Source organism: Engystomops pustulosus, chromosome 8 (assembly GCF_040894005.1).
Source record: "Engystomops pustulosus chromosome 8, aEngPut4.maternal, whole genome shotgun sequence".
Classification (NCBI taxonomy): Eukaryota; Metazoa; Chordata; class Amphibia; order Anura; family Leptodactylidae; genus Engystomops; species Engystomops pustulosus.
In genome coordinates, this window is record NC_092418.1 from 67,835,969 (window position 1) to 67,908,057 (window position 72,089).

At 41.9% G+C, this 72,089-nt stretch overlaps 1 long non-coding RNA gene across 1 annotated transcript; it reads right to left on the reverse strand.

Annotated features, from left to right (window-relative positions):
- Nucleotides 1-25,752: 25,752 nt before the first annotated feature.
- On the reverse strand, nt 25,753-34,068 carry LOC140074590 (uncharacterized). Its single transcript, XR_011849214.1, has 2 exons — nt 33,858-34,068; nt 25,753-25,793 (listed from the first exon to the last, which is right to left on the reverse strand). It is a non-coding gene; the product is annotated as an uncharacterized lncRNA (long non-coding RNA).
- Nucleotides 34,069-72,089: the final 38,021 nt, after the last annotated feature.

Genomic DNA, 72,089 nt, shown 5'->3' on the forward strand with positions numbered 1-72,089 from the left:
TTTCTCAGTGTCTGGAGTAAACTTGACTTATCTGTGCAATTAGTTATGGCACCATGCACAGCGGCTTTCAGGGAGCTGGGTCTTCGTATGCAATAAAGTATTGATCTACGCAAAAAAGTTGTAAAAATAATAGTCTATAAGCATATGAGAACAAAATCTGGAAAGAAGGCTAAGTGGGAGATTTACCTTTTCTAATTTGTCTGGATTTTCTTTGGTTTAAATTGGACCTGAACCTGTTAGGCCGAGTTGATTGTCCTGCTTCTTCCTGCCAAGTTCACCACTTGTGGACAGGCAAGCTTTGCACAATTTTTCTGTATGTTTTTCAAAAGTAGCAGGTGGCCAATACAATAAACTTGAGTCTAAACTGCTGGATTCATTAGATAAAAAAAGAAAATCCACCCAAAAGATGTGCACCACGTGCTACAAATATGAAAAAGTCACAGAAAAATGTGCATAAGACGGACTGCTCAAAAATGTGCTACTTTTTGCACCCAAATTAGAAAGACAAAAATGATAAATCTCCCCCAAAGAGTTAAATAAGTCTTAAAACAGACATGAATTCAAGTATCGTAATTATATATGATGCATGGAGTCCCTTCTTCCCAGCAGAACAGCTGCTGATTTTGTGCGGGTAGGAAGGGACTTTTGTCCTGTCTAGAGTCCCGCGCTCAGCAATGAGGTTGGTCTGTGAAACCCAGCCAGTGCATTGTCTGTTTTATATGGACCAACCATGGTCGTGTGTCATCTTTCTTAGAATAAATATTCTTGGTAGGAGGTGTTAAAAGTTTCGGTTATTTTCCTAGATAATTCAATTAAAAAATGTTTTTGTTCCAAGTGACTGATCCTTTGCTGGATCTATATCTTGTGTAAAAACATAATAAAGAAGGATTATTCTTTCCTGATTCAATGTAGCAGATAAAATAATGGCAGTGTTCTATATGAGATCTTATCCATTAAGAGATGAAAATGTCATATACCCTTATAAATAATAGATATAATAATCTTCTTCTCTTTAAGACCCAATCCGCCACTTTGATGTACAATTAGTCAATAAATATTTTTTCTGAAAGCTAACACACACATGCAACATGATAAATTTTTAACGAAAAAGGCTCTAATAAATACATTGAACACTCTCTGCTGTGCCTGCACCCATTAATGCTGACATATATTCAATAAAACCAAACAACTATCTACAGTAATTTATGGTTTCATTTTGGCTTGAAACTGTGTTTGTTAATTCTTTCTGTTGCTTTCCAAATCTTGCCTTCTGTACAGAGCACATATTGTGGAAATCCATGTTGTGCGGCCCTGTTCACACCCCTGCAGCATCTGAGAAAGAAAGGAGAGAAGAGTCAGGAGCTGCTAATGAATGCACCAGCTGTGGGAGGAAATATCAGGCCTGGGCAGCCTCTGGGCTTTCATTTTTCCACTTGGATTGTCATCCTACACAAGCTCAAAGCACTGTATAAAATTGCTGCAAAGGCTGAAAAGAGGGATACAAGAAGCAGTTTGGGCAAAATAGTATGACACTGGAACACTGATTCAATTGTGTTTGGAGTCATCAGGTTCCTCATAAATGTGGAGTCATAACAGAAATCCTGAACAAGCAATTTAAAGGGGTATTCCCACAAAGATAAGATTCTTAAATGTAGTCAGGATAACAGAATAACACATTCTCTAATTCACTGTTATTAAAAAAAATACAGCATTTCACATATTTAACTCCAGTCATTATCTTTGATAGTCTCCATCGGTCCTAGCGTTTACCATTTTGGTTTAAACTGGATACGACTGTAAATCTTCAGACTATGGTTTGGCTCTTCTCAAGAATAGCTTCTCTTCTCTGCACGATGCGGTACTCTACGCCCCCCCCCCCCCCCCACACACACACACACTCTTGAATCTTACCATTACTGAGTTATAGGAGCTAAAACAGCCATAAAAGTGAGTAAAATAATAAAGTAATGGGGGGGGGGTTAAAATGATCTTTACAGTGTAAACATTACTAGGGGATAAAAATTTGAGAACTTGAACCAACCCCTTTTAACATTTCATCTTGCCTAAGCATCAGTTCCACATCACCATTACAAAACAGTCTATTTTGCACAGTTATGGCATTGGTTTTCAGACATTGGTTATTATTCATCACATCAATTTTTGCCTATGGAATATTTTGTTTATTTCCTGATGTGAATGGATTGTTGCCTTGTGAAGCGTAGATGAAAAAATATTGTAAGATGCATAATGTTCAAACATTGAAATCACAAGATACAGTGGAGGTCTGTAGGAGAGGTGGTCTCTTGTCTTCCCCTTCCTGCAGGGGGTTCTGATGCATGTTTTTATACGTTTTCATCTTTTTATAAGCTCCTAAGCCATCCAGAAGTTCATTAGGGCCATCATATCAAGTACCATATTGCCAATGAATACAGAGGAGTAGAAGATAAGCCCCCCTGATGTGTAGAGGAAGAAGAAATTGCACAGGAATGCGCTTCTGAACATTGAGGTGTAGCAGAAGTAGAGGTAAAGTCTATTCTTATGTCTAGTACTTGACACATTAAAAGGATATATAATATAAATTCATGAAACTGTTGTTGGATAAACTTATAATTAGTTCTGGCTGTGGCAAGGTAATCAGTGGGCGCTTTTGGGAACCGCAGCTGTATTGAAAACATTTGTCTTCTAACTAACTTTCTGCAGCCAGAACAATGTAAAGTTTACACATTTAGCATCGATGTCTGGAATATAATACATGAGAAAACCCATTTAACCCCTTACCGCCAAAGCCACTTTTCACCTTCCTGACACGGACCATTTATTCAAATCTGCCCTGTGTCACTATAAGTGGTTATAACTTTGGAACGCGTTAATATCTAAGTGATTTTGAAATAGTTTTCTCGCGACACTTTGGCTGGTATGTTTTGCATTTATTTATAAAAAACTGATATTTGGTGAAAATATTTAACACCCGCGATTGAATAAAGTGAGTAAAAAAAAAAGTGAGTAAAGCGCATTTGGTGTCATTCCCCTATATGCAGCTGAGATACAAGCTCAAGATTCTGTTTGTAGGATGCCATTGTTGCCTGTAGTGGTACATGGTGGTACATCAGTTGTTTAGCTTCATATTGATCCTGTAAGCACATTTTCACCTAGAATCTTGTAACCTGTTCTTTATCCTTACCTGTCTTTCTTTAAAATATTAAAGTTATAGGAGAATAATGATAATATGACTTGCATTGCAAAAATGCCACAATTTGTTTGCAGTAGTCAATGTTGGCAGAATTGCAGATCTATATAAATTACACGTTTTTAGTAGCCATTCACATTAAGGTCCACATACTGTCTCAGTGTAGAACAAAGATTACAACAGAGATTGACTACAAAAGCTGTACACAAGTGTGATTTTCTGCAGAGAGGAAACTGCTATATGTTTGACTTCCATCCAATTCTCACAGTAAACTCATCCATTTAAATCAATAAAAAAGCACTAGAACACCATCCATGCACAGTCTGTTTTTTTCCATGGTTGGTCATGCCGAAGAAAAATCTTCAGACATGAAAAACTGATGATATCAGCTCAATAAAAATGATTTCAAAATGATTTTAAGGGGTTTCCATGTTTTACAAACATGTATATCAGCACCTGGGGGCTTTACAAACAATAAAATTCTTATCCTTACCCCCTCCGGTGTTGCCATTCTTCTGCTGCACCACCCATCATGGCCGTCCCCGATTTTGTTCATAGAGGCTTCCGTCTGCAGACTTCCATGCCTGACTTTCAATGTGTATCAGATGGGCAGAAGTAGTCAGTAAGGAAGCTCTGGTCTCTGGTGTTAACCCCTAGGCGCACCAGGACGTTATAGTACGTCCCCGGGGCTAGATGCTTAGCGCACGGGGACGTTCTATAACGTCCTGCTTCTGGCACCGGCTCACGAACGGAGCCGGTACCAGAAGCAGCGGCTGTCAGCTGTCTAGTACAGCTGACAGCCTGCGCTAACACCCGCGATCGGAGCCGGCTCCGATTGCGGGTGTTAACCCCTTACACGCCGCGGTCAAACATGACCACGGCGTGTAAGGGTGTTAGCGCTGTGGATCGGATCCCCCGAGCCGCTTACCGGGGGATCCGATCCTCTTCCGGGCAGCTCCGAGGACTGGCATGTGCCCCGGAGCTGCCCGGTCTCCATGGCAGCCAGACCCCTTCCGGGTCTGGCTGTAAACTGTCTGAGCATGCGCAAGCTTGCTCAGACAGTTTACACTGCTCTACAATAAAATAGTATTGTAGAGCAGTGTATTGAACTTAAACCAGTGATCAGAGCATCACTGGTTTAAGTTCAAGTATGTATAAGTAAAAATATGCAAAAACACTTAACACTACACATTATAATAAATAAAAAATAAATACATAAAATATAAGCCCCTAAAATGTCACTTTCCCATAAAAAAACTTAATAAAGTATAAAAAACATAAAAACACAAAAAAACCCCGCATATTTGGTATTGCCGCGTCCGTAACAATCTGCATAATAAAACAGAATTGTTACTGGACCCGCACGGTAAACGCCGGAGGAAAAAAACGCAAAAAACATTCCGAAAAAAGATAATTTTTAATTAATACCCTATAAAAAATGCTCTAAAAAGTGATTTAAAAAATGTTATGCACTCCAAAATAAGCCCACTAAAAAGAACAACTGTTCTCGCAAAAAATAAGCCCCTAACAAGATTTATCTGCCAAAAAATAAAAAAGTTATGCATATAAAAAGATGGTGATGCTAAAATGAATAAGATTTTCTCCAAATTAGTTTTTATTCAGTACAATTGAATAAAATACACAAAACCCCCACATATTTGGTATCCCTGCGTCCGTAACAATCTGTATAATAAAACAGAATCGTTATTAGATCCGCAAAGTGAACCCCGTAAAAAACAACCTAAAAAAACTCTCTCTGATAAAGATGATTTTTTATTAATGCCCTTTAAAAATGCTCTAAAAAAGTGATTTTAAAAAGTTACGCAATCTAAAATAAGACCACTAAAAAGAGCTATCATTCTTGCAAAAAATAAGCCCTTAAACAGATTTTTGAGGTGAAAAATAAAAAAGTTATGCATATGAAAGACGGTGATGCTAAAATTAACAACAATTTTGCCAAATTACTTTTTATTCAGTAAAAATGGGAAAAAATAAAAAAATATATATAAATGAAGTATTTTCATAAACGTGGCGACCCAAAGAATAAAAATAATATACTATTTTTATGGTATGGTTAACGGCCAAAAAAAAAAACACATAAAAATTTTCCTAAAAATTGATGATTTTCATTTCCTCCACCAACAAAGAGTTAATTAAATCTCACCAATTAGCTATAGATGCCCCAAAATTATGTATTAGAAAAGTGCATCTCATGTGGCAAAAGAAATAAGCCCCTATAGGTGCACATTAAAAAAAGAAAAAAATTATAGCCTGTACAATGTGACATAGCAAATCTGATTTGAATGGCGCCTCCTTCCCTTCTATGCCCGGCCGTGCGCCCATACAGCAGGTTACCACCACATGTAGGGTATCGGTGTACTCGGGAGAAATTGCGTATCAAACTTTGTGGAGCCTTTTTTCATTTTATCCATTACAAATGTTTAATTTTCCACCCAAAATGGGTGTATTGTGAAAAAATATTACAATTTGCAGACTCCACCTCCATTTTGTTTTAACCCCTATAAAACACGTAAAGGGTTAACAAACTTCTTAAAAGTGTTTTTTCATACGTTGAGGGGTGTAGTTTCCACAATGGGGTAATTTACGAGTCTCGCTATTATTTAGGCCTCTCAGTGTCAATTAGAAACTGAGCAGGTCCATCTAAATACAGGTTTTGGCGATTTTACAAAAAATGTGAAAAATGGCACCCAAATTCTGAGCTTCATAACATTCTAGTAAAATATGTGGAATCTGAAAAAACCATGCCAACATAAAGCAGACATTTGGGAAATGTAAGTTATGAATTTATTTGGGTGCTATGACTTTCTGAATCAAAAGTAGAGAATTTAGAACGTTGAAAATAAAGAATTTTTCAAAATTTTTGCCAAATTTTGTTTTTTTTCATAACTAAACGCAAAAGATTTCATCCAAATTTTTAAACTAATTTGAAGTACAATGTGTCACGAGAAAACAATCTCAAAATCCCCTGGATATCTCATAGCGTTCCCACGCTATAACCACTTATAGTGACACAGGCCAGATTTGAAAAATGGGGCCGCGTCCTTTAGGCCAAAAGATGCTGTGTCCCGTAGGGGTTAACAGGGGCAAAGCCATGACGGTTGGTGCCACAAGAGACCGGGCGTCAGAGGTAAAGATAAGATTTTATTATTTTTATAGATCCCACAGGTGCAGATATACATTTTTGTCAATCCCAGACAAATGATTTAACTCTGATGGAAAGTATAGTTTTTTTTTCCCTTCTAGCACAGACATTAACCTCCCCTGTATAGTTTCAAATAACTTATATTTATAGTTTGAATGAATAATTATTAACATGAGGAAGGGGATGTATAAACTATAGTTGCATTGCTTGTAATTAGCTTTTTCCATATTCGATGTATATGAAATGTGGAATATACTGTAGGTGTAGGAAGTTCTGTGGGGAACCTTCCGTGGCTGAGTCATATGTGCATAGAGAAAAACTGTGATCATAAATTATAATCTAATCTCAATATACATATTCCATGGTAGCACAAGTTACTATCAAAGACCACATACTGCGAACTATCTAACAATATATTAATGTGTGGGCTCATCTGGTTTTTTCATTGCTATCTTCTACATTTACCCTACATAGTTCTATTCAGTTTTATGAAAACAAATATATATATATATATATATATAAAAATAAATATATATACTGATAACCTAGATGTCAACATGAAGAATGTGCATAGGTTAAGCTTAAAAAAGTTCTGACATACAAGAAAAAAGATAACTTTGTGTTATGTATAGTGAGTTAGAGGATATCAGACCTTTGCAGTTTTCCCAGTAGAGATGATAACATTTTTTTATCTGTTTGTGTGAGATAGGAAATTTTACAAAGCCAGTGGTGAATAATATAGAATAATACAAATAGGCAATGTAAGGTGCCTCCAACAGACACATCTGTCATAAGAAGTGCAATGGTATACTGAATATAACACGTTCTCCAATTCACATAAAGCGTAATGTATTACAGTTAGAAAAGGACAAGCAATTGTAAAACAGTACTTAATCAATGTGGCGCCATTCACCACTGATAAGAAACGAGCATCTCATGGAATATACAGTAGACCTTCCTTAATGCGCATATTTAATGTAGTGTAAATGAAACACGTTGCCAAATGTAGGTTGTTGGTTATTCACAGTATAATTGTTCACTTGTGTAATAATTACATTATTACTCAGCTAATGCATTCTGACAGCAATTCTGAGAAGGAGAGGAATTTTGCGGGTAAGGATTTCGGATGAACTGTAGAAGCAAAACCCTCAATGAAGCAAACAACTGTATAATAAGAAACATCATAGTATTAAGGCTACATTCACACTGCCGTTCCCCGCCCGTACCGTACTGGGCAACGGTAGTGCACGGGGGGAGGAGGAGGTGAGCGCAGCTCACCCCCGCCCCTCTCCATAGGAAGTTATGGCGCACGGCGCCGTACTACAGAGGAAGATAGGATATGTCCTATCTTTTTCTGGGGCACGGAGCAGTATGGTGCCGCACGTGTACCGTAGCGCTCCTGTAGGGCGCCGTACGCCCATTGCCATCTATGGGGGACGTACATTGCTGGCTGTTTAAGTAAAAAATGCAAGGAAAGAACCACATGTTGTTGAAGAAGGTTCCGATACACATTTGCATTCATTCTGCAATGTAGCTCTAACGTCTGCTGCAGAAAACATTCCCCAAACCATGACAGTTCCTCCACCACCTAGTTTGTCGAAGAACATATTAACCCTCATGTATTAAAGTTTTCTGCCTGACTTTGCACTAGAAAGAATATGCAACCTGCTTGCACAAGTATTTATAAAGTGTCTGCCCAAGTTTTGTGTTGCCACTGCAGTGTGTCTGAAATCACTGAAAAAATGATATGTGCCATAATTCTGCAGCATGAACAAAGTGCACTAAAAAATGGTGCACATTTTCAGAGTGGTGCAGAGTGCACAAGATTAAAGGAGTTTCCCATGAAAGAAAGTTCTCAAACTTTAATCATCTGATGTTTGATGTCTACACAAACACATGTCAACACATTTTTAACCCTCTTACTTTACAATTTTACTCAGTTTTATTGCTCTCTATTACTCACTAAGACATTACATGATTCCCTTGCTATGAGATGTTGTGTACTGTCAAAGTGAGCAGATTATCAGGGTGCAGGTTTATCTACACTTTCATTTAGCTTCTGAACATTCTGCTGCTATCTGCCTATATAAAATGAGATCAGAGATGTGAGATGATGAGATCCATGAAATGGATATAATACACAATGATGCTCTCAACTCTAAATCTGAGCTAAAACAAACACTGTCAGCTCTGATTTAACTCCTTCCCCTGCTATAAAGATCTTTTATTATATGTAGCTAGTAGATTTAGTCTCCTCACACTGCTTGCTGGCAGGAAACTTGAGCTTGTCTTGGAAAGAAGGGGGGGGGGGGCCCCTATGTCAGAAAATTTGTGGTCAGATCCTGGAGCAACTGAAATTGTATACACCAGGACTGATATAGGCAGGTTGGAATTATATTTGTGAAACGCTGTGCTTTTGTTAATAACAGTGAATTAGAGAATGTGTTATATTGTTATCCTGGGTATATTTAAGAATCTTGTCTTTGTGGGAATACCCCTTTAATGAAGATCATGCACCAGTTTTGATCTGCCGCACTCTGCACACTACACAGGCAAACTGGATGTGGCGCAGTTTGCACTAGTTTTGATAAATATGGACAAACGTTTCCCATCAAATCCAAACATATTAATCTTGCTTTTATCATTAAAATGAACTGTACAACTATACATCTTCTCCTCTGTCCACACAATTTCTCCTTAGCAAAGGTAAGTCTAGCCTTTTGAATGTGTTTGTGCCAGTTTTCTGTCTAACTTTGCACTGAAACGTGAAAACTTCCCAATCAGTGCAGGGGCACCAGACTAATGAAGATGGTGCACCAGTATTCAATAATCTGCCACACTCCGCACATTAGAGAAACATACTGCACATGAGTTCACTGCAAAGGGGCCTATTGAGGCTCTGTCACTCAGGGGCCTACTGAAACCTGTAGCTGACCCTGGATGCAGTGTACATCCTTTGTCATGTATGACTTGAGCACCATTCAATGGAGAATACTGATGTGTTGGATGAAAACTGCTCATCTGGAAGCCCAGATTCTGGATTTAAATTAGGAAGCTTCAAGGCTGCATGCAATTGAAGATATGGAGCTGAGTTTGCTGCTCCACAAGCACAAACTCACTAGGGAAGATGGGCGTGGGGATGGTAGTATAGAGGTTCAGAGTGTGGGGGCAGCTAGTCGGGTAACATACAGAAGGTGGAGTAGAGGGAAGAGAGTTTCGCTCTTACAATACTGATATCTCTGTGCATGCAGATAATCTGTTAGACTCCAATAAGTTTGCTAAACTGGAAGATGAGGGGGATATCGGCAAAGTGGTCGGAATGCTGCAGCAACAGGGGACTGTTTGCTATAGTGAGAAGGGAAATGGGAGCATAGGCAAGATAAGACAGGTTTTCAATCAAGATGAACACGGCACTTCCTTAAAATATTTCTTCTTTATTGGTATCAAAGATTAAAACATGATGGGTAGAACAAAGTTACAGCTGACGCGTTTCGAGCTATTGCTATGCTATGACTAAGAGCTGCAATAGCTCGAAACGCGTCAGCTGTAACTTTGTTCTACCCATCATGTTTTAATCTTTGATACCAATAAAGAAGAAATATTTTAAGGAAGTGGCGTGTTCATCTTGATTGAAAACGTACTACTACACCTGCAGTCCTAGCAGGCTACGCGAGCACACCCAAAGACATGTTGGATCTACACGCTATCACACTCCTCGAATGGCGGATCGTTGGAAATTATTGGAGAGGTGAGCCGCACAACATTTGTTTACCCACATTGTATAAGATGCTGGTATTGGGAGACAGGTGCTGGTATTGGGAGATTCCATTATTAGGGGAACAATGCAACATGAGATCCCAGGTTCGTATGAGGGAGATGTGCGTCGGCGCTCGTGGATGAACCACTCCGAGAACGGTTCCTTTTAAAACCGTATTTATTTTTTTTTCTCATTCAAGGCTTTATTGGTTTAAGTTGAGAAACATACAGAATAATATGAATTTATGCATTATATGCCTTTAGGGCATGCATAGTTAACAGGTCAACATTCCAGTTAAAGATACATAGAGGGAACATTTATAACAAGAACGAACAACAAGAACTGATCTTCACTATAGTATTGTCATCGTCTTAAAAGGTTATACATTGTGATGAAGCTAAGGCAAACCTTGTTGCCAATACACATAACATAAATAGCATGAGAAGATAGGAGATAGAGGGGGGGGGACAAAAGATTAGGTAAGTGGGGGTTAGGAGAGGATGGGGGGAGGGGGGGAGAGGGGCATGTAATGGTGTCGCTGATGAGGGCATGGGGTTGTATTTTTCCAAGTTGCACCACCTCCACAGAAACCTTAGTCTTGTAATACGCGATAGGATTGGGAGCTCAAGAACTGCTGCCAATGAAACCACGTCTTAGAAAATCGCATACGGTCCTTTGGGGACTGAGCGATGAGTTCTTCCATTCTGTGCGTAAGTGCTACTTCCCCGAACCATTCACTCAGTGTGGGAGGGGAGTCAGACTTCCACTTCCGTGGGATGATTGTCTTGGCTGCCTGCAAGAGGTGTTTTGCCAACGATTTCTTGTATGTTGAAACGGGAATGTCAAACATGAATAGTAACACTGCTTCAGGGGTGTTGGGTATTTTAAGGCCTGTGACTTCCTCAGTGACCTGAAGTATCTTGGGCCAAAAGCTTTGTAGGCGGGGGCACCGCCACCAGATGTGGGACATTGTACCTCCCATCGAACCACAACGCCAGCAGGTGTCTGGGACATTTGGGTACATTTTGTGTAATAGCGATGGTACTCTGTACCATCTCGTCAGAATTTTATAGCTAGTTTCTTGGTGTTTAGAGGCTATGACTGCCTTCTGAGCCAAAGAGAAACACTGTGACCATTGTCCTTCTGAAAATGTTTTCCCCAATTCAGTTTCCCAGGCTTTGCAAAAAGACGGAGTGGGCGTACGGTTGGTAGAAATTAGCAGTTTGTACATCTCTGATAATGCATGGGGCGTGTGAGTGCGTGCCAAGCATAGTTGTTCGAAATATGTCAGAGTGCGTGAGAGTTGGTAGTGAGATTTAATGGAGGCATGAAAGTGTTGTAGTTGGGTGTATTGGAATTGGTGAGCGGCTGTCGGTGTGGTGTCTGATAATAGTACTGAGAGCGGCTGTAGGGTGGTTCCTGCTAGGACTTGTGTAAATCGAAGAGGTTTATGCTGTGTGCCCGATAGGAATTCGTTTTTTTGGAGGCCAGGTCGGAATAGGGGGTTGTCCATGATAGGTGTGAGAGGTCCTTGTTTGTCCACTAGGGAGTAACGGGGGTTTAAGCCTTTCAGGATCCGCAGTGTGTGTTCTGTGGAGAATGAGAGAGGAGTAGGATCTCTAGCGGAAGGGGACCACGTCCAAGGGAGGGTAGAAAGTTCTCTGGGGCATATACCTTGCGCCAGTGCGACCCATGTTTTGGAGCGTTTATGATGAAAGAGGTCAAGCACTCTAGCGTGTGCTGCCGCCAAATAGTAGAGGCGACAGTCCGGTAGACCTACGCCTCCTCTGTCTTTTGGTAAAATCAGTATGTCTCTCTTCACTCTGGGACTACTCGTGGACCAAACAAATTTAGAGAAGCACTTTCTGATTCTATCCCAAAAGGAGGAAGGAATGGTGATGGGGATGGTTTGTAGGAGGTAAAGTAGTCGAGGCAGGAGGGTCATTTTCAGGATATTTAACCTGCCAAACCAAGAGAAGTCTTTTTTCCGCCATGTATCTAGGTCAGAAATGAAGTTGGCCAGTAAAGGGGAGAAATTGTTATTAAACAGTTTTGATAGGTCACTAGAGATCTTAACATCCAGATAGGTAATGCCTCCCTGAGGCCAAGCAAAAGGAAGGGTTGTCTTGAGGGTTTCTACTTCAGAGGGGGCGAGAGATATGTTTAGGGCTTCTGATTTTGTCATATTTACTTTAAAGTTGGACCATTTCCCGAATGCTGATAAGGTGGACATCAGGGCTGGTAGGGACTGGGCAGGATTGGTGATATAAACCAGGAGGTCGTCTGCAAAAGCTGAACACTTATGTTCGACCCCGGCAATAGAGATACCTTGGATGTTAGGGTTGTTGCGTATGGTTCCTAATAGGTGTTCCATCACTAGAACGTATAGGAGCGGGGAGAGGGGACAACCTTGACGGGTTCCATTGTTGATGGAGAAGGGGGCAGATAGGGTTCCATTGATTTTCAATCTAGCTGAAGGGTTGTTGTAAAGTGATAATATTTTGGCAGTGAAGGCGGGGCCTATTCCTATGTTATGTAGGGTTTCTTTTAGTGAGGACCATGCAATTCTATCAAAGGCCTTTTCGGCGTCCAGGGATAGTATCATCATGGGGATTTTATGGGCCTGGGCGTATTTCATGATGTCAAGGGTTTTTATGGTGTTGTCTCGTGCTTCCCGGTTAGGGACGAACCCTACTTGATCTTTATGAATAAGATCTGGCAAAAGGGGATTTAACCGGTTGGCTATAAGTTTGGCATAAATCTTAAGATCGATATTAAGTAGTGATATCGGTCTATAGCTACCGCAGGATTGGGGGTCTTTGCCTGGTTTGGGAATGACCACGACGTGTGCAGAAGTCGCCTGGGGGGGGAAGGGGGAGTCCGGCGAAACCGTGTTGAATGCTTTCAGTAGAATAGGGCTCAATATGGACATGAAGTGTTTATAAAATTTCCCTGTGTAGCCGTCAGGCCCGGGGCTCTTACCACCAGGGAGGTTTTTGACAACCTCTTCTAATTCTGCTTGTGAGAATGGTTCTTCCAAAGCAGAGATGATTTCAGCTGAGGGGAGGGTGAATGGAGAGGGGGGAGATATGTTCGCCTCTCCTGCGGGAAGGGGGGTGATTGGGAGATTATATAAGTCTGTATAGAAGGAATGGAAAGCCTCACAGATGTCTGGGGTGGAGTGTGCTATCTTGTTCGGTGCAGACTTGATACTTGAAATAAAGGATTGGGCCGCGCGCTTCTTCAAGGCTCTCGCTAACATTTGTCCACATTTGTTGTCGTACTCATAAAATTTACTGCGACATATTTGCAGCATTCCCCCATGTGCCTGATCAAGCAGGTGTCTAACTTCTAGTCTGGCCGCTTGTAATTCACGTAGTGTAGGGGTTGCTAAGGCGCGTTTGTGCTGTGTTTCAAGAGTGGAAACTTTTTGTAGGGCTACATGCAGTTTGTGGGCCTTTTCCTTTTTCAAGCGTGTCCCATGTCTAACAAATACACCCCTAAGTAACCATTTAAGGGTGTCCCATTTGGTCAGAAGGGGGGTCGTGTCTTGTTCTCTCTCTTGAGTGTAGGTAGTGATTGTTTGTGATATTTCATCTGAGCAAAGGGGATCTAGCAGGAGTGACTCGTTTAGTCTCCATGACCATTCGCGTTTGGTCAGGAAGGGCAATCTGAGAGAGGCGAAAACTGGGGCATGGTCAGATAGCAATATATTGCCAATGGAGGTGGATACCACCCAGGGGAGAGTGTTGTGTTGGGTCAGAATATGATCCAGTCTGCTATAAACACCATGTGGAGCTGAGTAGAAGCTGTAATCCCTGTCCGAGGGGTGCTGTATCCTCCAGATATCACATAATTGTAATTGTCTGAGGGCTCGTTTTACTTTTTTCAAAGCTGAGTAAGCGATGCTAGATTTACCCGACGAGTTGTCAAGGGTAGGATCCAGAGTTAAATTTAGGTCACCACATAGTATAGCAGAGCCTCTTATCAATGGAAGTACCTCATCGAGCAGGTTAAGTAAGTAGGTCACTTGGCTCTGGTTGGGCACATAGGCATTAAGAATGGTGAAGATGTGGCCACTAATGTCAATAGTGAGTAGAAGATATCTGGCGTTGGGGTCTACTGTGCAATCGATTATTGTATGGGGTAGGGATTTATGTATGGCTATGGCTACTCCACAGGAGCGTGACTGGGGATTGTTAGCAAAGTGCCAGGAGGTATAGTGTTTATGTTTCATCAAGGGGGTATGACCCATCTTAAAATGTGTCTCTTGCAGGCATAATATTTGTACTTTGTTTCTGTGGAAGTGGTGCAGTACCTGGGCTCTCTTAGAGGGAGAGTTGAGTCCCTGGGCGTTGAAGGAGGCAATCTTGAGTTCAGCCATCGTCAGGGTGAGTGATCACTTTATTGAATTTCCGTGTCTCTAGGTACTAAGGAAGAAAGAAGTTAGCAGCGGAAACCAAAATGATGCTTAGGGAGGGTTTTGGAAATGGAGTGGGGTTGGGTTGATGTGGGTAGAGGGGAGGGTAATAAGTAGCGGAAAGAGAGGGGATGAAAACAATACAGAAGCAGCACCTACAAAGAGAAGCGAAGGAGCTGCAGCAGCAACTAATAACCAGTGGTATAGAGGGTGCCGGACTGACAACCAGTGTCGACCGATGTCCTCCAACTATTGGGGTGTGATATTCTAGTCGGGTGAGCCACAGGTGGTCCCCCTATGGTGAATTGGCAAGATTATGGGCCATCAGGCAGAACGTATGGATGCTAAGTATGGTGGGCAAAACAATATACATTACAGATAAGAGGGCATAGATTCCTAAAAGGAGAAAGCAATTAAGTTGTAGTAACAGCAGATAGAGTCCATGAACCAATATTTTGGTGAGTCAGATCTAGACATCAGTGTGGGGGTGCGGAGTCCTGGCCATTGGTGCGATGAGGCCGCTTCCTGGGGCTTCGCTTCGGAAGGCCTAATGGTGTTAGGTTGGCGGAGAGTGGATTGATGCCTCCTTTTGGTGGTATGGAGAAGGAGGGCCAAGTGGTTAGGTGAATTGTAGGTAAGTTCAGGTCGCGTAAGAAGGAAGGCAGGTCTTCTGTTGAGCGAAGAGAGGTTTCTTTGCCACCTTGGCGGACATGCAGAGCAAAGGGAAAACCCCATCTATAGGGTATGTCACGTTCACGTAACAGATCAAGCAGGGGTCGAAGGGCAGCCCGTTGAGCCAATGTATAACGAGACAAGTCCGGTAGGATTTTAATGACAGTACCCTGGTATGTTATCTGTTTTTGAGAGCGGAATTTAAATAGAAGTTGCTCCTTCAGCGCGTAAAAGTGTATCCGGCAAATGACGTCTCTAGGTGTTTGAGAGTTCGGATCAGGGGGTCTTAGAGCGCGGTGTTCTCTGTCAATTTCAATATATGTGTCAGGTGGACGTCCTAGAATGCCATTGAATATATTGGTTATTGTCGAGAGCAGTGTAGCCTGTGAAACACTCTCTGGAAGGCCTTTAATGCGCAGGTTATTGCGCCTGCTTCTGTTTTCAATATCGTCTATATGTTGCTGTATGGCGAAAAGCTGGGCCTGTTGTCGCTGAACTGTGTCTTGTAGGGTCTCAATAGATGCCTCCGTGGAGGTTTTTGCCTGATCTAGAACATCAATTCTGCTGGAGAGCGTAGAGATTTCAGAATGCAGTTTGGCGAATTCTTGCTTGCAGTCGGCAGTTATCTGTGCTGCGAAGTTAGACATGTCAGCCTTAGTAGGCAGGGAGGCGAATAAGGTGTGGAGGTCTGACAAGGTGGGCATTCTCTCTTCAGTGAGGGAAAGTTGTGTGGATATGGAATCCTGCACTATGGCCATAGGAGGAGAGAGAGTTCCTGGTTGTGGGCTAGTTCCGGGCCTTGTGTGAGCAGGAATGGTCCCTAACCCAAGCTGTGGTGTGGTTTGCAGGGGGGAGGTTAAGGGGACTCCAGCCCCGTACTCACACGTAGGCCTCCGGCCTAGTTCTGCACTGCAGGGGCTCGAGGGCTCTGGGACTCCTGTCCCGGTCTTGTGCTGGGTTTCCATGGGAAGATCAGGCAGGCCTCCACTGTGTGATGTTCCCTGGTCCAGAGCCATTTCTCCTCCCTGTGGGTCTTCTCCGTTTTCCTCCCGATGGCAGGTGACTCCTGGTGGGTTAATGGTCTGTTCAGCCTCTGGAATCAAGCCAATGGGGGGCTGCTTCTGCGGCACTGATCGCGCCGGCGGCGGGTCTGTGGCATCTTGTTGGACGGCTGCGACTTGTTGCAGGCCTGTGGACTCGGCGCACGCCGCTCTGGTTTCCTCGGCGATGGCCGCGGGTTGCGGCGGGACAGCGCGTTGGAGAGGCACAGAGCCGCTTGAGGTATGCGGAGCTGTGTGAGTAGCAGACATCCGAGCGGGATCGGAGGCTGCGAGCTGCGGTGCTGTTGCCGCGGCTGGCTGCGATGGGGAGCAGGGCGGGCGGTGGCGGCCATCTTGGCTCCTCGTGGTCGGCGGCATAAGGTCCATGTTCTCCGGAGTGGCTGTAAAAAAATGGCCAATTCCTTTTTTGGTCGTAGAGATCTTTTGGGGGGTCTTTGGTAGCCCTTTTCTGGTGGGTTTCCCCATGCCCGTGTGCCTGATGGCTGTCGATGGAGAGGGATACACAGCGGAGCTCAGGTTCAGTGCGACCTCACTCTTCCATGGCTGGCCTAAAACCGTATTTATTTTAATGTGCAACGCGTTTCGGCCCGGGAAACGGGCCTTCGTCAGGCATAAAACAATTGATGCTAGTGGCATCCTTTAAATACTATTCCGGTAACCGGAAATAGTTATGATGTAATCAAACATTCAAAGTATCAGATCGTAAACACATAGTTTTTACATATTAAGAAATAAATAAATCAATAAAATGTATAATCTGCATATAGCTACAAAAACAAAAATTTTTAAAAAGTACCTTATCAGGCAAGCAAAATTTGTGGTGAGTGCCCGGTCTGTATAATTTCTGGTCTGTATGGTGTCTTGTTGTACCCTATTACTCAACCGTGTTTGGGTACAACAGACACCATACAGACCAGAAGTGGCTTAAAAGATGGTATAGGAAGAAGGGGTTTGGGTTCATTGGGAACTGGGCTGACTTGGCGAGGAAAATATGAAGTCTCTATGGGTGGAGATAAAGGGAAGAAAAAAGAATAATAAAATATTACTAGGGATTTGTTTTAAGGCTCCAAATATATTTGAGGCTACTGAGGAACTACTGGTACGTCAAATAGATGTGGCCTATTAGTAAGTAAAGTCACATTAGGAACCCCGCTTTAGAGTGGCTGCAGAAACCTGCAGGTTCTTCAAAGGCAGAAGGTTTTTGTCAATTACAAGACTCAGGAAGAGGGCTGGCAGATACTTTGTGCATGTTCCAAGAGGGGTGCCTGGATGCCTTTTTTGAGAACAAAAATATCATGGATTATGGGAAAAAACATTTGTTTAATCTTATAAGTTCTATGTGATTGGCATTTGTCTTTTTCCAACCTTATATACTATGAAGTTTAAGGCTATGTGGTGTTATATGGAAGCCTCACCTGACCTCCTGGAGCCCTTTCTGGAATGGCCTGGTACCTTGCCCTGGTCACAACATCATTTCTGCCAAAACCAAAAGTCTGGCAAAAAGCTGAGGCCCTTCTAGATTCTCAACACAATCCTCACTCTCCCAAACTTCTTAGATGGATGCTGTCTGGGACCTGCAGCTCTCTTCTCCCTCCCTGAGAGGACCGACTTCCACCAGGCCAATTAAGGGCCCCAGGAGACCCAGGAGAGTCTCCTGGTCTTTACATAAATTCTGCCATGACCTGGACAAAACACCAGACCAAGCCAGAACAGGGCCAGCTGGTCTTGGAACTTTGTTACCACGCTTTTGCCAAATCTAATTATTTATGAAATTTGGTTTGAATTCTACTTCACTCAATTCGATTCATCTGTATTCCTAATTTCAAGTCATTGTAGGTTTTTACACGGTAAACCACCTTGATTGCTACGATGCTTACTACTGTTGTGGATGACTATAGATTTTTTTTCCTCTTTTTTTCCAACCATTATGATTTCATATACATATGCAGTGTTTATAATGTGCAATATATATAAGTTATGAATGTGTACATTGTTTACAATCCCTATGAGTGCCTATAGTAAATTATAAGAAATATATTACATGATGGGGAGTCAGGCTCTGAACTGTACTCAAACTCATTTTCAAAAAGCAGCCTTAAAATTTCAATTTTCATATGGGGAAATGATTTTCGAAAAAGTCAGATGTGAGGATCTACACTTTTGAGGTCTGCTTTGTTCACTGCATAAAGTTATTCCCTTTAGTGATCATAACACAGTTTCGCTCTTACAATACTGATATCTCTGTGCATGCAGATAATTACTGCAAAACCTAGATAGCTATCCAGGGATACATTGGGTATTCCATCTTATTACTAATAAAATGACCTTCAATGGTATTCCTATCGCTTAAAAACACTACACCCACAGCTACAATTTCCATCATAACCTACAGTCTATTTCCAAAAGAATCTATTTCCTACAAAGGAAATGAGTCTCAGGAAACACATTAGAAGCTGCTGAGGTATAAATTGGCTTCAAGAGAGTGATCAAAAGGCAGAGCAGGAAGTCTTGCACAGGGGAAATGACACAGGGATTTGCCAGATATATTTGGCCATTATGGTAAGTTGCATATTTGGTGATGCTAGTCATTCTCCATCCTGCTCTTTTATACAAATATTTTTGTTCTGGTCTTCCTGGTCATCTCTGAAAGCTTAGACCACACATCTCACCAGGAAGCCAGAAGCAAAAAAAGACAGAAGGGGACACAGGACATGATTGGAAAATCATTACATTAGTATGGATTGTCTAGCATGTCTCTGAAGATTTCACTTTGAGATATATTGTCTTTCTCTAGCAGTATCACTTGGGACTTGTGCTTTGAGCTTTACTTAGTCTTTTCCCTCTTAATCTGATACCCTTTTATTCAGGAAGTCTAATATTCCCAGAAATAATTAGCCCCTCTTTTTAATAGTCGTATTAATCATTCTGCTGACAAAGGGGCACTACTCATTGCTCAGCCCCATGACGGCAAGGAGTGTTACCACAATTAAGCCCTCATAATTAAGATTGTTTTACATTGTCTCAATTCATTATTCCTACCGTGTAATTGTAATTGCAAAGAATATACTTGCTCTAAAAGATGAGAAGCAGATTCCTGTCATTTTCTAAAGAATTGTAGGATTAGTGGAAGTAGTGGTTTCGTTGGAGTTTTTACATTTATTACATATATTCTACTTAGTACAGTAAAACAATGTATTCCAATGTGAAAAAAATACAATGGGGCACATTTACTTACATTGCCACTCGAGTTCACAGAAAGTGCATTGTCCGTTTCACTAAGATTGTGCGTCTGAAATCATGAATGTGTCGCTTCCCCACTCAGGTGAATGAAGTGAAAAAATCCCCATATACTAATATACTGTAGTATGGCAGACAACCTAGGGTTAAAGTACGAAAGGGAAAAATAGTGAAAGTAAAAATAAAAAAGTAAAAAAAAAAAACCTTTTCCTAGAACTGAAATATAAATACACAGTAAAAATCATTAACACATTAGGTATCGCTGCGTGTGAAAACGTCCAATATATCGAAAAATAATAACGGTTTTTCACTGCGTTTAACCCCGTTACGGAAAATAGCGCCCAAAGTCGAAAATGACACTTTTTTGCCATTTTGAAGAATATTAAAAAATCAATGAAAAGTGATCAAAAGGTCATAGAGTCCTTAATATGATAGTGTTGCAAACGTCATCAAAAGTTGCGCAAAGTGACACCACTCTTAGCTCCGTTCACAAAAGTATGAAAAAGTTATAAGCTCCAGAAGATGGCAAAATAAAAAAAAAATTTTGTACAGGAGGTTTCAATTTTTGTAAATGTATGAACACATGATAAAACCTATACAAATTTGGTATCCCTGTGTTTGTACCGACCCAAAGTAGACCAGTCATTTTGGGCACACAATGAAAGCTGTAAAATCCAAGCCAACAAAAAAAGGCGCACATGCATTTTTCCACCATTTTGACTGCATGTGTAATTTTTTTTCCCACTTCCCAGTACACGACATGGAATATTCAATACCATTACTATAAAGTGCAATTTTTACGCAGAAAACATGTTGTCACAGAGCTCTTTACGTGTAAAAATAAAAAAGTTATAGATTTTTGAAGCTGGGGAGTGAAAAATGGTATTGAAAAACCAAAAATGCCAGGTCATTAAAGGGTTAAATAACCGTGCAAGCTGTTTTAGCCTAAAAGCTTGTGAACAGCCCGACTAAAGTGCACCGCGACCCATAGTAAATGAGCCACAATGTCTCAGCTTTCTATGAAGAGGGGAAGGGCGCGGAGTGGAGCGCTCACTCCTCCTCCCTTCTCCACTCGGCTGTGTTTTATGTCTGAAATCTGGTCTGGGTGAGCACATGGCCACGTTAATCAGAAATCACATCAGACTTGTTAATTTTCACATGACTTGGGTGGAGATCTTTAGAAGTAAACAGGAGAGATAATAAGAAGCAATTCTATGAAGGAAATGCTATACCCTACTTTAGGTGGCTGTTAGTTTAATGGGGTAAAAGTTACAGGTTCCTCTTAAAAATCAGTTGAGTGATCTCATTCAGTAAGTGATATCCCTTCCTTTATGATCATCACTAAAAAGGAGATCAGAAAAAGTAAGTTTTTTTAATTAATAGGTTAAAAAATACTAAATACTAAATTTGTTTGCACAAAACTATAAACTGCTTAGCTCCTCTTGTTTAATAAAATGCTACCTGCAGATAAGACTTCATGCTCAACAGGGCAGATTATATTTGTATCTTACTACTAATTTATATAACAGGTTTGTAGAGAGCATTGTATCTTGGTTTAGTACATACCTGCAGATTTTTCATGCATGTTATGTGCTATAAAAGTTTATTGTAAATGATGTAATGATGAAATTGGGTTGTAATTAGGATCATATATCTTGATAACCTAAATAATTGGAATGCATAATTTACCCTATTCCAAAGCAATTACTTAAAGGAATAGCAATAGCTGTAAAAAGATGTGCTTAGTGTGTTATCATCATGATGCATAAACTGATGGTTTATAGTCTAATATAGAATGTTTTTTCGCCTATTTGTGCAAATACCATTTTACTGATCGGAATAGGTAAGTTACAGCTTCATATCACTTGTACAAGACTGTATAAAGTGATGGATTCAGCAGGCTATGCATAATACTCTCAGCCAGTGCCTCAGCGGATGTGATGAAGCAGCAGTCCAGTTAGATATAAATTGTTCTACAAGCCTGATGGTAAGCCTGTAATTACTTACCACTTTTATAGCTTTCAGTCCTTAACCCCAAAACAACATGTGCTAGCACTGTTCGCAAGTGTTAACCCTTTGATCGCAAAAAAAAAGTAGGAGGCGCGTGGGTGCTGTCATCTTGGATTAGATTGTTGCTTCCAGTGACATATGGGAGCAATTATCTGTCTGCATGACCGATATAGTATGGCAGTATACGGTAGGATCAATCAGACAACCTAGGGTTTAAATTGTTTTTGCAAAAGGGGATTTTGGGACTTTTTAAAACTTTTTTTTTTATGTTATTTTGCCCCAGGAAGGGATTAAAAGATGCATTCTGACATACAATAGGGAAGGGAATCTACACTACCCTCCTCTTTGTACTCTTGTTTTGTATATTCTTATTAAGAATGTCAGTATTCTTAAAAACAGGACTAGATACCACATCGTGGCCACTGTGTTCTCGGACAAAACATACACACAACAGAAAAAGTATACACATACAATTAAAGGTGCCTTTAGAGAACTCACCAAACTCTATAACAGAGGTCCCCAACCGCCAGCTAGCTCCGCGGCCCTGCGCCTGGTCAGAGCTCGCTCTGTGTGGATTTATGTTTTCTGCCATAGCCGTGACAGCTCGCAGCTCCCGGCAGAGAACATTATGCAAGACGGGGTGGGGCGTCAGGCGGGTCTTAGTGATGCAGCCCTCCACAGCACAGCATGGTACCTGTTGTACGTCACAGGGCGGGTTTTAGTGACACGGTCCTCCTGCACAGCATGGTGTGTTCCTGACGGGGTGGGGCGGCAGGCTCTCCTTACTGACACGCCCCCGGAAGAACATGTTATGTGGGGCGTGCTGGGGCAGCAGACTGGCTTCAGTGACGCGGCTCCCGATACCGGTGTTCAGTGTGTAGCGCTGCTAAGCAGCAGCTATTTTCCAACCACAAAAGACCCACAAACTAGGAAGGAATGGATTCGCAACCCATTTGTGAACAAGCCAGGTGAATCGAACTTGTCCGTGCTTGAATAAGACCAACTGCTTGAGATTGCAAATGATGGTAGCCTTAAAAGTATGTTTGAGACTTGAAATCTCCCAACATTCTGGATTAAAGTCCAGGCTGAATATCCTGGGATAGCCATCAAAGCACTGAAAACTCTGCTTCCTTTTCCAACATCCTATCTTTGTGAAACTGGGTTTTCTGCCATGACAACAGCAAAAACGAGATTACGGAGTAGACTGGACATGAGGAACACACTTTGGGTTTCACTGTCTCCCATCACCCCTAGATGGGACCGTCTTGTTGCAGGAAAACAAGCCCAGTGCTCCCACTGATTCAGGGAAACAAGCCTGGTGCTCCCACTCAATTTGAACCTATGGTAAGTTGAATCACATTCTCATTATAAATGTCATAATTATATTATAAGTATGCACTAAGCTCCACTCCTCCATAACCCCACCCCATATGACCAAAGCCCCGCCCCCACCGGGCCATGGAAAACTGGTCTAGCTTAAAGCCGGTCCCTGGTGCAAAAAAGGTTGGGGACCTCTGCTCTATAAGGACAATGTGAGCACTTGATGGGGGGGTACAGGGCCTTGATAACTACATTAAAAATAACATAGTCCCAGATTATGTATCCCCCTAGTCCCAGCGGCTTAATACCTCAATCCCACCTTTATGAATCGATGGGAATAGGAAAACATGGAGTGTTCCCTTAAATTTATGAAATTACTACTGGATGATGAAAAAACTAGATTAGAAACCCTAACTAGAAGTTTGCAGGAGCAAATAGGAATCACTGAAAAATTTTTCACTGATCCAGATTTTGGGACATTGGAAAAATAGCTACAGGGTTCCCTTGAGCGGTTTCAATATGATCTTAAGGAACGGAAGAACATGCAATTTAGTAGGGACTTTTCATAAATCATTTACTATTTGCCTGATTAAAGGCTACAATGGCTTCATCTCCTGTCCTCTGTGGCCACTTGGCCATCATACTCGGCCGTGAATGGGAGGGGATCCTTTGCTCCCACTGTGCACCCGCATCCCGGACACCATTTTTTTGTAGTCCAAACTCAGACCACACGCTGCTTCAGGTAAGGGGTGGGAGATCAGAGCTAACATGCTCATATTCCCATGTCCATCGGGCATTCAGTGTCATCATGTGCCCCTTGTAAGTGTCTTATTGACACATCGGCACCAGGCTGTTGATGAGAGCGCCTCAACTAGGCGCACGTCCATTATGGTGCAAGCTTCTGTTTGGCATTTACTCTGAATGGACGCCTCCTTCTGCTTGGCCACTGCCTATAATTTCTTGGCGGTAAGATCATAGGAGCATTTCAGCTCCATAAGAGCCATTGAATAATATACCTCACACCAAATTGCACTAGTTGCTAAATTATTATCATGTTATCATTGGTATGCAGACAAAGCTCTTTCTAAGTAGACATGCAATCTGCAACATAAAGTGTGATAAGGAAAGACATTTATTAAAGAATCCTAATAGATTGTTATGTCTAAACAGACTACTCCGGTTCACTTATACAATACTTCATGCACAGCTAAAATAGATGGACATGAAAATGCTTTGTCTTTAGATAACTCCTTTTCCTCCATTTCCCCACCTTCGCCCTAGCACAAAGCAATTGACCAATAATTCATAACCACTATAATGCTCCATTGCTTGGCTCAGCTGAACAGAAAGCTCTTTATATTTTTTATGTAATATGTTCCTTGGTGCGATCTGAAGCTTGTAATGGAGGCAGCCGATGTACCCAAAAATTGAAATGGTAATACAGGTATAATGCTGAAAGCATGCTCAAAGTTTACATAATTTATTCTTAAATAATGTAATATAGCTGTTCCACTGGGAACAGGACCAAAGTAAAATTCTTTAGAATAGAGTTTATATCCTATAAATCCCAGAGAGTAACAACAGAGATTTCAAGCTTTCTTTTTTTTATGAAACATTTCTAATGAGACATTGTCAGGCCCATTTATGCAGGAAATTGATAAGTACAGCACTGTGCTATATGTATTTTGCACCTCTAGAGGCAGTTTTTGAAATTCAATTACATAATATTACCAGATTTTCACACCAAGAATTACTTTTAGAGGCAATATCTTTTACTGGCACAGGCAAGAAACTCACAGCTGAAATGATAAATCCATGACACTAGTAGCTGCCAAGTTAGTAGCAGTTACATTATGTAGGCACATCTCTTGCCCAACATATTCATTTTCAAGGGTGACTGACCCTGAACCCCTTAGGAATGTATTAATAGCCAGTGCTAGATAAGCACTACACCCTGCAGAAATAAATATAGTGCTGTGGCTATAAATGTCAGTATGCATAATAAATTAGGACATTCTGCAAAAAATTACCAAAGCTGGTGTCCTAAATGTAAGTATCACTCTCTCATATATGACAGAACTATGTCACATTTTACAATGTGTATACAGTAAATTACACAGTAAATTGAGATTATATGAGAATGCAGTTGCAGTACACATGTAGAAGTAGGCCTTGTTCACGCCTGTGCAATATAGTTGTCATACATTACACTACACATAGAAGCACTGTTTCAAGGGTTAAAAATTATTTTCATCAGTCAAAAGGGTATTATTTTTTTTGAGCGTTTGGTCACCCGTACTGCTAGCGGTGCATTTACAAGCTCAGCGCTAGCGCAGGGGGTCGTGCCTTGGCCCGTTTTCATTAGCGTTTCCAGTGAAACACATGCGACTGCTTACCGATCACATGCGTTTCACTGCAAACACAAATGCCCTGTAAACGCAGTGCTACCGGTATGTGTGACCGTACTCTGAGTCAGATTTATCAAGTGTCCAATATATTAAGACAGCACAAATACTACATTCAGAGCCATTGAGGATTTTTATTTGATCCTACTTTGGCAAACTTATTAAATTGCATGTACTCCTATTAGAGAGTAGATCGCTTTTGGAGTTTACTTCATGATTATCTCTGGCACCCATTGTATGTGCCGATTCTCTGCCGCCCAATGTAGGAGGTGGAGGTCTCAGCACCTAACTGCTAGGTTTGAAAATGTACAAATTAAGCCCGGCAGCAACACCTGTGCTAGGCGAGCGGGTTCCAGTGTCCCGCATTGAGGCTTGTGCTCCTGTTCCTTGGAAGAGGCCAGCAGGGGGGCAGGGGAGCCTCCCAGCCATCCAGGAGAAGTGATGTTGCCTTGGCCCCCATCATCAGGTTTCTGGTGGCAGCAGAGGTTGGCATAGAAGAGCACAAGGTGCAGGAGAATGCCCTGCAGAAGAGGACTGAAACACTTGGTATGTGCACCAATCCTGAAAATAAATAATTGATAATTAATAAGAATGCAGACTATAAAGCAACACCATACAAGTGGAAATATGCACCACCGACACATTGTAAAAGATCTGCATGAATGAGAAATCCTCAAGCCATAGGGTGATGCCACACGTTTTTGGACAAGTTTTGAAGCATGCGGATTCAGTCCATTAAAAACGCACACGTTTTTGAATGTTTACCTTGCATTTGGCTGCTTTGAACCTGTTTATCTTCATTTTAGAAGTGTAGGCAGCTGTGAAACAAATTAAAACCAGCCAACCCCATGGTAAGCATTCAAAAACGCATGTGTTTTTGAATGGACTGAGAAGGCATGCTTTAAAATGGTCCAAAAACGTGATGTGTGGCATTGCCCTAATTAAGGCCCAAGGCTGTCATGGTGACAGATGATCTCTTCAAGATGACATCATAGGGAGCGACCATCACAGAAAGATGGTGGTACCCATGCTGACAGCATGTAAAGGGTTAACATGACACAATCAGTGTCAGCACCAATCGCGGTGCGCCCTCTCCATACACCCCTTTAAAAGCAGTAGGTAAAACTAATAGACGTTACTGACAATATCTGAAGTATTGGTAGATGATAATAATGCAGGCACGGTAAAAAGTAAAAGTTTTACCATGGAACAATTAACATTTGTTAAGCAGTTAAGGCATTATACAAATATTTGGCTGGCATGCTTCATTTACTACAAGCGCACACTAGGCTAGATGTTATTTCTATACCATATGTACATTGTCAGACTATAGCTCAGTATTACATTGCCTGGTTTATTACACTCAAACTGGCACAAGATTATTTAACACGTTGTCACATTAACATGGCAGAGGGGTTATTTACTGATGACCTTTCTTAGATATTGTGCAGGTGGACATAACGTAGGAGACAATGCCAGGAGCAGGTGCTGTGTCAATTAGGCGAGCAGGACGGACTATGAGCCATTCACAGCGTAATCAGATTACAATTCAGAGGAGAAATCACTGCTTCCTCACAAGGTCCATTTACTCTCATGCTGTAATTGAGATAGCAGGCTTTACTTCTCCCTGTATTTCCATCTTGACGCTGCATATGTAGCAGGCAATAGTGTTCTGCTTGGAAGGAATAAAAAAGAATATTGGACAGTAAATATGCCCTTTTCAGATAAACGTATTTATACTTATTTATATTTATTTCATGCACACTAATCTAATATGTATGAATATTAAAAATAACAATGTAATAAATCTGTATTTATATAACACCATGATATCCTGGAGCACTTTACAGATCATGGAGTACAAATACAAATAAGACATAACAGACCAATAAAAGGTAAGTAAGAGTAACATTGTTTGCCACTCCACGCTGCTCACATTTTCTTTAACCCCTTCACGCTCCGCGGCGGATATATCCGCCACGGAGCGCAGTGACTTAGCGCTCAGTGGCGGATATATCCGCCACGGCGCTTATGCCGGCTCGGCTCTGAATCAGAGCCGAACCGGCATCGGGAAACACGGGGTGCCGGCTGTAACTAATAGCCGGCACCCCAGTGTAACACCCGCGATCGGAGTTGTCTCCGATCGCGGGTGCTTAACCCTTTAGATGCCGCGGTCAGCGCGACCGCGGCATCTAACAAGTATCTGGGGTGTCTTTCCCCCACGATCGGCCCCCCCGAACCGTTTTCGGGGGGCGCCGATCGTTGCTATAGTAACTCTGGGGTCCGATCTGGACCCCAGAGTTACTAGCAAGAATTGCCAGTAAGATGGCGTCTGTGACGTCATCTTACTGGCAAAGTGCCAGCCTATGCAAGTGCATAGGCTGACACTGATAATACTCTGCAATACATGAGTATTGCAGAATATTATCATGAACAAGCAATCAGAGGATTGCTTGTTCATATCCCATGGTATAAAAGTAAAAAAGTAAAAAAAAAAGTTATTCAATAAAAAAATAAAGTCATAAATCACTAAAAATGCCCCAAACCCCCAAAACATATAAAGAGACATATAACTCAAAAAAACAATGGAAAAAGCATCTCATCCCGCAAAAAAAATGCCGTCACATGGCCCCAATAACGAAAAAGCGAAAATTTTATAGCCTTCAAAAGGGGCCAATGAGGAAACTAAAATCCTGGCAGCTGCAGCGCCCTCCTTCCCTTCTGCGCCTTGCTGTGCGCCCATAAAACAAGTCACAGCCACATGTGGGGGGTCTTTGCACTCAGGAGAAATTGCAGAACAAATTGTATGGTGGGTTTTCTCTTTTTATATTTTGGAAATGTGTAAATTTTAGTGCTAAATGAACGTATAAGGGAACAGTATGACCATTCTAAATTTCACCTCCATTTTGATTCAATTACTATGAAGATCTCAAGGGGTTAACAATCTTCGTAAAAGCTGTTTCTGATAGCTTGAGGGGTGCAGATTTGAAAATGGGTAGATTATATAGGGGGTTATGATGCTAAATATGTAAAATTTCATTCAAAACTGTATTTATCCCCAAAATAGTAAATTCTGAAAATCTGGAAAAGCGATATTCTATTTGTAAGCCGCGTGACATCAAAATAAATTATCCAGACATTTCAGAAATTATGAAAATGTAAAGTAGACAAATGGGAAATGTTATTCAGCAACTTATTTAGGTGGTAAATCTATCTGCCTGAAAACGCAATGATTTAGAATTTCGAAAATGGCAAATTTTTCAAAAAATTTATCATATTTTCTTTTGTTTGTAAATAAACGCAAAACTTATCTGCCAAAATTTACCACTAAAATGAAGTACAACATGTGGGGAAAAAACAATCTCAGAATCGTTTTGATAAGTAACAGTGTTCAAAAGTTATAACCATATAAAGCGAAGCAAGTCAGAATCCAAAAAATCGGGCTGAGCCTTAAGCTGTAAAATGGCTGCGTCCTTAAGGGGTTAAATTAATGTTTGAGCCTGCACCAGGAACTGCAAATTTTTCATGTCTTGGATGAGGCATAATCCATCGGCAACATATTTTGGATATATTTACATTTTATTCAAATTTGTTGTATTTTTATGTGCTTTTGTCGTATTTAAGTTTACACTGTAAAATATTAATTTCAATAAAATTTGCAACCCTCATATAAACTTTTGCCTATATGTGTTTGGGACTGGAACTAATTTGTGCCAAAATGGCAGCATTTTACTGCAATTTGCATCAAAATTGCAACATCTTATACATAGTAGTACCACTTTTGGGGTTACATAGGGAGGAGTAAAATATCTAATAATGTTTGCTAGTAATTATTGCTCCTCAAATACTTTAGACCTTCTCTATTGGCCAGTCTACAACACAAGCACCTATTTAGAAATTAGGCCAATTTACACACAAAGATGAAGTGACAACGTCTTTATTAAATATATACAATGCAAATATATATTAAAATACAAGATAAAAAATGGGGGAAGGAAAATAAATGCAGGTATCGGGATGTGGGTGAGAATGGGCATTCATCACCATGGATAAATCAAGTAGCCGTGGGCACATCAATGGGGGGGGGGGCGGAGAGATCACTAAATATCATAAAGTGCACAGTGCAAATAATGGATCGCCACAATGTCTCAAAAAAGCCAGTCAAAGTGCTAATGCATATCCATACCACTTCATATTATAAAGTGCACAATGCAGATAGTAGATTGCCACAATGTCTCAACAGGCCAGTCAAAGTGCTAGTGCATCCTAAGAGAAGGTGTAGGTCTATGTATACATATTGAGCCAAGATACATTCAAAAAAGGTAGAGAGAGCATTGCTTACCCCTAGTGTTCGGTGTGTCCCAAGTGTCCCACGGACCGAATGATCCCCAACGCGCGTTTCGGCGCTAGCCTTCGTCTGGGGGAATGTCGTAAAAGCTGTTTCTGATAGCTTGAGGGGTGCAGATTTGAAAATGGGTAGATTATATAGGGGGTTTTGATGCTAAATATGTAAAATTTCATTCAAAACTGTATTTATCCCCAAAATAGTCAATTCTGAAAATCCGGAAAAGCGATATTCTATTTGTAAGCCGCGTGACATCAAAATAAATTATCCAGACATTTCAGAAATTATGAAAATGTAAAGTAGACAAATGGGAAATGTTATTCAGCAACTTATTTAGGTGGTAAATCTATCTGCCTGAAAACGCAATGATTTAGAATTTCGAAAATGGCAAATTTTTCAAAAAATTTATCATATTTTCTTTTTTTTGTAAATAAACGCAAAACTTATCTGCCAAAATTTACCACTAAAATGAAGTACAACATGTGGGGAAAAAACAATCTCAGAATCGTTTTGATAAGTAACAGTGTTCAAAAGTTATAACCATATAAAGCGAAGCAAGTCAGAATCCAAAAAATCGGGCTGAGCCTTAAGCTGTAAAATGGCTGCGTCCTTAAGGGGTTAAATTAATGTTTGAGCCTGCACCAGGAACTGCAAATTTTTCATGTCTTGGATGAGGCATAATCCATCGGCAACATATTTTGGATATATTTACATTTTATTCAAATTTGTTGTATTTTTATGTGCTTTTGTCGTATTTAAGTTTACACTGTAAAATATTAATTTCAATAAAATTTGCAACCCTCATATAAACTTTTGCCTATATGTGTTTGGGACTGGAACTAATTTGTGCCAAAATGGCAGCATTTTACTGCAATTTGCATCAAAATTGCAACATCTTATACATCCACATCTGGATTTTAAGGATATATAAGGCAAAATGGAAAATTCTTGCACAGCTTACTATTCTAGGAGAAGAAAAGTTTCAAATGTTGGTGCAAATATGCAAATTTATCAAAAGAAGTCGAAATTATAAGAGAGGGAAAAAAACGCAATAAATAAATGATCCCCAATTAGTTAAATATTGTTTAGTAGTTTTCCTGTCCCAATTCTCATTACACCTTAGGGTGAAGACACACATGGCGTTTTTGGGCCGTTTTTACTAAGTGCGTTTTCAGATCGTTAAAAACGCATGCGTTAAAAACGCATCCGTTTTTAAAAAACGCATGCGTTTTTGTCCGTTTTTCCGAAATTGCGCAATGAAAAACGGACAAAAACGCATGCGTTTTCAAAAAACGCACGCGTTTTTAAAAAACGGATGCGTTTTTTAACGCATGCGTTTTTAACGATCTGAAAACGCACTTAGTAAAAACGGCCCAAAAACGGCCCAAAAACGCCATGTGTGTCTTCACCCTTAGGGTGATGCCACACGTGCCACTTTGTCTGCGTTTGCGTACAGGAACGATCGTGAACGAGCCGCCGGTGTTTTGCATTAATTTAATGCAAAACACCGGCGGCTCCTTCCTGATCGCAGTCGTTTCCATAAAAACGCCAATGCGATAGGGCCGCGGCAAACGCAGACAAAGCGGCACATGTGGGAGCATCATCCTTAGGCAGTCATAAAATCTCTGCTAGGGGGTTTTAAAACCATGGGACATTGGCATAAAAGTGTAGAAAGTCCGGCACACTGAACCATGCTAAGATGAATCGTACAAACTTGTCAAACCGCGTTTTGACAAAACATGTCTTATTCTTGATCTACTTCCTCTATAGTGCCAATTTATTTTAAAATACCTGCTCCATTACACAACAAGATAGGTGGCCCTAGAGACACCTGGTGAAATGTAGAAACACGCAAGCCCAGACTAATAATTCTGAAGTCACATGACACTCAGGTACAACCCAAAAGGGCAGACAAAATATGGGCATACGTTTTTCTAACAATATTCATTATTTGTGCATATTGGTTACTATATGTCAGCAGTGGCGAACCTATAGCACGGGTCAGGGTCAGCTCCAGCCCCCTCAGTTATTTTATATAAGCCCTTCTCATACCCTATGGCAGTGATGGCAAACCTTTTAGAGACCGGGTGCCCAAATTTCAACCAAAACCTACTTATTCACCATCGAGTGCCAACTTGACAATTTAAACAGTAACTTATTGCTCTTTTTGTTCCACAACAGTCAATCGTATCAGCCCCCTGAGGACACCAATACAGTTGAAAGCAGGAAGGCAAATTCATACATCATTGTAGCTTCTCTCCAGGGTGTCTCTGTACAGGAAGAATCGTGGGGCCAGTAGTAGGACCTCCAAAAATATTGTGTCCCTGTTCACACCTTCTTACTCTTCTTGCAGTTCTATCAGTCAAGGATATGACACTTTAAAAGAGTGCCAAGAGCTGCATCTCAGTTGTCTAGGACTGCAGGAAGATTTAAGTCCTGTCTGGTGAACTTTGTCCTGGGGCAACAGCCTGGGTGCCCACAGAAAGGGCTCCGAGTGCCACCTCTGGCACCCGTGCCATAGGTTCGCCATCACCGCCCTATGGATTCATTAGATAGAGACCCCCTCATCCACATGGATTCCTTATTTACAGCCTTATGTGGGCCCTGGACCCCGGCACGTGCCAAGGTATGACCAATGTTGGCACAGGCCCTGGCAGGTGTCCCAGAGGAGGCACTTAGAGACCTCTCTCTGGGCATCCAGGCCGTTACACCAGCACAGAGTCCACTAGGCAGGACCTATGGCTTCCTCCTGCAGTCCCAATCGCAACAAATGACAAAAAAGAATCCTCTGATCCCTTCCAAACCCACAGCAGGATAGAAGTGGAGGGTGGAGAAGAAAGCCAGGAGAGGACTTGGTGGGTAACGGTGTTACTGTAGATAGAGGGGGGCAGAAAGGGGTCCAAGAAAAGGAAAGCCAAAAAACCTAAAGAATAATTTTAATGAATTTGTTAAAGCTTAAGGCCAGTGACACACGTGGCATTTTTGTTGCGTTTCTACTGTAGCGAACGCATTGAAAACGCATGTGTTTTGTGCCTGGGAAACCCTTGAGAACAGCTATCATAACATAATTAGTTTTCTCCTAAACTGTAAAAAGAAAAAACATGCAGGAAAATAAAAAACATTGAATTTTTAAAAGCCTAATTTCCCCAATCTGAACAAATTACAAAGGCTAGAGGTATATAGCCTATTCTTATTCATACCCAACTGGCCATTGCAATAATTTTTGTGATATTTTGTATTACAAGAAAAGGCATCTGTTCACAAGTAAGATGCAATCTTAATATCTCTAATGAAGATGTCTTCTTTACATTGAAGAGGTTCTTGTTCCATTTTAAGTTCATCTAAATAATAAATGTAAAGTACAAATGTTATTAATAATGAATCGGTGAGGAAAAATATTTCACTTCATACATTATTACTAGTGGATATTGCACTGCCATGAGAAAATAATCTCTCCGATGCATCCTGAGCTAAAACAGCTTTCATTGTCTTTTCTAAACGCTTTTCTCATTTTCAGAGATACCAGTGAACATATAGAGTACAATATGCAGTTTGGAGTTTGTCTGTAGAAAATGTCAGAAAATGGCTTGTGCATGTAAATAAGTATTTGACAACCAATACTGGGCCTTGCGTTGCCATGGTTATCAAACAGCACATGGCAACATTGGCCCCATAGGTCACACCCTCTGCTGAGTTACAGTGTCTCTGGAGGGATGACCTTTAGCTTCTTTTCTTTAATTTTTTTCACTGTCTCAATAAAAAAAGCTTCTCTTTTTCTCCCATGTCACTAAGCTCTAAATTGTCTGGGGAAAAAAAGTCCAATCATAGCAGACACCTGTCATGACCGGACTCCTTATTCAATCCATAGCCGTGTGTGCAATGACAATTTTGTGCTTATCAACAGGAGGACAAGGCACGTTGGCCATAGTATCCAATAAGACTGACCCTAATGGGGAAAACTGACACAATGCCAGGGTAACTCGCTCAAATGTAAGTTGCAAAATAAATCATTTGACAATAGATATGGAGATGTAATGATCCTAACACAGCTATTTATAAACTAGAAGAGGCTCTAGAGAACTGCTGCTTATCAGAAATCCAATTTCTGGAGCCAAAAGGGTTAAAAAAAAACTAAAAAATAAGGTATCAGTCAGTCATGTTAAGAAAATCCAGATTATTTTCGGGGCATGGCATCACTGTGGGATTATGCAGGCAAAGCAGTGTATGGATATTTTCAAACTGATATTAACCTTTTCAATATTGCAAAACTGGATACCCACCCAACATAAAAGTCCCCCTAAATGGAGGTTGGGGATCAGTATGCTCCTCCGTTCATTCCTCATGCTTTACAGCTCTATGGGGGTCATTTATCTTTAGTCAGGACAGACATTTGCATGTGTCTTTTCTAGTTCTACAGGGTTTGGCTTGCTTGATTTATCTTAGAGGTTGATCCACCATGCAGCAGAGTCTGGGTTTTTGAGACATTTTATTAAAAAGTTGTAAAAAAAAAGCCTCAAACTGTTCTGTAACTTCTTCTAAAGTTTTAGCATTTTACCTGTTTTGATGCAAAACCAGAGCAGAGTGTGAGCTGGGGTTATATAGTCTCCAAGTGATTAATGCCAGGTGATGCAGAGCTGCTCCCAAAAGTAGGTGTGGATCATAATGGGAGAGAATGTATCATTGAGACAGAGCTGCTTCTACTACTCTTCACTCCACTCCTGGTTTGAACATCAAAGACTGCACCTGAAAAACTCACTGTGTGAACGCAGCCTCAGAGCGTCTGTGTCTGACTACAGGGGAGCTGCTTCTTCAAAGGTATCAACCTGATCCCTGAATTTTCGGAATTTTGTTCTTATATATGTTTTTCAAATAAATATGAGCCTTCTTTTGACCAGATGCCCAAGAGATTACCTTATTTAACAGCTAGAAGAACCCACATCTCATCATAAAATAAAACAATTAACCAGGTGACGCTCAGCATCCGACATATCAGACGCCGAGCGTGGTAATTTAGCCCTCAGCGTCCGATACCGACATCGGGAAACACGGGGTGCCGGCTATAACTAATAGCCAACAAAACAGTGTAACACCCGTAGTTGGAGTGGGATCTGATCGCGGGTGTTTAACTCATTAAATGCCTTTGGGGGGTCTTTCCCCCACGATCGCCCCCCCCCCCATTTTCGGGGGGCACTGTCCGTTGCTATGGCAACTCTGGGGTACGATCGGGACCCCAGAGATGCCTGAAGGCAGTGCCTGAAAGATGGCGTCTGTGACGTCATCTTTCAGGCACAGTGTCAGCCTATGCATGTGCATAGGCTGACACTGCTAATACCCTGCATACATGAGTACTGCAGAGTATTATCATGAACAAGCAATCAGATGATTGCTTGTTCATGTCCCATAGTGAAAGTAGTAAAAAAAGTCCAAAAAATGTTTTTCAATAAAAATAAAGCAATAAATCACTAAAAATGCCCATAAGCCCCATATCATATAAAGAGACATATAACGCTAAAAAAAAGTCTAAATCATAACCCAAACCCCACATATATAGTATCTCCACATCCGTAACAACCTATAGAATAAAACTAAATAATTATTGAACCCACACAATGAACGCTGTTAAAAAAAAACTGTCAAAAACCTGCCCCAAATTATTATTTTTACCTATTGAATCCCACAAAAAATGCAATAAAAAGTGTTCAAAAAAACATATGTACACCAGAATGATACTGTTGCAAGTACAACATCTCCCGCAAAAAACAAGCCATCAAACCGGCACTGTAGCCAAAAAAGTTATGCCACTTGGAAGACAGCAATGCCAAAATGAAAGATTTTTTTCCACAATAGGGTTTTATTTGGCAAATTTAGTAAAACATAAGAAAAAATATTTATGTATGGTATCCCCGTAATTGTATCGACTAGAGATGAGTGAGCACTAAAATGCTCGGGTGCTCGTTATTCGATACGAGCTTTTCCCGATGCTCGGGTGCTTGTATTGAATAACGAACCCCATTAAAGTCAATGGGAGACCCGAGCATTTTTTTAGTAAAAGAGAACATTAAAAGAACAGTGCATAATAAAATATCCCAGATGTTTACTGATGTTTTGCTTGTAAGAACACATTGAAATAACACTATTCTTCACTATCCAGGTGTTCGCGCGTGTCTCCCGCTAAGTTAGGAGATGTTCAGAACATCTGGAATGAGAAGAATACTGTTCTTTCAATGTGTTCTGCACTTAAAGGGAATCTGTCACCAGGAGACCCATTTTTAGCACTCCCCCAGTCCCCACAGAGCATAGTACATACACTGCCAAAGTGTTTTTGTATTAAAAATAGGTTTTAGAGAAAAAAAGATATGTTATATTGTACCTTTCATTAGCATCTGTTGTGTGACTAGGCAGTTGCCAAATGGGAGGGGCTGGAAAGGAGCAGTCCCCCCCCACCCTTAGGGAACAGCTACTACATGTGACCTTTTCAAATATATGAAAACACCCATCACTTGGCTTAGCAACGCCCCCTGCTCCTCTACAGCCAATCCCGAGTGTGGGGAGTTATTCATATATTTGAAATGGTCACATGTTTCCCAAGGGTGGGGGGAACTGCTCCTTTCCAGTCCGTCCTTTTTGGCAACTGCCTAGTCACACAGAAGATGCTAATGAAAGGTACAATATAACATAACACATCTTTTTTTCTGTAAAACCAATTTTTTATACAAAAACACTTTGGCAGTGTATGTACTATGCTCTGTGGGGACTGGGGGAGTGCTAAAATGGGTCTCCTGGTGACAGGTTCCCTTTAAATGGTCCTGTATTCACTGTTTTTAATGTTTTAATTCTATTCTTTACATTGCAGGTGTGTGCGCGTGTCTCCCGATAGGTTCGGAGGTACAAACGCACAGCTGCAAAGTGAAGAATAGCATTAAAACGTTAAAAACATTGAATACAGGACCATTTGAGTGCAGGACACATTGAAAAAAAACTATTCTTCACATTCCAGATGTTCCGAACATCTCCGAACTTAGCGGGAGACACGCGCGAACACCTGGAAAGTGAAGAATAGTGTTATTTCAATGTGTTCTTACAAGCAAAACATCAGTAAAAATCTGGGATATTTTATTATGTAATACAAATACTGTTCTTCACTAAATTTAATGCTCGATCTCGAGCCGGCGAGATACTCGTCCGAGTAACGAGCTGGTCCGAGTATGCTAATACTCGACCGAGCAGTATACTCGGACGAGTATACTCGCTCATCTCTAGTATCGACCCATAGAATAAAGATAACAAGATTATTAGGCCATACGGTGAACACGAAAAAAAAGGAAAAAATCCAGTACAGAATTTATTATTTTCTACTCCTGCCCTCAAAAAACATCTCATCCCGCAAAAAAAATGCCATCACATGGCCCCAATAACGAAAAGGCAAAAATTTTATAGCCTACAAAAGGGGCCAATGAGGAAACTAAAATTCTGGCAGCTGCAGGGCACTCTTTCCCTTCTGCACCTCACTGTGCACCCATAAAACAAGTAACAGCCACATGCGGGGGGTCTCTGCACTCGGGAGAAATTGCAGAACAAATTTTATGGTGGATTTCATCTTTTCATCTTTTGGAAATGTGTCTATTTTAGGGCTAAATGAACGTATAACCGGCACAATTTTGCCATTCTAAATTTCACCTCCACTCTGATTTAATTAGTATGAAGATCTCAAGGGGTTAACACTCTTCCTACAAGCTGTTTCTGATGGGGGTTTGAGGGGTGCACATTTGAAAATGAGGGGGTTTTTGATGCTAAATATGTAAAATTTCATTCAAAACGGGACTTATCCCCAAAATAGTCAATTCTGAAAATAGGGAAAATCGCTATTCGATTTATAGTAATTTTTCTAATCGTCAGGATCAAATAAGTTTTAATTAGACCATACCCAAACAAACAACGTCGCACACTCCAAGATCCCTAGCAGAAGCCTGAAATGTCAGACATCTGCCAGGACGCTTCTGCTCAGCTGCTATCCTACAAGAAAGACCTACAACTAGCCTTTATGGCTGCCAACAGAGTAGAGTCATACGCAATTAACTTTCAGGGACTTGAAGGGAATATAACTGACTTAAGATGGCCACCACTGAAGGATGAAAGGGCGTGTCATCTTCTCTAACCACCAGATACAGGGGTGGAGTCTGCATTCCAGACGCCGTCTTTTCATCCTGAGGAAACTTTCCACATCAAAAACTTTGAAATGTCCCTATCGTCTGTCTCTTTCTTCAATGGGCACTCTGAAGGATTCCTGTCACTCTGCCCTGGTCCGTCCGTCAAAGTCAGAAACCTTCACTATTACTTTTCTTTTCAGCACAATACTACCAGCCCTTCTGTTCCATTATATCAACTTTGCACTTTTCCAACAGTCCTACTTAACTCAACAACCTTCTGTCTGCTGACATCAAGCCAATCTTCTGTCTGTGCATCTTTCCCTTCCCTGCACTGAAATATCGCAAGTGCACCAGTGGTTCCCTCCTGGAGGACGTCCTTTCTCTTCCAAGACTGCAGAATTTATCCCAAGACCCTTACCGTGCAGCTGCTCACAGCTTAAGGGCTGACCTTCAAGCTCCCCAATCACCAGTTACCGAGACTTAACTCACGGCGTGTCAGTTAGAGGTTTATCAGAAGGTCCCCACTTAACAATCTCTCCTGTCCAAATTCCTTGTCGATTTTCCTTGACATAAAACAAATCCCTGACACCCGGCCTATCAACCACTATCCTGGCCGCCTGTATCAGAACCCTAGACATTTATCTCGTGTCTGCTTTTTTCAATGTCACAGGCTCTTGTCCCGTGCCTGCTTTTCCCTGCGGTCTCTCTCTCCATTCCTCTCAAAATCGTGTGTAACCTTGGAACTTCCTCCCCCTCCATTTCTGTTCCCGCTCAGCAAAGCGCTTACACAGCAGCCAAGGCACTTGTTTCAATCTCACACAGAAGTGTCTAACAATTCAGACCCCGCACAGGACATCAGGTGGCTATACATATTTACCCTCCAACCCCAGCTGTCTACAGCCACAGGTATTACCACCCCCTGAGTCACAGGCAAGTAGCAAGTTAACATATGTAATCTGAAACTTACTGTGATCGAGGGGTGATCAGACCCAGTCGGGAAACGGTGACCCCTAGACTGCAAACAGTGCTGGAACGAGGGGGAATCCTGGTCCTGATCACGAGTTCAAATCTCAGCAGTGCCTCCAAATGTTGGGGTAGGATTTAAGACATCCTCTTTTAGTGTGCGTGTGTTTCTAATCAATAAGCATGTGCGCACATCGCAAGGAATAATTCAGACAACATTTGCAAATCTCACTCATGCCATCATTGTCCGTGGCAAATCTGCACTGCGTGAACTATATTTGGATCCACAAGTCTATATAGAAATTAGGGAAGAAGCAGAAGGGGGCGGAGAATTCCCAGCTCATGTAGTCTCTTGATTGGAGAACTTCCTTGACGACAGGATAATGCATTTCTGAAATTCTTTAGCTTTGATTGTTTTGGTAATGATCATGCTGGCGCCATCTTAAAATTAAGTCTCTGTTACAATGCTTTTAGGAAAATAAGAAAAGTAGAAATGACAGGATTTGATCTATCAGCTAGGTTTACCTTAACACCACAACTGTGCAAAAAAAAAAACATTGATAAACTCCCCATATTGAATCCCATAATACACACATTTATGAAGGCCAAAAGGCACTGCATATTGTTCCAAAAACACCACATCAACAGTGAACAGTTGGAGGTGGGTACATTAAGTTGTTGGGCTGTTTTTCATATGCCTGTTCACTTAGTAAATGGTCCTTTAATGAACTCAAAACGTACATTATTAATGAGTTCCTTTTTTTTGTTGATATATAATATTTATAGTCTCGGGCAAATGGGGCAACTATGGCTATGTTTTCTGTACTGTAGTGGGGGATGTATTTTTATGAATATTTATTAATGTTTTGTGTGTGTGTTTTTATTTTATATGTCCACCATAAGGTCATAAAACACCCCTGGGGGCATTTTCACTTTTTTTTCCCAATTTTGTTCTTTTTCTTTTAAAAACTCCGCAACTGCGCCCGCTGACGTCTAAAGTCAGCAGGTGGTCCGAGAGAGGTTAAAAAACCTAGTTTGTAGATAAGAGCAAGTCACAGGTATGGGGTGACCCATATACATGTCCCTGCTTGTGTGTAAATCCACATAAGTCAATCACATCAACTACCAGTTCTGGCAACTTGTTTTAATAAACACTTCCATTAAGGATTCTTTCTGTATTGGATAAGCCCTTAATAGAAGGAAAGTACACCAGCGACTAGCTAATCACTGTTGCTCTGGCTTTGCTAAAGATCACCAGGACAAGGTCTGTGTCATGTTTTAGGTAGAGGTAGCCTATGATTGAAGGCCTGAGTGTCTCAGTAACTTATTATCCAGGCATAAATCATCCTTCGGTCTGAGGAACATCGACAGTTATAGTGAAAATTTACTGCTGTGAATACTGCTAAATCTAGACACTACCTACCTGGCATTGGGTCTCTTTGGCCTCCATAGCATTTCTGATGTTGATGCTGCATTCCTTTTTTGTTATGATGAGTTAGTGATTGTCTTGATGTATCTTTTTGTTTTGGCTTGGCTTAATGATCATGGTCTTCTTCAATTTATTCAGTTTATGGAAGGTCATCCTGTAGGTGGCCATCATTTAGAGTGGTCGTCAAATAGGCAGGGACAGTCAATCTCTTATCCTTTCCTTTCCTTCCCTCCCCCCTCCTGACACACTGTGCTGCCATTATTTTCCTCTACTAGGGAAAAAATAGGGATGCCCCATGGTGCAGCAAAAAACAAATATAGGATAGACGAGGTACTGGGGAATGGTCTAATGTTATTCTGCTCACTGGGTTACTACAACCTCACTGAATTGGACATCAGAATTGTGAGGAAGGGAAACCAAAAATATCAGGGTTTAAGGTGTGCTTTCAGGTCATGTTGAATTCCATCACAGAACATAAAGACAACTAGGTATTCTAATGAAAATATTGGTTTATTCATACTGTATACAGGCAGTCCCCGGGTTACATACAAGATAGGGTCTGGAGGTTTGTTCTTAAGTTGAATTTGTATGTAAGTCGAAACTGTATATTTTATAATGGAAGTTCTAGACAATTTTTTTTCTTTTGCCCCAGTGACAATTGGAGTTTCAAAATTTTTGGTGTAATTGGACCAAGAATTATCAATAAAGCTTCATTACAGACACTTTACAGCTGATTATTACAGTCTGGGAGTATAGTAAAGTATCCAGAGAGCTTCACCAGAGGTCACAGTGGGCAGAGGGGTCCGTCTGTAACTATGGGTTGTCTGTAAGTCGGGTGTCCTTAAGTAGGGGACCGCCTGTATTGATTTCAAATGCATTTTCCTCTACAATGACCTTCAGAGAAAATAAAATTTCTCTACAAAGAACTGGATAACACTAAGCCAAAAAAAATTATAGAAATACTAAACTGTGGCTTAATGACATCCATATTATTTAGGGGTATTCCGGTATTATGAACATCTGATACAAAAACCCATAATGCTAATAATAATTAAATGATTAATTTAAATTATGATTATATTAATGACATAGTAAATGAATACAACAAAACTCTATGTCATTAATCACAAAACTGAGATTAAATATTTTTTCTTTATTCACAAAATGTTATTGTCTTTCTAAAGTAGGCGGTAGTATCTTCAAGATGGCCCTCTTATGCTCTACTACCAGTAATGATTTACCAGACTGTGCTGCTCTGTTACCATAGTAATGATGTGTAACTGCCATCACTGCATTTAAGTCTCTGAGATGGGTCTCACCACAACACTGGCCATACTGAATGCCCTGCAACCAACCGACTACAGCCAAATATAATGATGATCACATGACCTACCCAGGCATGTGATGTGGACATGTGACCAGTGGCCATCTTCTGTTCTGTGTCTCCTCCACAGGGACAAAATCACAGGACTGATTAAAGGGCCAGTAGCAGTTTATGTCCAAAAAATTGTTTTGCCAAGGGGAACAAAGTTTTAATTAAAAACTAATTACATATTAGCTTATATTTTAATGACCCATTTGAATATAAATTATGGGGTATTATTCTGGGAATACCCCTTAAAATGTATAGCAGCAGGGGTTGAATAGATAGTGGAAACCTATAACTGTTTTAAAACAACATGATTGTAGAAATGTTTAAAACCAGAGGCTTAAAAGCAATGCTTCGCCCGGTTTGCCGTTACAATTGTATATTAACCCCTTAAGGATCAAGCTACCTGTCACTGCAAGGGGTTATACTCTTTAATTTAACCCCTTAAGGACGCAGGGTATTTTGCTCTCCATCTTCAAATATCCACAACTTTTTCATTTTTCTGTGTAGAGAGCTGTGTGAGGGCTTATTTTGTGCGAAACAAATTTTACTTTCCCGTGACGTTATTTATTATTCCCTGCATGTACTGGGAAGCCGGAAAAAAATTCCAAATGTGGAAAAATTGAAAAAAAAATGTGTGGGCTCAGTTTTTACGACTTTCACTCTGCGCTCCAAATAACACCTCTACTTTATTCTTTGGTTTGGTACAATCGCGGTGATACCAAATTTATACAAGTTTTATGGCGATATAAAACATTTTCAAAAATTAAATGAATGTGTACAAAAAAGAAAAAAAAAGCCATATTCTGACGCTAATAACTTTTTCATACTTTGGTGTACGGAGCTGTGTGATGTGTCATTTTTTGCGAAATGAGCCGACATTTTCATTGCTACCATTTTGAGGACTGTGCGAGATTTTGATAATTTTTTTTTACATTTTTTAAGTCATGTAAAAAGGTGTAAAAGTCGGATTTTGGACATTTGAGCGCCATTTCCTGTCTCGGAGGTCACCGCCGGCCGTAACCATTTTTATATATTGATAGATCGGGTATTTTGGGATGCGGTAATACCTAATGTGTCTGTGATTTTTAATATTTATTATATTTTATATCAGTTCTAGGGAAAGGGGGGTGATTTGAACTTTTAAAATTTTATTAATTTTTCACTTTTTTTTTTTTTTTTACTATTTCTTAGACCATCTAGGGTATATTATTCCTAGATGGTCCGATCGTTCCTACCATATACTGCAATAGAACTGTATCGCAGTATATTGCATTTCTGCTCACTATACATTACAATGAGCCACTGGCTCATTGTAATGAATAGGCAGAAACCATTTGGCCTCGGGTCAGACAAAGGCTACCAAACGATCCCCGCCCCTTGAAGACATTCGGGGGAGCGATGATCGGAGGTAAGATGGCGGCGCCCATGCTTCCAGTGCCACTGGCGACCACAGGTGTTAGCGATGGATCTTTGCTGCGATATGCATCAAAGTCTATCTCTGTATGAAGCGGGCTCAGCCCGTGAGCCCTCTTCATACACCCTTCCGTGAGCCCTCTTCATACACCCTTCAAATGCTTTAACAAATCCAGGTAATTTTGAGATTGTTTTCTGGTCACACAGTGTACTATATATGAGTGGAAATATTTGGATAATATTTTTTACATTTAATTTGTCAAAAAAACTTTGCTTTTCAAGTAGATAGTCACCCAAGTAACTTTCTAAATAACATATTTAGAATGTCTGCATTATGCTGGCATGGCTTTTTATGCATCCTCTCATTTTTCTACACTATTTTGGTGCTTAGAACTGTGGGTGCAATTTTTCACATTTTTATGAAAATCGCCCAAACCAATATTTCAGTTTTCAAGCGACTCTGAGAGTCATTTGCATCACTATCTTGTGGAATCATATTTTATGACTTTCAATGTGCGCTCCAAATAACACCTCTGCTTTACTCTTTGGTTTGGTTTAAATTGATACCAAATTTATATAGGTTTTATTTTGCTTTCATACATTTTCAAAAATTAAGGGAATGCGTACAAAAAAAATTAGTTTTGATGCTAATAACTGTGCTGTGTGAGGTGTCATTTTTTGCAAAATAAACTGATGTTTTCATTGCTTCCATTTTGAGGACAGTGCAACTTTTTCATCACTTTTTATCACATTTTTATGTGATGTAAAATGGTGTAAAAGTAGCGTTCCGGACATTTAAGCTTTATTTTTTGTTATGGGGTTCACCGCCGGCAATAACCATTTTTATATTATGATAGAGTAGGCAATATTATTTTTTATTATTTTTCAAACTTCTTTCAAACTTTTTTTTTACTATTTTTTAGACCTTCTAGTGTACTTTAACCCTAGATGGTCTTAGCGCTCCTACCATATACTGCACTACTGCTGTAATGCAGTATATGGCATATTTACACAGTATTCATTACAATGTGCCATTGGCTCATTGTAAAGAAACTGAAGATGCCATGCAGCCTCGGGTCTGATGAAGACTAGAGGCTGTCATGGCAACTGATTGCTACTCCCTGATAAGCAATGATCGGAACAAAAATGGCAGCACCACGCTAGCACTGATTGTGGGCATTAGTAATATGCAGCAAACCCCACCTCTATATGAAGAAAATGTTATAATTGTGTTACTATAGGAGTAACTGATGTAAATTTGCTCAAGTGATTTCAAGTTGATTTTAAACAGCATTTTGTGAAAACGTGTTTTTCATTGTCCATCTGTGAAGGTTGTTTGTTTGGATGCCAGTGCCATAAGTTAAAAAGACAATTTGCCAATTGATCTGTAGCCTGGTCTGGGCATCCATTGATGGAATTTAGATCTGCCATTTGGCATGAATGACTTTCTATCTATTATATCTGACAACAACCAAAACAATTCAACATAGCTGCTGAACTTTTCCATAGATATTTGCTTTCTGTCAGCATCTGTCACACTGGCTTATGTCACAAAAGGTGCCTGGAGTCAGCAGACAAACTCAATCCACTTTTTCAGCCATACAAAATCTTTAGTGTATGGCCAGCAAGAAAAGCCATATTTCTCAACATAACCTACATATTCAACATTGTGAGCTCACAATAAGGAGATCATAGTAATAATAATAGTAAGGACCTTGTGACCTTCACAACAGCTAATAAATAATTCTAGATAATGGAAGATAAAAGAGAATGCTCACAAAGATGGTAGTTTAACAAGAAATGTAGAGAGAATGGTGGACATTTATCATATACACTGTCAACACAAAGTTCCCACCCCAACGGATACATCAAGAGGCCCAGCGGCGGTCTGCACAAGGTATGTTTCTACTGCAGGTCCTGCCTGTCCTAGAATTGCACAATTAATTAGCGACCGTTCAGCTTGAATGGTCGCTAATTGTAGCAAGTACACACAGACACTCACTCTACCACCTTCGCTCCCCCTTGGTATGGAGATGACATGAAGGCGGAAATAATTTTTGGCAAAGAAGCCCTGATAAATGTTCCCCAGTGAGTGTGAGTTATTAGCTTTTCAATAAGCTCTATAGTACTTTTTTATCTGATTCAATTCATATAGATTTTTTTTAAGTTACTTACTACCAAATCTTCTAGATAACGACACAATTTCTGAAGCCTTCAATGAGCACAATAAACAAATAAACTATAAATACTTGAAGAATAAATATAATGAATCACAAAAAGGGCTAATTATTTCCTTGGCAGAGCTTCAATACATACAATTGAACTCTGGTTGAAATGTTTTGCAAATCATGTTTGCTCTCTGAAAACATGATATAATTTATGTAAGTGGCTTTAATTTCCTTCAGAATGTTCATCGCTACAACACTCTGAACTAAATAGTCACAAGTAAAGATTTAGCGCTTCCTAAGAGGGCACTGAAGTTAAGAGAATTATAACGCCAAAATGTACAAGAATAAACTCTATTTTTCGATCTTTTTTGACGTGGTTGAAAAATAACAAGGACCATAAGGTCCAAATTAAATAGTAAATTCCGGTGCCTCTCAACACACAGGTAATCTGCTTTAGCTAAGTGCATGCAAAGGGCTACAAAAACGGTGCACAAAAAAGGGGTAAGTTTGGGACTAGAGATGAGAGAGCACTAAAATGTTCGGGTACTCGTTATTCGAGACGAACTTTTCCCGATGCTCGAGTGCTCGTCTCGAATAACGAGCCCCATTGAAGTCAATGGGAGACTCGAGCATTTTTCAAGGGGACCAAGGCTCTGCACAGGGAAGCTTGGCCAAACACCTGGGAACCTCAGAAAAGGATGGAAACACCACGGAATTGGACAGGAAACAGCAGGGGCAGCATGCATGGATGCCTCTGAGGCTGCTTAATCGCACCATTATGCCAAAATTATGGGCAACATCATGGCCATGACAGAGTGACCGAATGAGGCTAGATAGCATCTAAAACATGCAATAATTGACCCTGACACTATAGGGGACGGCATGCAGAGGCAGCGGCAGCAGCGGCAGGCTAGAGAGTGTCATGGCGACATACCCTAAATGGACTCAGGCTTCACCAAAGGAGGTGAGCAAGAAGTGCTGAAATGATTTCCTATGTGAACAAAAGGTTGACGGTATATTTAGTCGATAACACAGCATGGTGGCGACATAGTGACCAAGTTCCATAACGTATCTGGTGAAACACCCGAAAAATGAGCCTGACACAGCTCTTTTGATAAGGGGACGACATGTGGAGGCAGCCATGAAGACGACTTCCATGATTAAGAGCGACAGTATGGGGCATTCATATTGCGCTGCTATGATTGCTACTTCAGGTCTCCAGCATGGCGGCGACAGATAGACCGAGTTCCACTATGTATCTGGTGAAACACCTGAAAATTCTGCCTGACACAGCTCGTTTGATAAGGGGATGATGTGCTGCATATCCTCTCGTGCTCCAGCGTCTGGGGTATAGAGAGTTGAAATGAGACATTGGTGGACGCTGTGGAGGATCGTGGAGGCAAAATGGACAGGAAACAGCAGGGGCAGCATGCATGGAAACCTTGGAGTCTGCCTAATCTTGGGATGGAGCTGGCGGTCCACTGCCAGACGAGCTTTCGCCTGTCCAAGCCCCTGTCTCTCGGCTCCTCCCCACCAAAAATGGGCCTGGGGGCCAGAAGCGTTTACTTTGAAAAAATTATAATTTTCAAAGCAGGCCGGGTCGTTTGAATATTTCACCTAGGAATAATGGAATATCATAGTGGTTCTATTTTTAATTGTTTTTACGGAAATGGTTCCATGATTAAGAGCGACAGTATGGGGCATCCATATTGCGCTGCTATGATTGCAACTTCAGGTCTCCAGCATGGCGGCGACATATGGGCCGAGTTCCACTATGTATCTGGTGAAACACCTGAAAATTCTGCCTGACACAGCTCATTTGATAAGGGGATGATGTGCTGCATATCCTCTCGTGCTCCAGCGTCTGGGGTATAGAGAGTTGAAAGTTGCGCATGGAGACATTGGTCGACGCTGGGGAGGATCGTGGAGGCGAAATGGACAGGAAACAGCAGGGGCAGCATGCATGGATGCCTCTGAGGCTGCCTAATCTTGGGATGGAGCTGGCGGTCCGCTGCCAGACGAGCTTTCGCCTGTCCAAGCCCCTGTCTCTCGGCTCCTCCCCACCCAAAATAGGCCTGGGAGCTAGAAGCGTTTACTTTGAAAAAAATATAATTTTCAAAGCAGGCCGGGTCGTTTGAATATTTCACCTAGGAATAATGGAATAGCATAGTGGTTCTATTTTAAATTGTTTTTCGGAAATGGTTCCATGATTAAGAGCGACAGTATGGGGCATCCATATTGCGCTGCTATGATTGCAACTTCAGGTCTCCAGCATGGCGGCGACAGATGGGCCGTGTTCCACTATGTATCTGGTGAAACACCTGAAAATTCTGCCTGACACAGCTCGTTTGATAAGGGGACGATGTATGGAGGCAGTGAACTAGTAGTAGATTAAAGGTGCTGCAGTTAAAACTATGTTAGTTGGATCTTGGGATGGAGCTGGCGCTCCGCTGCCAGACGAGCTTTCGCATATCCAAGCCCCTGTCTCTCGGCTACTCCCCAAACAGCACTTCTAAGAACCTTTTGTATAAGATCAAGTGTAGTAGCGTTCTTATAAGTTTGGGATATGGCGAGTGAGGGGAATGTAAACAGATGCGCAAGAAGCGCTGAAATAATATCGGTAAATGATAAAAGTTTGCCAGTATATTTTGTGGATTACACAGCAGGGTGACGACAAAGTTAACAAGTTTGATGTGGAATCCATGAAAACAACCCAAAATTCTGCCTGACACAGCTCGTTTGATAAGGGGACCATGTATGGAGGCAGTGAACTAGTAGTAGATTAAAGGTACTGCAGTTAAAACTATGTTAGTTGGATCTTGAGATGGAGCTGGCGCTCCGCTGCCAGACGAGCTTTCGCCAATCCAAGCCCCTGTCTCTAGGCTACTCCCCAAACAACACTTCTAAGAACCTTTTGTATAAGATCAAGTGTAGTAACGTTCTTATAAGTTTGGGTTATGGCGGGTGAGGGGAATGTAAACAGATGCGCAAGAAGCGCTGAAATAATATCGGTAAATGATAAAAGTTTGCCAGTATATTTTGTGGATTACACAGCAGGGTGGCGACAAAGTTAACAAGTTTGATGTGGAATCCATGAAAACAACCCAAAATTCTGCCTGACACAGTTCGTTTGATAAGGAGACCATGTATGGAGGCAGCTATATGGACGACTTTTGGAAGCAGCTATAGCGATGACGTGTGGAGGTAGCAATGGAGACAACGTGTGGAGCCAGCTAAAAAGACGACATTTGGAGGCTGCTATGGAGATTTAATTTAATTTAATTTGGATAGTGCCTGTATGTGGCAGTCCAAAAAAGTTTTCAAACCAGAGGAGCAGGTAGGTGGTCCTCCAGAAAAATTAAATACATAGAGTACTATAGCTAGAGCCAGGTGCCCCCTGGCAAAAAATAGCCAGTTTCCTCTGCTTTAGTGTACAAAGAGGAGGAGGAGGAGGACAATGAGGAGGAGGAGTGCATACATTATTCAGGTTGAGCTTCTTTCACCTGGTGGAGAATGAAAATCCAGAGAAATCCAGGCTTTATTCATCTTGATAAGCGTCAGCCTGTCAGCGCTGTCCGTCGACAGGCGTGTACGCTTATCGGTGATGATGCCACCAGCTGCACTGAAAACCCGCTCGGACAACATGCTAGCGGCAGGGCAGGCAAGAACCTCCAAGGCGTACAGCGCCAGTTTGTGCCACATGTCCAGCTTTGAAACCCAGTAGTTGTAGGGAGCTGTGTGATCATTTAGGACGATGGTATGGTCAGCTACGTACTCCCTCACCATCTTTCTGTAAAGATCAGCCCTACTCTGCCGAGACTGGGGACAGGTGACAGTGTCTTGCTGGGGTGACATAAAACTGGAAAAGGCCTTGTAAAGCGTACCCCTGCCAGTGCTGGAAAAGCTGCCTGCTCGCCTATTCTCCCTCGCTACTTGTCCCGCAGAAGTACGCCCTCTGCCGCTAGCGCTGTCAGAAGGGAAATACTGTTTCAGCTTGTGCACCAGGGCCTGCTGGTATTCATGCATTCTCACACTCCTTTCCTCTCCAGGGATGAGAGTGGAAAGATTTTGCTTGTACCGTGGGTCCAGGAGAGTGAATACCCAGTAATCGGTGCTGGAATAAATTCTTTGAACGCGAGGGTCACGGGATAGGCAGCCTAGCATGAAATCTGCCATATGCGCCAGAGTCCCAACGCGCAAGAATTCACTCCCCTCACTGGCCTGACTGCCCATTTCCTCCTCCTCCAACTCCTCCAACTCTTCTTCTTCTTGCTATACACGCTGAACAGTGAAGGACTGAACAATGGTCCCCTCTTCTGTCTCGCCAACATTCTCCTCCTCTTCCTCCTCATCCTCCTCCAGCTCCTCCGATATGCGCTGAGAAACAGACATAAGGGTGCTTTGGCTATCAACAAGGAAATCTTCTTCCCCCGTCTCTTGTGACGAGCGCAAAGCTTCCGACTTCATGCTGACCAGAGAGTTTTTCAACAGGCCAAGCAGCGGGATGGTGAGGCTGATGAGGGCAGCATCGCCACTGACCATCTGTGTTGACTCCTCAAAGTTACTCAGCACCTGACAGATATCAGACATCCACGTCCACTCCTCATTGTAGACTTGAAGCTGACTGACCTGACTACCAGTTCTGGAGGAAGTTGACATCTGGCAGTCTACAATCGCTCTGCGCTGCTGGTAAACTCTGGATAACACGGTTAATGTTGAATTCCACCTCGTGGGCACGTCGCACCACAGTCGGTGAGCGGGTAGTTGGAGGCGGCGCTGCGTTGCACTGAGAGTGGCAGCATCTGTGCTGGACTTCCTGAAATGCGCACAGATGCGGCGCACCTTCGTGAGCAAATCAGACAGATTGGGGCATGTCTTGAGGAAACGCTGAACTATGAGATTTAACACATGGGCCTGGCATGGCACATGTGTCAGTCTGCCGAGTTGCAGAGCCGCCACCAGGTTACGGCCGTTGTCACACACAACCATGCCTGGCTTCAGGTTCAGCAGTGCCAGCCACAGATCGGTCTGCGCCGTGATGCCCTGTAATAGCTCTTGGGCGGTGTGCCTTTTATCGCCTAGGCTCAGCAGTTTGAGCACCGCCTGCTGTCGCTTAGTGACGGCACTGCTGTTGTGCCTAGAGCTACCGACTGATGGCGCCATGCCCACGGATGGTAATTCGGAGGAGGAGTTGGAGGAGGGGTGGGAGGAGGAGAAGGCATAGTAGGCCTTTGAGACCTGGACCGAGGTAGGCCCCGCAATCCTCGGCGTCGGCAGTATATGAGCAGCCCCAGGGTCAGACTCGGTCCCAGCCTCCACCAAGTTAACCCAATGTGCCGTCAGCGATATATAGTGGCCCTGCCCGGCAGCACTCGTCCACGTGTCCGTGGTCAGGTGGACCTTGTCAGAAACGGCGTTGGTCAGGGCACGGATGATGTTCTCTGACACGTGCTTTTTCAGGGCTGGGACGGCACATCGGGAAAAGTAGTGGCGGCTGGGGACCGAATACCGAGGGGCGGCCACCGCCATGAGGTTTACAAAGGCCTTGGTCTCTACCAGCCTATAGGGCAGCATCTCCAGGCTAAGCAACTTGGAAATGTGGACTTTGAGGGCTTGGGCGCGTGGGTGGGTTGCGCTATACTTCCTTTTGCGCTCCAGTGTCTGGGGTATGGAGAGCTGAACGCTGGTGGATGCTGTGGAGGATCGTGGAGGCGAAGATGGGGTTTTCGCACGGGAGGTGTTTGGGCCGGGGTCCTGGGCAGGGGGCTGACTAGCAGATGACACAGGGGAAGGAGCAGTGGTGTGCCTGGCCGGAGGTGAACGGGCTTGGTGCCATTGAGTGGGGTGTTTAGCATTCATATGCCTGCGCATACTGGTGGTAGTTAAGCTAGTAGTTGAATCTGGTTTCCTGGTTTGGCACAGGTTGCACACCACAGTCCGTCGGTCATCCGGTGTTTCTTTAAAGAACCTCCAGACTTCTGAAAATCTAGCCCTCGCCACGGGAGCTTGACTACGGGAAACATTTGGTGCTGATGCACCTGCTCTGGCCCTGCCTCTCCGTCTGGCCCCACCACTGCCTCTTCCAACCTGTTCTGCTATAGGACTCGCCTCCGTCTCAGAAGCACTGTGTTCACCCGGCCTATCAACCCAGCTTGGGTCTGTCACCTCATCATCCTCAGTCTGCTCCCCCCTCGGACTTCCTGCCCTGACAACAACTTCACCACTGTCTGACAACCGTGTCTCCTCATCGTCCGACACCTCTTTACACACTTCTTCCACTACGTCAATAATGTCATCATTACCCACAGACTGCGACCGGTGGAAAACTTGGGCATCGGAAAATAGCTCAGCAGCAACCGGACAAGTGGTTTGTGACTGTGGGAAGGGTCCAGAAAACAGTTCCTCAGAGTATGCCGGTTCAAATGCCAAATTTTGCTGGGAGGGGGCAGACTGAGGGGAAGGAGGCTGAGGTGGAGGAGCTGGAGGAGTGCTGATTTCGGTGACATGGGTAGACTGCGTGGAAAACTGACTGGTGGACAAATGGCTAGAAGCATTGTCCGCAATCCACGGCATCACCTCTTCGCACTGTTCTGGCCTCAACAGTGCTCTACCACGAGTCCCAGTAACTTGAGACATGATGAACCTAGGGAGTGTAGCTCTGCGGCGTTCCCCTGCTCCCTCATCAGCAGGTGGTGGCCCCTGCAGTAGTTGGAAGCCCACGTCCACGCCCTCGTCCTCTACCCCTAGCCCTCGGGTTAAACAAATTTTTTTTTTTTGTGTTTATTTTTTTTTATTTATTTATTTTTTTAAACAAAACGATGCTATCCTATTGCTATGGCTAGTTTCTAACCTACACTGACAGCACACAACTGGATTTTGTGCTGTGCCTGATGACCTTGAGTTATAAAAAGAAATAAACGTAAAAAAAAAAAAAATCAGCAGACTCTGCCTAATTCAAATAAACCCCCTAATAAATTGTCCCACTTCGGTGTTTGAGGTGGATATGCGTGTCACTAAGAGCTAAACACAACGGTCGCAAGTCTCCCAGCAAATTCCTCACAATATGGTACTAGCTGCACTACTAATGCCAGTAAGCCCAGCCACAAGCAAACAAAAAAAAGGAAAATATAACGCTATTGTAGGCCTAAGTAAGCCGTTGGGGTTCTCCTATGGCTATTTTCTAGCCTACACTGAAAGCACACTGCTTTGCAAGATTACTTTGAGCTATAAAAAGAAATAAAGGTAAAAAAAAATAAATCAGCAGACTCTGCCTAATTCAAATCAAACCCCAAATAAATTGTCCCACTTCGGTGTTTAAGGTGGATATGTGTGTCACTAAGAGCTAAACACAACGGTAGCAAGTCTCCCTGCAAATTACTCACAATATGGTACTAGCTGCACTACTAATGGCAGCAAGCCCAGCCACAGGCAAACCAAAAAAAAGTAAAATAAAACGTTATTGTAGCCCTAAGAAGGTCTGTTGGGTTCTTGTAGAATCACTCCTGCCTAACACTATTCTAATAGAACACCCTAACGCTTTCCCTGACCAGCAGCAGCTCTCTCCCTAGCGGCATCCAGACAGAGAATGATCTGAGCAGTGCGGGCAGGGGCTAGTCTATTCCAGGGTCACCTGATCTGGCCAGCCAACCACTGCTATCGACGTGTAAGGGTACCACGTCATGCTGGGTGGAGTGCAGAGTCTTCTGGCTTGTGATTGGCTCTGTTTCTGGCCGCCAAAAATCACAACGGCGGGAGATGCCATTTTCTCGAGCGGGCGAAGTATTCGTCCGAGCAACGACCAGTTTCGAGTATGCTAATGATCGAACGAGCATCAAGCTCGGACGAGTATGTTCGCTCATCTCTATTTGGTACCAAATAGCTCCTCATCCTTCCCATCTCGACAGCTGGCTACGGTCTGTAATGTGAATGTGAGGCTTCCTTCTTTTTATAGAAAATCATCTTTGCTATCTCATGCATAAATTTGATCTATAACTATTTATAATATAATTAGTTATGCAATTTTTTGTCATGTGATTTCATAGTTACCGTTTTGATCCTGGTGGTGGAAAATCTTATATACTGTAAATTATAACCTAGTCACACATTCCCTATTAGCTAATTGTGTTGTTAGGTTGATTCTGCAGCAGAAGGTAACTGGTTATAATTAAAGTGCAGACGATTTTTCAAAAAAGGAGAAACAGCAGCTTTTGGGCTTAAACATCCCCAAATTACATTATGTGAGTGCCATGAAAGTTGGAAAAATATGAAAGGAAGTCCATCGGTCTATTCCAAAGCCAAGAGGCGACTCATCACATGATCTATTAGTTCTTACTAGAGATGAGCGAGCACTAAAATGCTCGGGTACTCGTTATTCGAGACGAACTTTTCCCGATGCTCGAGTGCTCGTCTCGAATAACGAGCCCCATTGAAGTCAATGGGAGACTCGAGCATTTTTCAAGGGGACCAAGGATCTGCACAGGGAAGCTTGGCCAAGCACCTGGGAACCTCAGAAAAGGATGGAAACACCACGGAAATGGACAGGAAACAGCAGGGGCAGCATGCATGGATGCCTCTGAGGCTGCTTAATCGCACCATTATGCCAAAACTATGGGCAACAAAATGGCAATGACAGAGTGACCGAATGAGGCTAGATAGCATCTAAAACATCCAATAATTGACTCTGACACTATAGGGGACTATGCAGAGGCAGCGGCAGCAGCGGCAGGCTAGAGAGTGTCTTGGCAACATACCCCAAATGGACTCAGGCTTAAAACCAATGTGTGGCAGAGAGGAACCAAAGGAGGTGAGCAAGAAGCGCTCAAATAATATCGGTAAATGATAAAAGTTTGCCAGTATATTTTGTGGATTACACAGCAGGGTGGCGACAAAGTTAACAAGTTTGATGTGGAAGCCATGAAAACAACCCAAAATTCTGCCTGACACAGCTCGTTTGATAAGGGGACCATGTATGGAGGCAGTGAACTAGTAGTGGATTAAAGGTGCTGCTGTTAAAACTATGTTAGTTGGATCTTGGGATGGAGCTGGCGCTCCGCTGCCAGGCGAGCTTTCGCCAATCCAAGCCCCTGTCTCTAGGCTACTCGCCAAACAGCACTTCTAAGAACCTTTTGTATAAGATCAAGTGTAGTAGCGTTCTTAAAAGTTTGGGTTCTGGCTGGTGAGGGGAATGTAAACAGATGCGCAAGAAGCGCTGAAATAATATTGGTAAATGATAAAAGTTTGCCAGTATATTTTGTGGATTACACAGCAGGGTGGCGACAAAGTTAACATGGAAGCCATGAAAACAATCCAAAATTCTGCCTGACACAGCTCATTTGATAAGGGGACCATGTATGGAGGCAGCTATATGGACTACTTTTGGAGGCAGCTATGGCGATGACGTGTGGAGGTAGCAATGGAGACAACGTGTGAAGGCAGCTAAAAAGACGACGTGTTGAGGCTGCTATGGAGACAATTTAATTTGGATAGTGCCTGTATGTGGCAGTCCAAAAAAGTTTTCAAACCAGAGGAGCAGGTAGCTGGTCCTCCAGAAAAATTACATAGATTGAGTGCCTGTATGTGGCAGTCCAAAAAAGTTTTCAAACCAGAGGAGCAGGTAGCTGGTCCTCCAAAAAGATTAAATAAATTGAGTTGCCTGTATGTGGCAGTCCAAAAAAGTTTTCAAAGCAGAGGAGCAGGTAGCTGGTCCTCCAGAAAAATTACATAGATTGAGTGCCTGTATGTGGCAGCCCAAAAAATTTTCAAACCAGAGGAGCAGGTAGCTGGTCCTCCAGAAAAATGAAATAGATTGAGTGCCTGTATGTGGCAGTCCAAAAAAGTTTTCAAACCAGAGGAGCAGGTAGCTGGTCCTCCAGAAAAATTACATAGATTGAGTGCCTGTATGTGGCACTCCCAAAAATTGTTTAAAACAGAGGACAGGGTAGTTGGCCCTCCAGAAAAATTAAATACATAGAGTACTATAGCCAGAGCCAGTTGGCCCTGGCAAAAAATAGCCAGTTTCCTCTGCTTTAGTGTACAAAGAGGAGGAGAAGGAGGACAATGAGGAGGAGGAGTGCATACATTATTCAGGTTCAGCTTCTTTCACCTGGTGGAAAATGGAAATGCGGAGAAATCCAGGCTTTATTCATCTTGATAAGCGTCAGCCTGTCAGCGCTGTCAGTCGACAGGCGTGAACGTTTATCGGTGATGCCACCAGCTGCACTGAAGACCGCTCGGACAACACGCTAGCGGCAGGGCAGGCAAGAACCTCCAAGGCGTACAGCGCCAGTTCGTGCCACATGTCCAGCTTTGAAACCCAGTAGTTGTAGGGAGCTGTGTGATCATTTAGGAAGATGGTATGGTCAGCTAGCGCTGTCAGAAGGGAAATACTGTTTCAGCTTGTGCACCAGGGCCTGCTGGTATTCATGCATTCTCACACTCCTTTCCTCTCCAGGGATGAGAGTGGAAAGATTTTGCTTGTACCGTGGGTCCAGGAGATTGAATACCCAGTAATCGGTGCTGGAATTAATTCTTTGAACGCGAGGGTCACGGGATAGGCAGCTTAGCATGAAATCTGCCATATGCGCCAGAGTCCCAACGTGCAAAAATTCACTCCCCTCACTGGCCTGACTGTCCATTTCCTCCTCCTCCAACTCCTCTTCTTCTGCCCATACACGCTGAACAGTGAAGGACTGAACAATGGTCCCCTCTTCTGTCTCGCCAACATTCTCCTCCTCATCCTCCTCCACCTCCTCCGATATGCGCTGAGAAACAGACCTAAGGGTGCTTTGGCTATCAACAAGGGAATCTTCTTCCCCCGTCTCTTGTGACGAGCGCAAAGCTTCCGACTTCATGCTGACCAGAGAGTTTTTCAACAGGCCAAGCAGCGGGATGGTGAGGCTGATGATGGCGGCATCACCACTGACCATCTGTGTTGACTCCTCAAAGTTACTCAGCACCTGACAGATATCAGACATCCACGTCCACTCCTCATTGTAGACTTGAGGAAGCTGACTGACCTGACTACCAGTTCTGGTGGAAGTTGACATCTGGCAGTCTACAATCGCTCTGCGCTGCTGGTAAACTCTGGATAACATGGTTAGTGTTGAATTCCACCTCGTGGGCACGTCGCACAACAGTCGGTGAGCGGGCAGTTGGAGGCGGCGCTGCGCTGCCCTGAGAGTGGCAGAATCTGTGCTGGACTTCCTGAAATGCGCACAGATGCTGCGCACCTTCGTGAGCAAATCAGACAGATTGGGGTATGTCTTGAGGAAACGCTGAACTATGAGATTTAGCACATGGGCCAGGCATGGCACATGTGTCAGTCTGCCGAGTTGCAGAGCTGCCACCAGGTTACGGCCGTTGTCACACACAACCATGCCTGGCTTCAGGTTCAGCGGTGCCAGCCACAGATCAGTCTGCGCTGTGATGCCCTGTAATAACTCTTGGGTGGTGTGCCTTTTATCGCCTAGGCTCAGCAGTTTGAGCACCGCCTGCTGTCGCTTAGCGATGGCACTGCTGCTGTGCCTAGAGCTACCGACTGATTGCGCCATGCCCACGGATGGTAATTCAAAGGAGGAGGTGGAGGAGGGGTGGGAGGGGGTGGAGGCATAGTAGGCCTTTGAGACCTCGACCGAGGTAGGCCCCGCAATCCTCGGCGTCGGCAGTATATGAGCAGCCCCAGGGTCAGACTCGGTCCCAGCCTCCACCAAGTTAACCCAATGTGCCGTCAGCGATATATAGTGGCCCTGCCCGGCAGCACTCGTCCACGTGTCCGTGGTCAGGTGGACCTTGTCAGAAACGGCGTTGGTCAGGGCACGGAGGATGTTCTCTGACACGTGCTTGTGCAGGGCTGGGACGGCACATCGGGAAAAGTAGTGGCGGCTGGGGACCGAATACCCAGGGGCAGCCCCTGCCATGAGGTTTCGAAAGGCCTCGGTCTCTACCAGCCTATAGGGCAGCATCTCCAGGCTAAGCAACTTGGAGATGTGGACGTTGAGGGCTTGGGCGTGTGGGTGGGTTGCGCTATACCTCCTTTTGCGCTCCAGCGTCTGGGGTATGGAGAGCTGAATGCTGGTGGATGCTGTGGAGGATCGTGGAGGCGAAGATGAGGTTTTCGCACGGGAGGTGTTTGGGCCGGGGTCCTGGGCAGGGGGCTGACTAGCAGATGACACAGGGGAAGGAGCAGTGGTGTGCCCGGCCGGAGGTGAACGGGCTTGGTGCCATTGAGTGGGGTGTTTAGCATTCAGATGCCTGCGCATACTGGTGGTAGTTAAGCTAGTAGTGGTGGAACCCTTGCTGATCATGGTTTGGCAAAGGTTGCACACCACAGTCCGTCGGTCATCCGGTGTTTCTTTAAAGAACCTCCAGACTTCTGAAAATCTAGCCCTCGCCACGGGAGCTTGACTACGGGCAACATTTGGCGCTGATGCACCAGCTCTGGCCCTGCCTCTCCGTCTGGCCCCACCACTGCCTCTTCCAACCTGTTCTGCTATAGGACTCGCCTCCGTCTCAGAAGCACTGTGTTCACCCGGCCTATCAACCCAGCTTGGATCTGTCACCTCATCATCCTCCGATCCCTCAGTCTGCTCCCCCCTCGGACTTCCTGCCCTGACAACAACTTCACCACTGTCTGACAACCGTGTCTCCTCATCGCCCGACACCTCTTTACACACTTCTTCCACTACGTCAATAATGTCATCATCACCCACAGACTGCGACTGGTGGAAAACCTGGGCATCGGAAAATAGCTCAGCAGCAGCAGGACAAGTGGTTTGTGACTGTGGGAAGGGTCCAGAAAACAGTTCCTCAGAGTATGCCGGTTCAAATGCCAAATTTTGGTGGGAGGGGGCAGACTGGGGGGAAGAAGGCTGAGGTGAAGGAGCTGGAGGAGTGCCGATTTCGGTGACATGGGTGGACTGCGTGGAAGACTGACTGGTGGACAAATGGCTAGAAGCATTGTCCGCAATCCACGACATCACCTCTTCGCACTGTTCTGGCCTCAACAGTGCTCTACCACAAGTCCCAGTAACTTGAGACATGATGAACCTAGGGAGTGTACCTCTGCGGCGTTCCCCTGCTCCCCCATCAGCAGGTGGTGTCTCACCCCGCCCAGGACCACGGCCTCTGACCCCTGCAGTAGTTGGACGCCCACGTCCACGCCCTCGTCCTCTACCCCTAGCCCTCGGGTTAAACATTTTCCAAATTAAAGTGTAAACTTGAAAAAAAAAATAATTTTGTGTTTATTTTTTTTTAGTTTTTAATTTTTTTTAACAAAACGATGCTATCCTATTGCTATGGCTAGTTTCTAACCTACACTGACAGCACACAACTGGATTTTGTGCTCTGCAAGATGAGTTTGAGCTATAAAATGAAATAAAGGTAAAAAAAAAAAAAAAAAATCAGCAGACTCTGCCTAATTCTACTCAAACCCCTAATAAATTGTCCCACTTCGGTGTTTGAGGTGGATATGCGTGTCATTAAGAGCTAAACACAACGGTCGCAGGTCTCCCAGCAAATTCCTCACAGTATGGTACTAGCTGCACTACTAGTGCCAGCAAGCCCAGCCACAAGCAAACCAAAAAAAGGAAAATATAACGCTATTGTAGGCCTAAGTAAGCCGTTGGGGTTCTCCTATGGCTATTTTGTAGCCTACAATGAGAGCACACTGCTTTGCAAGATGAGTTTGAGCTATAAAATGAAATACAGCTAAAAAAAAATAAATCAGCAGACTCTGCCTAATTCTACTCAAACCCCTAATAAATTGTCCCACTTTGGTGTTTGAGGTGGATATGTGTGTCACTAAGAGCTAAACACAACGGTAGCAAGTCCCCCTGCAAATTCCTCACAATATGGTACTAGCTGCACTACTAGTGCCAGCAAGCCCAGCCACAAGCAAATAAAAAAAAAAAAAGTATAACGTTATTGTAGCCCTAAGAAGGGCTGTTGGGTTCTTGTAGAATCACTCCTGCCTAACACTATTCTAATAGAACAGCCTAACGCTTTCCCTGACCAGCAGCAGCTCTCTCCCTAGCGGCATCCAGACACAGAATGATCCGAGCAGCGCAGGCAGGGGCTAGTCCATTCCAGGGTCACCTGATCTGGCCAGCCAACCACTGCTATCGACGTGTAAGGGTACCACGTCATGCTGGGTGGAGTGCAGAGTCTCTTGGCTTGTGATTGGCTCTGTTTCTGGCCGCCAAAAAGCAAAACGGCGGGAGATGCCATTTTCTTGAGCGGGCAAAGTATTCGTCAGAGCAACGAGCAGTTTCGAGTACGCTAATGCTCGAACGAGCATCAAGCTCGGACGAGTATGTTCGCTCATCTCTAGTTCTTACACAACAAACAAGGCAGTGGTGGTGGTTTGTGTACTTCATATTAGTGAAATCACAGATTCCCTTGCAAGCACAATGACATTTTACAAAAGTCTGGAATGTTTGCTGAAAAAAGATGAAGACGCTTCAATTTGAAAGCATTGGCTCACATTTGTATGAAGTATGAAAAGTGGACAGTAGAATGATTTTGATAAATAATATAAAATCCAATAGACTAGGCATTGATGACAGCAATTGGAAAAGGGCTATTGGATCAAGAAAATGAAGGAACTGTCAAGTTGGGTGGAGGAAACCGATGAAATAGGATTGTTTCAAAGCCAAAGGTGTTGGATAAGTAGCTATGTATGCGTCTTGTACTAGGTAAGTCACTGTACAATTGAGTACTATGGGTATGAAATGGACAATATAGGGTTCAAGCAGGACCGTGACCCAAATCATCTTTTTACTGATAAGAATATCTCTCAATATCTACGATTGCTAACAATCTAGTTTGTTAGTCCGCTATGTGACAGAATGTAATCTGGTGCAGTACTCCTTTTGGCCTAATGTTGTTAATATTGGTCACAAAGTGACGCGTCTTCAGCACTTCACATTAACCTCACGCTGAAGACGCGTCACTTTGTCACCAGAATGGGATCATGTTGCAATGTTAGGTCCATTTGTGGGCTTGGAAGTACAATAATGCTTTTGTTGGGGGGCAATTTACATATTGTTGGAGGTATTATTTGGAGGTGCAAAGCATGGCTCTGTTAAAGGATCGTTTGAGGAGCACCGTTTAATCCCCGGGATGCATCCTTTGGACTGTTGTCCTATCAGGATCGCACAGTGTGGGTTTACAGCTATACAGACAGCCATATTTTTGGAACCAGGCACCGACAGGCATCTTTAGTTTAGTATTGATGCTCCAGGGATATATTCCCATATACTTACTCTGTACAGCCTTCCCTTATCCAATATGGCGATGGCAACACATTAGTTATTAGTGCGCATGCGCACCTTTCGCCGTTCTCCCGTTACCCATAATGCTCACACTATAGCGGTCACGTGATCATCATGTGACTATCATGTGTCATGCGTAATGAACGCCGACGGACCTGACAGTATAGTCATCTGGTGAGTGATCGACAGCCATTAGATTTATATATACCACATTGTTGTCACCATTATGGATGGAATGTGTTGCTCTATTCAAGTATGTATTTTTAACACTGTGTATACATTGTAATCGTCACATGTTTACAATAGACGAGTGATGTCACTTCCTCAATGTCTTGTATTAATTGCCTCACTGCTGTGTACACCTTTGTTTGAGAAAGGCTCCAGGCTTTGGGCACATGTTGGCACATGTTGGAATAAAACAGTACGTTTTTGATCACATTCAATCTCGGAGTGCTGCCATTTTGTCTTCGTATATATATATATATATATATATATATATATATATATATATTATATATACACTCACCGCCTACTTTATTAGGTACACCTGTCCAACTGCTCGTTAACACTTAATTTTCTAATCAGCCAATCACATGGCGGCAACTCAGTACATTTAGGCATGTAGACATTGTCAAGACAATCTCCTGCAGTTCAAAGCGAGCATCAGTATGGGGAAGAGAGGTGATTTGAGTGCCCTTGAACGTGGCCTTCTTGTTGGTGCCAGAAGGGCTGGTCTGAGTATTTCAGAAACTGCTGATCTACTGGGATTTTCACGCACAACCATCTCTAGGGTTTACAGAGAATGGTCCGAAAAAGAAAAAACATCCAGTGAGCGGCAGTTCTGTGGGCGGAAATGCCTTGTTGATGCCAGAGGTCAGAGGAGAATGGGCAGACTGGTTCAAGCTGATAGAAAGGCAACAGTGACTCAAATCGCCACCCGTTACAACCAAGGTAGGCAGAAGAGCATCTCTGAACGCACAGTACGTCGAACTTTGAGGCAGATGGGCTACAGCAGCAGAAGACCACACCGGGTGCCACTCCTTTCAGCTAAGAACAGGAAACTGAGGCTACAATTTGCACAAGCTCATCGAAATTAGACAGTAGAAGATTGGAAAAACGTTGCCTGGTCTGATGAGTCTCGATTTCTGCTGTGATATTCGGATGGTAGGGTCAGAATTTGGCGTCAACAACATGAAAGCATGGATCCATCCTGCCTTGTATCAACGGTTCAGGCTGGTGGTGGTGGTGGTGTCATGGTGTGGGGAATATTTTCTTGCCACTCTTTGGGCCCCTTGGTACCAATTCAGCATCATTGCCACAGCCTACCTGAGTATTGTTGCTGACCATTTCCATCCCTTTATGACCACAATGTACCCAACATCTGATGGCTACTTTCAGCAGGATAATGCGCCATGTCATAAAGCTGGAATCATCTCAGGCTGGTTTCTTGAACATGGCAATGAGTTCACAGTACTGAAATGGCCTCCACAGTCACCAGATCTCAATCCAATAGAGCATCTTTGGGATGTGGTGGAACGGGAGATTCGCATCATGGATGTGCAGCCGACAAATCTGCGGCAACTGTGTGATGCCACCATGTCAATATGGAATCTCTGAGGTATGCTTCCAGTACCTTGTTGAATCTATGCCACGAAGAATTGAGGCGGTTCTGAAGGCAAAAGGGGGTCCAACCCGTTACTAGCATGGTGTACCTAATAAAGTGGCCGGTGAATGTAATATATATATATATATATATATATATATATATATATATATACAAAGAAAAATTGGCAGCACTCCGAGATTGAATGTGATCAAAAACGTACTGTTTTATTCCAATTATATCTAAATTATATGTAATTATATCTAAAAATAAAATTTCACATTGCAAATCTGATAAGGGTGGAGTTAACAAACTATGCACAAAATGTTGAGATGGTCTGATTCAACATATACAGTGCAGAGAAAGAAGACTTTTACTGCCTTATTTGTACAGAAACAAAGCTACTATATCATAAAAATAGCATTTGCACCCCAACTGACAAGTCTGACAATATGGTACTAGCTGCACTACTAGTGCCAGCAAGCCCAGCCACAAGCAAATAAAAAAAAAAAAAGTATAACGTTATTGTAGCCCTAAGAAGGGCTGTTGGGTTCTTGTAGAATCACTCCTGCCTAACACTATTCTAATAGAACAGCCTAACGCTTTCCCTGACCAGCAGCAGCTCTCTCCCTAGCGGCATCCAGACACAGAATGATCCGAGCAGCGCAGGCAGGGGCTAGTCCATTCCAGGGTCACCTGATCTGGCCAGCCAACCACTGCTATCGACGTGTAAGGGTACCACGTCATGCTGGGTGGAGTGCAGAGTCTCTTGGCTTGTGATTGGCTCTGTTTCTGGCCGCCAAAAAGCAAAACGGCGGGAGATGCCATTTTCTTGAGCGGGCAAAGTATTCGTCAGAGCAACGAGCAGTTTCGAGTACGCTAATGCTCGAACGAGCATCAAGCTCGGACGAGTATGTTCGCTCATCTCTAGTTCTTACACAACAAACAAGGCAGTGGTGGTGGTTTGTGTACTTCATATTAGTGAAATCACAGATTCCCTTGCAAGCACAATGACATTTTACAAAAGTCTGGAATGTTTGCTGAAAAAAGATGAAGACGCTTCAATTTGAAAGCATTGGCTCACATTTGTATGAAGTATGAAAAGTGGACAGTAGAATGATTTTGATAAATAATATAAAATCCAATAGACTAGGCATTGATGACAGCAATTGGAAAAGGGCTATTGGATCAAGAAAATGAAGGAACTGTCAAGTTGGGTGGAGGAAACCGATGAAATAGGATTGTTTCAAAGCCAAAGGTGTTGGATAAGTAGCTATGTATGCGTCTTGTACTAGGTACCAACTGACAAGTCTTGTTTATTCTTTGGGACAGTATGATGGATACTGTCATGTGGATAGTATGTCCACTGTCATGTGGATATTAAATTTCTATACGTTTTATTTAAACCTGTACAAAAAAAATGTCTTCGATTTGCCATCTTCTGATAACTTGAGGTGCCATTTTTCTGCAGAATGAGCTGATATTGACTGACATTTTGGGGACTGTATGACCTTTCGATCACTTTTAATAAAAATGTTTCTAATTTTTTTCATGTTACAAAATGGCAACAAAGTGATGTTCTGGATATTTTGGGCTGCGACCAACTACAAAAATACATCTCTTTTTTTAGATCTCTATCTAGAGAAAGATGAAATAGAACATAAAGTAGCTATTAGTTGTCACCCAATACACACTATTAAATCCATTGCTGTTGGTGAAATGTACAGACTAAAATGTAATTGACGTAACATGATTAATTTCTATAAATATATGAATGGTATACAAAAAGTATGGTGTAAAGTTGTTCCAGATTAAATCAAATCAAAAGAAAAGGGGGCACTGTCTCCGTCTGGAGAAAACAAGGTTTAAGCTCCAGAGGCGACAGGGCTTTTTTACTATAAGAACTATAAATCTGTGGAATAGCCTGCATCACAGCAAGGAGAGCAGAGGTCTTCAAGAAGGGTCTAGATGCCTTTTTACACCTAAATAACATTGATGGCTATGTTATATAGAAATGTCTCCCCTAAATCCCTTCCTCATCCAATCCCTTCCCTTCCTTGGTTGAACTTGATGGACTTGTGTATTTTTTCAACCGTATAAACTATGACAGAGTTCACCAACTTTTTGGGCGTGGAACAGACTTTGCATGATAAATCTGGCGTATGGTCCAACTGAGCACTGGAATGTCCCCTAATTTATGTTACATAATGCCTAGTGTAGCTGCGTGTACCCTTAAAAAAGAGACACAATTCGGCACATTTACTAAGGATAAGGTTGCCGTTATTATCACCTTTACTTACAGAATCGGGGATCATGTGAGGAATATCAAAAATAAAAAGGACCCCATTGCCTAACACTTTTATTAAAAACACATTACTTTACAAACAGTAAACATGATCCTACAAGCCTAGCATTTCTATGAATATAAAAATGTTATTTATAATAAATGTACACAAATTTCTACAAATTTGATTTCATTTTGTTGTTATGGGACATTAGGGGACATGTATCTTTATTTCTGCTAGTTTAATTGTCTCTATTTTACGACTTCTGTCGTTTTTGAGACTTTTCACTGTGACTTTTGCTGTAGTTTTTCAAACACTCCTTTATCTGGACCTTGTGCAGCTCCTTAAATATCTTTATTTTCCAGAGGGTCCATACAACTTTTCACTTATGTATCACTATTTTGCTTATTTTTGCTACTTTTTGAGCGCAAATCTGTACTTGGCCCAGGGCAGTTGCAAAGGAAGGATTTTTTTTCATGGACCCTGTTTTAACATGTAAATTGGAATTATTTCACATGCTTTAGTATAAAATTTTGCTCATAAACCTGTTGGGCATTGAAAGTTTGCGTCTGCCAGGACAGTAAAAACTAAACATGTATTCGGACGTAAGGAATTTGGTCTGTAGATCCATTGGGACACATTTACTTACCCGGTACTGCACATTCCCCGATCCAGTGTGTCTGACAAGAATACACCTCTGCCACGATTCACTTACATTGTGCGCCTGATATCCTGCATCTGTTGCTTCCCCGCTCAGGTCTGCCGAGTTCACCTTCTTGTTCGCGGTGCATGTAAGTGCTTGGCTTGTGACACAATTTTGAAGTTCAATCCCGCGGTTTGTCCAAATCCGTCAGATCCGACACAGATTTGTGAATCCAATCGCATGCAACACAATGCCCTTCTAAATACCTGTCCCAGCGATGCGATCCCTGAATAGTCGGAAAACCTAACGAAAGTGCGGTCTGTGGGACCCTAAGTAAATAACCCCAATTGTGTCTTTTTTCTAAGGATAAGGTTGCCGTTATTACCACCTCTACTTACAGGGACCATGTGAGGGATATCAAAAAAACCCTTTCAAATGTCTTATACACCAAAGAAAAAAAAACTAAAATACATGTCCCCCACTGTGTGTAAAATGATAAAAAAAATAAGACTAACAAATTCTGAATACTATACAAGAAAACTGAATACAATGTAGATATTTTTCTGCATTATCAGTTTGATTAGGTTGTTACTTTTGTATCAGAGGTAAATTACACTTGTGACTCCAAACCCAGGACGACTGATTTAATTCCTTTGCTGAAATGTTATTCCATGAAGCAAATGGCTTGTCATGTGTAATAAAAACACATATAGATTTTCAATCAAACACACATTCAAACATTTTATTAGTATAATAAAACCATTATACCGCAGACTTGTAAATATATTTATTTTCATTTTGTCTCTTAGTGAGTCACCTTGTGATGTCTTTACTTTAAGGTTAAATTGTCTTTGGTTCATTTATGGATGCATAAAATGTTTAATTCATAGCAACATAAAACAAAAGGATAGGAAACCATCCTTCAGTTTTACATGTTCATACAGAAGAAACTCATCTAATTGCCTGATGTTTTGAAATATAAAATCTATTTTTTTCCAGAATTTTGATTGAATAAAACTACTGTACAATAAAAATACTGTGCATGTATAATCATTTGGACTTTGCAAACAACATTTCATTAAATCCCTTCCACCATTCTCCGTTTTTGAGCCTCTGTTTTTTTTACTTCTTGTCATATAAACGTTGTGGTAAAAAAATATGAAAATACATGAGCAGTTGTCACCTGCCCTTTATACACAAGTCAATGCAAGTCACAAGACCAATGCATTTCCTACTCTCGGCTTATACTTGAGTCTATAGGTTTTCCCAGCTTTTGGTGGTAAAATAAGGGTTCTCGGCTAATACTTGGGTCGGCTTATACTTTGCTAAAAGTTACTACTTATTAAAAGCACTTTAATTGGAAAAATGACAAAAATGCTTATTTTTTCTCAAGTATAGTCAATTATTGGCAAATTGTAATTATTAAACATATTGTATCAAGATAAAGTCTCACATGTCTTGAAAAGAATAAAGTAAAATTTGTAATGATATGCAATGCTTTTCCAGAAATATTGTCATTTAAAGAAGTGTATAGCAGAACGTCAAAAATTGACCTGGACATTCCTGCACCAACAATTCATGCAATAATATTTTTTTTTTTACAGCATACAGAGACTGAGATAAAAGTGATCAATAATTATTATTTATGTCTGTGAATAATCCACATTAAGGGTAAATGCACACGGCTGTTGTTTTTGGACTGGGGGACAGGTCATATGATCATCACTATGTTTGGCTGTAGTGGGTTGCATCCAGTAGGTTTGATATCACAGAGGGGCAGGAGGAGAGGCACCATCATTAAGTAGCAGAGAAGCCTGTCTTGGTGTATTTAAAGGGGTTGTCTCAGATTTGAGAAATATGCTGCTTCCTTCCATAAACAGGTAGGCTACATGATTTTTCTACCGCTGAGCAGCAATACCAGCAGAAACTGTAGTCTGGTATGGCGCTGTTTGTAAAAGAAAGCAGCCATACCAAATGCAAAACAAAACCTTTAATTTCTGCCACCAGCTCTAGTTATATATAAGCCTGGTCAGTAACAGGATTATATCGGGTCAGGTCAGAAGTCAGCCCAGGTAGCGCATATATAACAACCAATGCAAAGAAATAGAGATTTGTAGATTGAGATAAAAGAACAACAGAGGTTAAATTTATATAATAAATTACACTAGACAATACAATACACACAGGGGAATATATGTATATTTGACAGTGTATAAGTTACAGCTGGAGTGGAACAACTATAACCAATCAAGTCAATTATCTTGTGCTAAACCACTGGGGATAGCCCAAACTTTCATATATTTCCTGTCTTGATGAGGTCATGTGATGGTAAGAAGGAAAAGAACAACGGCCAAAAGAAGTATATGTGCTTTTATGGATGGTGTAGACAGGTGGGTTTTGGAAAACCTCCAACCTGGACAAGACCCAGTGCATCAGATGAGTTTTAACTTCTGAATGGGAGGTCAATGGATTATGGTTCCAGTGCCATCAGACCCATCCAGACCCAGTGCCTTTGAGACTGAACACAGCCCACTAACTATGCTCCCATTGTGAGTTCTGTGTATCTCCTCATCCAAGGTCTTCTGAATAGAATGAGACCCAGGTAAACATTAGCCCCGCTCCCAGAAATGTACCTGGAATTGGGCCAGAGTGGTCCATAATTCTATAACTGGCATATGAAGTTATTGGGCATATTTCCTTTGTTCTTGCTTAGATGCAATTCTATAAAAACTCTTAGTGCCACTGAGCCTGCTGAGGTGTGAACCAAGACTTTGAAGTTCTCTCTCGCAAAGAGTTAATTATCTTATTTAAGATAAGGCGGGGGGAAGTGAGGCATAGTGGTGACATGTGTAAGGCACTGATGGACATAAAATAAAGATCTGACAGGTACCCCCCTCTGACATATTCATCAGATACCCATTTAAGTCTGTGTGCTTTCCGTTTTTTTTTTCTGCTGATGACACTCTGACACATTAATTTCAATGGGCCCATGCACACAAATGTGTTTTTCACTGATCCGTGTGGAGGCTGCATAAAACTCAAAGCAGGTCCTATTCCTGATTTTTTATTCAGTGTATAAAATAAAAAAGCTATATAAATGAAGTATTGCCCCGCTATATCTACTACAGAAAAGTAATGAATAGCCTTTAAAAAGTGACAATCAGCTGTAAATGACACTGCTTCCATTCTATTCCCAACCGTGTGCCCATACGGGATATATCGACACACTCAGAAGAAATTGGGTATCAAACTTGGAGGAAACTTGTGGAGCTTTTCATTATTTAATCCAGTGTGAATGTTTAATTTTTGGGCCAAAATCAATGTAATCGCACCTCCAGTTTTATTTAAACCACTTTAAAACATCTAAGGGTTAACAAACTTCTTAAAGGGTTTTTTCATACGCCAAGGGGAGATGTTTCCATAATGAGGTAATTTACAGGGTTTTACTATTATTTTAGCCTCTCACTTGAAAGCGGGTTTTTTTCCAAAAAATGTTAAAAATCGCACATAAATTCTAAGCCTGGTAACATTGCAGGAAAATAAGTAGATGCTTAAAAAACCATGCCAATACAAAGTATTTAGGAAATGTAAGTTATGTATTAATTTGAGTGGTAGAAAATGAAGAACCTTATACTACACACCTTGGCTGCTGCAGGACCGCATAGTACACACCATGGCTGCAGAATCCCATCTTTGCATTTGACTACCTAACATCAATGTGACTGTGGTTGGCCCCACCTTCTGACAATTTGGACCAACCAACAACATGGGGCAATTTTTTTTCAAGGGCCAATTTAATTGCCCAGTCTGCCCTTGCTTCAGAAGTAGAGACAGGTTCTCTTTAATCCACATTACTGCATATTTTGGGGAGAATTATCCTTACAATGAAAGTAATTTTTCTATAAATAAAAGTTCTCTATCAACAGCAGTGTTGTAATGTGTTTCCTCTTGTGTGACCCATAGTACAGTTCCATGATTCATGTGAAAAAAATGTATTAGTTGTAATAAAAGTCTGTATACTGCAGTTTACTGTAGCTGACTGAGTGTTAACCTTCTACAAGCAGTGACCTGTAATAGTGAAATGTATTGATGACCTATTGGAAACAGCACCATCTGTGTAAATGGATGTACTTAAGATGAGATAACACAACAAGCATCATAGTGAGTCATCTCTGACCCAAAGCTGAAAGCACATTACCACGAAATGAAATCATGTTTATTTAAGGCATTGGCTCATGGTTTCTTTATACATTTACACTTACTGTTATCTTTGCCTTTTTTGGTAAATTTTCCAAAAAGTAACCTTAATGTCACATTTTCTTATTGTTACAAGTTACAATTATTTACAAAATCGTGAATCTTATTTATAACATAATATGTTTTTGGTCTAAAAAAACCAAACTACATTTTCAAATATGGGGCATAGATTACAAGTCGGGGGAGGGGCATCTTTTCACTAGATTTACCAACCCTTTAGTGATGAGGCCTGAATGTCAAAGAGGTTTTTTTTCTTTTTCATATATCCATTAGCAGTGCTTGTTTTTTTCAATGGCATCATTTATGGTACTATAATTATGACCTAATTTTTGGGGATTTGGGATTAACAATAAAAACAATTCTAACAATTCTTCCTTTTTTACAGTTTTCATGCATGGATTGATAATATATATATAGATACACTGAAATAAGTAATGAAGGTGGTCCTCTACTTAAGAACACCTGACATACAGAAGACCCCTAGTTACAAATAGACCTCTGGATGTTAATAATTTACTGAACTTTAGCCTTAGGCTACAATAAACAGCTATAACAGTTATCACAGGAGTCTGTAGTTAAGCTTTATTGCTAATTCTGGTTTTATGACAACCAAACATTTTTAAAACCCAGTTGTCACAGAGACCAAAAAAAATTCTGGCTGAGGTTACAATTATAAAATATAGAACTCCGACTTACATACAAATTCAACTTAAGAACAAACCTACAGAACCTATCTTGTATGTAACCCGGGGACTGCCTGTATATAGATAAAAATAGATGATGTATAGATCATGGATAAATGTCAGGGATAGAGAGAAAGATATTGTAGGTATCTGTAGCCATTTGCCTGCTAGCAATGGGTTTTACCCCACCATGAGAATCCATATGGAGATGAGTGGGAGGGTGAGTGGATCTTGTTGGGAAGGGCATGAAGAGAGGAGCCCGCTCGAATCATTAGCCTTCTAGATCCAGGAGAATTTCAGTCGTGAATATTGCCGACAGTAATAAGAACTATACAGGACCTTGAGTAACGTCACAAGCATGTGACTTATCACATGCTTCAGGTCACCCAATTACAAGGAGGCAGTCTTTGCATATTGCCCAATGGTATGTAGCAGTGCTGGATGGTTTTAAAAGTTTGAATGTAGCAGAAATGTGTATGTGTGGAATTGTGAATGCACAAATAAAGACAGAGCTTAGACTCCCCATCAGTACTATTGAATGCATGATCAGATCAGCTTACATAGAGTATAATGGTAAAGAAAAAACAAATCAGACATTGAATAACACTTTTAGGGAGGAAGTATATATACACATGTAGTAGATTACTGTATGATCATTTCTTTCTATAATGCAGAGATCCAGCGCTCTAACACTGAATCTGTAACACTGAATCTGTGTCCTGACTGGCTGTGCTGCTTACCTATTTCTAAATCATTAACATTGATAATTGTATGCTGTATTGTATGGAATATTTAATTTATTTTCCCTATTAAAGTGAAATATGTGACAGTAGATATGTTCTCTTAAATCAACCCAAAAATATCACATAAGGTGTCCACTAACCTACAGGTCTACACAAGCTATCTGATGAACATGGCTAGGCTTATAGCTTAGGTATCTTACCATCATTCATGATAAACCAATGCCTAATACTTATGTGGTTATCTTCTATTTTTAAAAGTTCATTTTAGAAGGAAAGAGAACAGGGTTAACAACATGTCCTCTTTCCTTCTAAAATGAACTTTTAAAATTATGCTAATGAGCCATAACGACTATGAGGGCATTACCAGAGCCCCTCTGAGCTGTATCTACACTGGCTGTTACACTGCAAAGGGCCAAGAGAGCAGTGGAAAGGTGGAGACATACTGTGAAGCTACAGAACAAAGGGGGCTACTTAGAACCCTTTTGTCTTATAAACATAATTTTAAAAGTTGATTTTAAAAGAAAGGGACCATGGATAACAATTATAAGATGACCACAGTTATAGTGTCTGGATGTATGAGAAAGTGTTCCTGGTTTATCATGCTTGATTTTAATGGTAGATTTCCTTTAATAATAATACAGCTTTACTTGTATAATGTTATCATACTCTGCAGTCTTTAACAAATCATGGTAACATATAGAGACAAATGATACATTACAGATTAATAAAATTGTCATCAACCCTCCTCACAAGTGCTTACAATCTAAACAAAACTTGTAACCATCTTCATGTAGTTGTAAAAAATGCACCTTAATTCACGGTAATCTATTTGAGTTTGATTTATGAACTTTGGAAAGCACATGACATGGTATAGAGTTTTTAATTACAAAATAAATTGTATTCTTTTCTTCCGAAAAAATGAAGCTACTACATAACTTCACTGTTGGACATGCACATTGTCGATCCCACTCCAGAATGGACTTTGCTACTCGCAGGTAGAATGGGATCGCAGAGGTTACTGGTACATGTAGCCTATCCAAAAGTTAACATATTAGTTAGATAAACTGTAGATTAGGTTAGAACGTGTTAAAGGGTTAGGGAAGGATAGTTTAGGATTAGAGATGAGCGAGCACTAAAATGCTCGGGTACTCGTTATTCGAGACGAACTTTTCCCGATGCTCGAGTGCTCGTCTCGAATAACGAGCCCCATTGAAGTCAATGGGAGACTCGAGCATTTTTCAAGGGGACCAAGGCTCTGCACAGGGAAGCTTGGCCAAACACCTGGGGACCTCAGAAAAGGATGGAAACACCACGGAAATGGACAGGAAACAGCAGGGGCAGCATGCAAGGATGCCTCTGAGGCTGCTTAATCGCACCATTATGCCAAAATTATGGGCAACAGCATGGCCATGACAGAGTGACCAAATGAGGCTAGATAGCATCTAAAACATGCAATAATTGACCCTGACACTCTAGGGGACGGCATGCAGAGGCAGCAGCAGCAGTGGCAGGCTAGAGAGTGTCATGGTGACATACC